Source organism: Cibotium barometz, chromosome 34, assembly GCF_041138505.1.
Source record: "Cibotium barometz isolate CiBa-2024 chromosome 34, ASM4113850v1, whole genome shotgun sequence".
NCBI lineage: Eukaryota > Viridiplantae > Streptophyta > Polypodiopsida > Cyatheales > Cibotiaceae > Cibotium > Cibotium barometz.
This window is the reverse complement of record NC_141079.1, coordinates 20384916-20457004: the sequence shown is the minus strand read 5'-3', so window position 1 is coordinate 20457004 and position 72089 is coordinate 20384916. Positions and strand designations below refer to the sequence as shown.

The following is a 72089-nucleotide window of genomic DNA, read 5'->3' as shown; positions in this document are numbered from 1 at the left end:
TGTCTTCTTACAACTGCAATAGCTTCTGCCATTATCTTCTTATGTTTGAATTCAGCTGCAAACAACAACCTTCCATAAGTTATGTCTGCCTTCTTATTCTTGATATTGACAAGAGGCTATAAGGAGATTCCCCTTCTCCTAGCTAGAAGTCATCCATCCCAATTTTCCTCCTCGTGCTTTGACTCTCCCCTACTTAACTAGATTCAAGCTTCTCCATGGGTGCTTTCCCTTTCTCCCTCTTCTTTTTTGCTCTAGTCTCCTTAGCAGCTCCCTCTGACTTTGATCTTTGTAACCTAGTTCTCTTGTTTGCTAACATATCTGCCTCATCTTCCTCCTCCTCTTCTTCAATGATCTCTAGCATATGCACATTTCCTAAAGGGCCTTGTGGTGATACCTGCCCTTATACTGGCCTTGGAATTCCATTATTCACCTCTCTATTACCTACTCTTTTGTTCCTAAAGGGCTTTGTGGTGATACCTGCCCTTATACTGGCCTTGGAATTCCATTATTCACCTCTCTATTACCTACTCTTTTGTTCCCTTTAGGCCTCTAAATTAATGGGTATACACCCCCTGGCTCCATCCTTGGCTGGGTACACTATGGTGTGATATTCCCCCTTTCCCCAAAGTTAAAACACTGAAAAGTTTCCATTCTGTTTCTCAATGGTTTGTCAGCCTCCTGTGGTCTTCTAACTTGATTTTGAATGCCCTGCACCACAGGGTTCAAGTTCCCTATCTGCTCTGTCAGCCTCTAAATTTCTTGATGCTGTCCCTCCTGACTTCTGTCTTCAACCTCTGCTACTCTAGGAACCTCAGCACGAAGACCTATCTCAACATGAACTTCAAAAGGAAATGGCTCAACTAGAGGCCCTCTAGTACCATGTTCAAACCTAGTTGACAGAGCTGACTCTCTTTCTTTATGTGCTAGCTCCTCCTTGAAACACATCCAAAAAGAGATTACTGGGTGAACCACAATTGTCGTGAGGATCTTTCCAATGGCCGAGCTCATAACCCTTGAGGTCTCCAAGCTCTACAACTCCTTGAGAAGAAATTCCACTGCACCTCCGCGAGCGTTATCACACCACCGCGTTGCACTACGGGTACTCGTCCTTCCTCTCACCTCACTTCACTCACACACACTGACCAGCATGTATTAGGGAGAGAGATTAGCAAGAGGATTAGCAAGAGCAAGACTCAATTGCACAATGGGAGAGTATGTTGTATTATGAGAGATATTCACTTATATACATGGCCATAAGTGTTCACACTCATTTAAACTGTGGCCGACTGGGCACTTTAGGCTCATAAGAGGCCTAATGCTATTACAATGACTACTTTCATAATATATCCATGAAGTACATCACTTAGGACTTTATCCTAACTTGCTACCACACACTCTTAAAGCGAGAATTGCCATAATACTCCGTCACACCATTACGAGTGCCCATCCAAGTTGTAGCTTTGGATACTATTGCTTCATATCTTGAATGTATGACCCTTTGGTGTATCTACCATGACTCCTTGATGTAAGATAATGGCGATAGATATTGTTAACCCTAGAATTAGGTTAACATCTCCTCCTTTCTTGATGGAAATCGTATCCTCGTCGCGTGATTGCATTGAAGACCTTTGTGTGGGAAGAATAAATAAGTTTTGTCGATGGCTTTGATGTGGAGTGACGTTCAATGGTCTTTGTTCCTTCGGAAGGCATGAGAAAAGCTAGTTAATGAATGAAGAGATTAGTGGTGAATTGGAAATTCCTATAACAGGGTGGGGTTTTTGTGAATGATTACATTTTTATATTTGTATGAGCATGTTGTTTGTAAATCTTGTTCGATTTCCTTTGAAGCTTATATTGGATGCGATTGGATCATTTATATAGTCTGTGAAGTCCTTCAAGCACAAAAAGTTAATTCTATGTATCTCAAAAGACGTCACTATACACTACATGATCCTGATTTTGAAGAGGATAACATCTCCTATCCTCCCAACTCACATTGCTCATACCCCAAGCCAATATTTATATATTGTAGTCATTGCAAAATTATGGGTCGTGACACAATCTCCATTCACATGCAAAAGTGTACAATTATCACCTCAAATCCAAGGGATAACATGCAAAACAAACTGAGGAATAGAAATTGCTAAAGAAGCAGTTAGAGTGTTGTTCGACCTTGCATTAGAGTCGTAATTGCAACTTCTCGATGTGCATCATGACAATATGAGTTATAACACAATCTCCATTCACATGCAAAAGTGTACAATTGTCACCTCAAATCCACGGGACCCCATGTAAAACAAACTGAGGAATAGAAATTGCTAAAGAAGCAACTAGACAAACTCTTCAGGTCAACAAGAGCTTATCTTAGCCTTGCCGAATCATGTGTCGTTGGGCCTTGCCTTAGACTCGCAATTGTAACTTCTCGATGTGGGTGCATTAGCTCATCCCCATCATGTCCTCCAAAATGTTTACCAATGGGATGAAAAGCTCGTTATGTCTCAAAAGGAGGCAAAAAAGAATTAGCCTTTGCAATGGTTCTCGCTCACAAAAGGCAAGGAAAGAAGAAGAAGCTTATGGAAATAATCAAACCTATTCAAGCAAGCATCCATATAGCATGCAAGAATCCAATAGCATACAAGCAAGAAAGATACACTGTGAAGTTGATTCTTGGGTGTGGATGTTCCATGATACTCTGTGAAGTTGGCATATGAGGTTAAGTGGTATGGTTTGGCATTGATCCATTGCCTGATGTAGAGCATATTGGTGATAAGTTTTAGGGTAGTAGGTAGCGTGTCAAGGTTGCATGAATGGTATAGCCAATATAGAAGTTCTTCATGCGAGGCCTTCTCCTATTCTGAAAATGGATGTGGAAATGGCAAGGACCCTTCAAAATTAGGTAGTTGGTGAAAGCGGTCCACACTTTGTTATTAGTGGAATGAGTGCTTGAACCACCATGGAATGATTGGCATGGGTAGATAGTGGTGCAAATCTTCTTGGCTTGACATATTATTATTTCCCAATCTCACAGCGTGACGCTTAGAGATTCGGCTTCTTCATGATGGTCAATACGTTGGCCATGGCAAGGTTGGATGTTTAGGAATGAAGTCAAAGCAACGGATGCATGAAAGCTCTTTAGGAGGCACCTACAAAGTTGGGGGTTTCCACATGATGGGTCGCACCGTTTGGAGGATTGGCATTGATGAGTTTAGTTGTTATTATAGGTGCATGTGTTTATGTGTGCCATGAAATGTGAGATATGAAAAATGTGATGCCCATAGTGAAATATGCAAGCGACGTGCATGGGCGAAAAGTGTGTGTGTGTTTACTTTTCCAACCAAAGATATCTTCAACTTAACTTCTTTCTTGGACTTTCTTTGCTGCTTCCTTTGACATTTACTTCACATCCCTTTAGGTGGCTTATATTATTGATATACATGGTAGCGGGCTTTGCACATAACTGTGGGCAGCAGTTTTAAGAGAGTACTTCAAACACCTAGTCTATGATTAGAGCCTTTTCATCTAACATTGACCCCTTGTGGATAGATCAAGCTCCTCCCCTTGTCCACGCAATCCAGCCAGTGGAACAGCACCACTCCCCTTATTCTGATGCTGAACATCCGAAAACCACAAACACGTACTACACAACGAGGTGGCAGCACAGTCTTTGCCACAAATTGAAAGCACTATGGTGTCTGACCATACCATCAAACCAACATGCACCCACTCGCTTTAATGGCATTGGTCATGTCAGCTTGGCATAGCAGAGCTGTGGGGACCGCAATTTTCAAGTTTTGGGAGGAGAGTCCGCCATGCATCAGCAGTATCATTGGCCAATTGTGCTTGTGTGCGAGCAAACTCGTAGAAAACTGCACTTAGATCACGCGTTCTTTGATCCTGAAAACGGATCATTTCTTGCTGCATTGCCTTCACAATCCTCTCAAAGCGCTTGCGAGCTTCCTCACTCTGAATCCTTGTCTGCATACAGGCAAAGGTCTTCGCCCCCCCCCCCCTCTACACAACGTAGGCCAGCAGGTATTCGTGATAAAGCGCTCTTTCAGTACAACGTAGGCCAGCAGGTCTTCGCCCAGGCGCACATTTGTGCTCTTCGCCCTACTCTCTACACAACGCACAGTAGAGAACGTTGCACTAGGCGACTTTACCCAACGAAATTTGCTTCGCAGATAGTGGGGCTGGTGTCCGCCCCCCCACACACAAGCTTCAACGAATTGTTTCGCAGACAATTTCAATGTAGAGAAAAAAAACAAAACGAAAATTGCTTACCTGCGTTTTTGCTTGCTGTGTGTGACGGGGAGAAAGAGAGAGAGAGAGAGAGAGAGAGAGTTCTTCCCTTCAAAAATCTCTTGGCCGCCTCCCTCCACACACTCCATTGTGGAGATAAGGGTGAGAAGATGAATGGTTGAAAACCATCGACGAGTGGGCTCCGGTCCCCCGGTCACGCGCGGACTCTGACGACCCCATCGAACCACGCTCTGATACCAGTGTTAGATATCCGTAACGCCGCTACAGGCGTTACCACAAGAGGGGACGGCCTCTGGCTCACCACCCAGCCATAGAGGAAGAATGAGGATTGCCTATCGTCCACACTAGCCTGGCCGCCCATGACTCCGCATGGGCGTTCTCTCACACTGAACCCCAGACATGGCCATCCGGTCTGCCGTCAGTCAGGCGTTACAGCCTACGTGACACATCGGAATCCATGGCTAAAAATGTAGATGCTAAAAATTTGAAATGCTTGAAGAAAAGGCTCCAAATCAACCTTGAATAGCAGGGGAAACCTTTGAAGAAATCGTATATGAGGTGCAAAACCAAGGTTTGAAAAATCTTTGAAATTTATCTCTTTGCGCTCTTCTTCCTTCTTCTCTTCTCCCACGGCTTCTTAGAAGCTGCCACGCAGCGAATTATCCCACATACCACCTTCCAAGTTGACCAAAAAGAGGTATAAAGGGCAAAGTGGCCATGTGTTTGCTCTTGTCTTAGGAGACACGGGTGCTACCGACGATGGTGTTGCTTCACTGTCATCCGTAAACTAATGGGGAGGCCGGTGTTATCCCCAACGGGCGGGGGTGCCAGCGCGACGTTGTTATGCTGGTCAACTCGGTTTCTTTAAAGCCGAGTTAGTTGGTTTGCACAGTCAAATGGCCGACATGTTCGTGTGTGTACGTCTGACTGATGTCCAATTTCTCAGGCGTGTGTCTCTCTCTTGTTGGGACATCGCCTGCATGGGTGTTGTTGGCCACGTTTCATGCCTGCGCTGCAGTACTGTGCACCTATCCTGGGCTATCTGAGTGCCTAAACACAAAACTTTTTTTTTTAAGATAACGGTGGCGAGAGTATGGTGGCTCTGATACTAATACTGGAAGCTCACGGTAGACCCTTCATAAAAATAAACATGAGAAGAACTCACAAAGCTTTAAATAGATGAAAGCTCTTGCATGTGACACAACAATGGGCTAAATCTCCCCTACCATGAGAGTGGTTTACGTCCTCTTTATGGTGTATTTAAATATATTTCCCTTGTATAAAAAGCAAGAGCCAAAAATACATGATGCTAAAAATATGTATCTCCACTTTGGGCTTGCATAAATCTAAATACAAAAGTGTGAACACTCTAAGTTTCATCCATGGAATCGAACTAATGTATATAAAATGTTGCACACTAATGTGCACATAAAATATCACTGTCATTGCCAATCATAAATAATTGCCATGTACCACGCGTCAATAAATATCAGCCGCCGTCGATGCAAGCCCAATGGATCCATGCACACCCCACACACTAGCCTTGCCACTGATCTGCACTAACATTCACAATATAAGCTCAAAATATGTGACAAGTTAGAGGTGATCAATCTCGCCTGCACATAAAATAAATATCCATCACATCAATCCATAAATGTCAAATAATTCCACAAATTCAAATAATTCCAACAGTCGTCGCCACCGACTCCCTCTTTATCTCTTCGCTCTACGTGCAGCCAACTGACTCCCTATGGGCTCTTTTAACTAGCTCCCCTAAGCTTTACTACTATAAGCTTAGGCTACTAAAGGTTTAAAACTTTAATATTAAAATCTTTCAAAAGTTTTTTTTTAAAGCTTAAAGTTAAAATCTTTGTAAAGCTCCCTCACAGTAAAATTCTACAAATTTGATAATTTTTTGATATTTTTCAAAAAAAAAAGTTCTTTCACTCATTCTTTTACCTAAAAATCCCATTTTCGAGCTTGATTTTTTTAAAATTTTCAAAGAAATTACAAAAAAATACCCAATTAATATTTAGAAATTTCTCGAGGTTTTGACAACAAATTGCCTACATTCTCCACAGATTACACATACCGATTGAGTCAAGGTAATACTATTTCATATTTCTTTTACGACTAATAAATTTTTAACTATCTTTTTGCCAGAATAATTAGTACCATTTGCGATGACTAATCCAAATCCTCAAAATCCACAACCACCACCTGATCTCCTAATAATAGCCAAATGCTAGCACCTCGCACATATTTCTACACGCAACTCACATTCTAGGCATTACTCCATATCTTCAACGATGAACAAGAGGATGAATGGACAAAGACTTGGACGAACGACCATGAATCATGTTTTATTAACTCATGGAAGAATATGAAACTATTCGTGGCTATAGAATCGAAGACGATACCACCATATGTCATGAACACTTTCTCACTCACTTGCGTTTTCTTCAGTCCCTCCTACCTCCTCAAAAGATCTTTGTCACTATGGAAACACATGTCTTTAGAATATTGTAGAATCATACCCTTATTTGTCACTCGTAACCCATAAGACATGATAAATTTTTACTCCAACTTTCTATTCGCATTCACTCTACCAAAAAACTAATTTATAATACTTTGTCAATTCTTTCTTGAATATATTCTTGTATTATTAACTTTTTCTTTTCATCACTTATTTAGACAACAAGAAAACGAAAATGTTCATCAAATGGTCTGGTCAAGTATAAAGGACACCCCATTAAACATTCTCAATGACTTCCTGATCATACCCTTGATGCCTATCCATCTTTGATTACATCTTACAAGGATACTAGCCCCACGATGATTATTTATAATTTTGTGACAACTAAGGATAGTTGCTTATCATCCCCACAGCATGTTATGAGGAGTAAATTCATGGAATATATATTCCCATGTTTTCTATTATTCTAGATTGGAGTTAATCCATGGAATATATACTCCCACCTTTTTCACTTTTATGAATTCTCCTAGACAGGTTTAGATTGGGAACCCTTTCTAAATCCGAGTGATCATAGCTTACTTTACGCATACACAGGTGAATCCGTATAGTTAATCGTCTTTATGATATGAAATTTCATATAGTTGTTTATTTTTAATCAATTAATATATTAATTAATTGACATAGTTGATGCAAGTACATATTATTAGACTAGATAATGGAGACGAGATGGTGTTGGTCTCATGACATCTTGAGATGATCAATTTTGAATTTCGACAAATAATATCCGATTTTGTGACACAACAAGCACCATTAATTTAAATTAGCTACGCCATTTATATTCATTAATAAGGTATATATTATTTGGGTCATGTGAAAGCTCCCTTGTGCATATTTGATTTTTCAAGATATGTACACGTTTATATGATTCAAGGCTCACATCTATTTTTATAGAAGTTTAGCTTACACGCTCAAGAAAACTATTTTAAAAGCAAACTACTTTTGAAGCAAAGTTACTCTTGAAGAAGTCGACATATTTGTAAAGCACACTATTTTGAGCCCCAAAAGATATCCTAAGAAATATATTTAAGTACACCAAGAGGAAACATGGACTCACTCTTATATGGAGACAAATTGGACCCAATATTATAGCTTGAGTATTTCTTTGTTCTATTTCTTCTCGATATTTTTATATTATTACAATCACTAATTTCGATTCATGTCAACCTCCCACAATAGTGTGTGTGTGTGTGTGTGTGTGTGTGTGTGTGTGTGTGTGCGCGCGCGCGCACGTGCGTGTAAACATATAAGGACACTAGAATAAATGAGCACATGGAGGGAGGTTGCATGTTGAGGACCCATGCAAGAGGTTACTAGCCAAAGGAGCATCACAGAACAAAAGGTGAAAGGTCCAACATGTATAATTTAATTACCTGAGTTTCTTAACTCTTATATTGGGTCTACTTGGTGGTTTCAAGGTTATGTTAAGGTATCTAACATGCATGTGGATCTATTTTAATAACTTATTCATGATCTTGGACTTGCACCTTGCTCTTATCCCCAACCAATTATAGCAATTCTTATAAGAAATAAAATTATAACTTTTCCTATTTTAAAAAAAATTTACATGACATTAGACTTGGAAGACTATTGTTTCCACCTAGATCAAAGTTCTATAATATTCACTAATACAAAGACTATAAACCTTTGGGTTGTCCCTTGCTTGATATGCTATTTTAATTGTGAATTTGTTTTTCTCTTGGGACCTTGGCCCTTTCTCAAATTTAAAAGTTTGTAATGACTTGGATTCCATGGTCAACATTTAAAATGGTTATTTTCCTCTTACCATAGTCATGATTATATATGAGAAAACCATGAGCTTCCAAAATTACATCAAAGAAATTCAAACTTTGTTATACCACTATTGCAATTATGAAGTGAAGTCTACAATATTCACTAGTACAAAGAGTAAAATCCTAGGATTTTTCCTTCTTGATAGCCATTTTGATGGCATCATTCTTTTTCTTTACCTCATGTTTTATTAAGAGTGTTTGTAATGACTTTCAAACCACAATTTAGGATGGCTAAAAGTTTTGGATAATGTTTGTACTACAATAATATTGATGCATAGGAAGAACCATGTCACCAATCCATTAGGGGCTTTTTTGGACTCATAAAGGGGCCCTCAAAATGCCTTCTCTATCTTCCTTAAATCATGGAGAAGTATATAATAATTTATAAAAATGAACACAATTAAAAATAATTCAAATGAATTAATTCATTCATTTATTTTAATCGTGTCCATCTCTCTCCTATGTTTGCAATCTAGAATGCAAATGTTTTAATGCATTGAGACATTATTTGCAACTTTGACCTTAACTCTAAGGTGCCATGAGTGCTTGGTTGCATTGGATTCCAAGATTGTAGACCTCAAGAATTCAACTTCCTAGCCACATCCTTTTTATTGAACAACTCCATGCTCGAGATACTACTTCTCTAAGGCATCTATAAACAAAATAAGCTTTACATGATTATTTACCAAGATCTAAATTTTAAGTTTTTTTTGTAAATCAACATTCAACAAAAAATCAAACATATAACAAAAGAAGAATCAACATCCCAACATCTATAACTATTTTTAATCGATACAAAAAAGAAACTTCTAATAACTATAATTACAAGAAAACAACATATCAATATTTTTACAACTAGAACAAAATTGATTTAACATAAGAGCAATATGTAAACTTCAAATGATTAACACTGGTCTTGTAAAGTTTTTTTTGCGTGGCTTTTAGAGACTTTTGTAAATAAACCATTTCTCTTTAGTATATTATTTTACATAAGTTTATACTAGAAAAATACTCTCAAAATCAGATATAAAAACATAGTTGTTCAGATGCATTATTGAATTGGGGAACCATGGCAAGTGCAAGCTGGACCCATGGTACGACCTACTATCGCCTAGATCCTTGTCAAATCAGCACGAACCTCTTGTGGCCTTACTCTTTGTAAAATGTCAAAGAAGGTATATTTGATACTTTCTACGTCAATAACTTCACCATGAGCGATTTTGTCTGTATTTTTAATCAAGATATGGAAATTTCTTCTCTACAAAATTGGCTTGGTGTCTAAAATTAGACTCAACCTCAGTACTACTCCAGGTGTCAAGAAAATCTTGTTCGATTTCCTTTGAAGCTTGTATTGGATGCGATTGGGTCATTTATATAGTCTGTGAAGTCCTTCAAGCACAAAAAGTTAATTCTATGTATCTCAAAAGACGTCACTATACACTACATGATCCTGATTTTGAAGAGGATAACATCTCCTATCTCCCCAACTTACGTTGCTCATACCCCAAGCCAATATTTATATATTGTAGTCATTGCAAAATTATGGGTCGTGACACAATCTCCATTCACATGCAAAAGTGTACAATTATCACCTCAAATCCAAGGAACCCCATGCAAAATAAACTGAGGAATAGAAATTGCTAAAGAAGCAGTTAGACAAATTGTTCAAGTCAAGAACTTACCTTAGCCTTGCCGAATCATGTGTCGTTTGACCTTGCATTAGAGTCGTAATTGCAACTTCTCGATGTGCATCATGACAATATGGGTTATAACACAATCTCCATTCACATGCAAAAGTGTACAATTGTCACCTCAAATCCACGGGACCCCATGTAAAACAAACTGAGGAATAGAAATTGCTAAAGAAGCAGCTAGACAAACTCTTCAGGTCAAGAGCTTATCTTAGCCTTGCCGAATCATGTGTCGTTGGGCCTTGCCTTAGACTCGCATTTGCAACTTCTCGATGTGGGTGCATTAGCTCATCCCCATCATGTCCTCCAAAATGTTTACCAATGGGATGAAAAGCTCCTTATGTCTCAAAAGGAGGCAAAAAAGAATTAGCCTTTGCAATGGTTCTCGCTCACAAAAGGCAAGGAAAGAAGAAGAAGCTTATGGAAATAATCAAACCTATTTAAGCAAGCATCCATATAGCATGCAAGAATCCAATAGCATACAAGCAAGAAAGATACACTGTGAAGTTGATTCTTGGGTGTGGATGTTCCATGATACACTGTGAAGTTGGCATATGAGGTTAAGTGGTATGGTTTGGCATTGATCCATTGCCTAATGTAGAGCATATTGGTGATAAGTTTTAGGGTAGTAGGTAGCGTGTCAAGGTTGCATGAATGGTATAGCCAATATAGAAGTTCTTCATGCGAGGCCTTCTCCTATTCTGAAAATGGATGTGGAAATGGCAAGGACCCTTCAAAATTAGGTAGTTGGTGAAAGCGGTCCACACTTTGTTATTAGTGGAATGAGTGCTTAAACCACCATGGAATGATTGGCATGGGTAGATAGTGGTGCAAATCTTCTTGGCTTGACATATTATTATTTCCCAATCTCACAGCGTGACGCTTAGAGATTCGGCTTCTTCATGATGGTCAATACGTTGGCCATGGCAAGGTTGGATGTTTAGGAAAGCAACGGATGCATGAAAGCTCTTTAGGAGGCACCTACAAAGTTGGGAGTTTCCACATGATGGGTCGCACCATTTGGAGAATTGGCATTGATGAGTTTAGTTGTTATTATAGGTGCATGTGTTTATGTGTGCCATGAAATGTGAGATATGAAAAATGTGATGCCCATAGTGAAATATGCAAGCGACGTGCATGGGCGAAAAGTGTGTGTGTGTTTACTTTTCCAACCAAAGATATCTTCAACTTAACTTCTTTCTTGGACTTTCTTTGCTGCTTTCTTTGACATTTACTTCACATCCCTTTACGTGGATTATATTATTGATACATGGTAGTGGGCTTTGCACATAACTGTACTTCAAACACCTAGTCTATGATTAGAGCCTTTTCATCTGACATTGACCCCTTGTGGATAGATCAAGCTCCTCCCCTTGTCCACGCAATTCAGCCAGTGGAACAGCACCACTCCCCTTATTCTGATGCTGAACATCCGAAAACCACAAACACGCACTACACAACGAGGTGATCTCAGAGCAGCACAGCCTTTGCCACAAATTGAAAGCATGGTGTCTGACCATACCATCAAACCAACATGCACCCACTCGCTTTAATGGCATTGGTCATGTCAGCTTGGCATAGCAGAGCTGTGGGGACCGCACTTTTCAAGTTTTGGGAGGAGAGTCCGCCATGCATCAGCAGTATCATTGGCCAACTGTGCTTGTGTGCGAGCAAACTCGTAGAAAACTGCACTTAGATCACGCGTTCTTTGATCCTGAAAACGGATCATTTCTTGCTGCATTGCCTTCACAATCCTCTCAAAGCGCTTGCGAGCTTCCTCACTCTGAATCCTTGTCTGCATATAAGAGTAAACTCTCTCACTCACAAGTTGTAGGCCACGCGTGACACATCAAGTAAAAGACTAGAAAGAAACATCAAGACTTAACCAACCTCCTTGTAGTCAACCTCAGCTTCAGGTACCTTATCAGGTCGAACAAACCTTAGCTTTTCCCTGCATCATATTTTTATATTGTAATTATAGAACAAAGAATAGAAAACAAGCCTGCGGCCGGATTGAGTGGAGTGTATTAGATGCATACAAGTTGATTTCCTTCAATTTGGATGCTTCTGTCAGCTCCCTTTGCTGCCTAAAGGCTAGTGCACGATCTGTCATCACAGTCTAAAAGAAGATTTATGAGTTAGCAACATACTGCCCAGAATTCAGAAAAGTAAAAAGGTAACAAAGGAACATGATCTACTGAAAATCTTCATATGATATCTGATAAAAGGACAAATTTGCCAGGATTCCAGTCATCAATATCAGACAGTTGCAAAGCCAGAACGTCACAGCAGAGACAATAGGCTTGAAAATCTTTCCCCCAAAGTAAGCAAACAGTTTATAAAAATAAAGGCCTCCCATATTTAGGTGTCATCCCTAGCATTGCATTTGTGCCACTTCAACTACACCCTTGGCCCAGAAGGAATTCCATTGACCATACTCCAAGCCATTTCACAAATCAATTTTATATTGTGTTTTGCTAGTCCACTCTTCTGCAGGGTGTGGCCATGAATTCATCTGAAATAGATTCACCTCCCCCATTTGTTTCGCAGTTTCAAAAATTATAAGCCATTCATTAAACTTCCAAAAGCCCAAACATTATCCACAAGCATATATATATATATATATATACCTAGATGAATCCAGGAACATGCCCAAATTCACCTAATAAGAAAGTGCAATTTATAACCTCATGGTAGTCATCCACAAGACAATAAACCATCAACTCCATCATGCATAGTATGGACTAGATACTCTGACATCCCCACTAACGTCATGTCTTCTTGGTGTAGTTGTCAAACAGCCCATGAGTTGGGAAGAACCATAGTTGTCAGGTACGATACCATACGGTTCATACAATATGATACCGTACGGGAAAATACGGTATGATATTTAAAAAAATTGTACGGTATCGTGCAGTCTTTTAAAAAAATACTTACAAACTTCAATATCTTCAATTTCAAAGAGGACAAGTTGTCACATGACACAAACTGAAATTCCATTAAAACCAAGTTGAAAACATACATAGATAATAGGCTAAAGCCTAAGTCATGACTCATACAATGCGAGACGCTCTAGGCGCAGTAGAAGTAAGTACAAGAAGTGTTGCATAAAAAAGAGAGACTAGAGGGTTGGGGCTAGAGCCTAGAATCTAGATGGAGGAGGCTAGATGGAGAAGTGATCACTATCAAAATAAGAGTTCTCGCTAGGATCATCTCCATCAGAAGAGTGCCCATCAGAGCGCTCGCAGAAGTCACCCTCGCTAAGGATGCTGCCCTCGTCATCAAACTCGGGCTCTCTATGTCTTGTGACAGGCAATCAGAGTTTCCTCATTTGCAAGAGCGGAGAAAGAACTACCGGAACCTTGTCGTGTGTAGGTTTGCACTATGCCACTCGAGCCGGGACGAAAGGTGCATCCGCTGTGAGTGCCTACTCGCACTCCTCTGCCACTAGGTCAAGTTGTTGCACGCCCACGACAAGTACGAGGAACTCATCGATCTATCTCCTCGAGCTCTGCATAGAGCTCCGCATACAATCTCTCCTCCTCATCTACCTCCTTGTGGACACTCTTGAGAGAGCCGCTTGTGAGCTTGAACTTGTCCACATTGACCTACAAGCGATAATGCGCATTGACACAGTTATTATAAAATAAAACTCAAAAAGCAAAAAGTTAGAAGTTTACAACTTCAATTTTAACTTTTAAGTGGTCATTAGTTGTAACTTATAAGTTATACCTGTCTAGCCGAGTCCATCTTGTGCATGGCACGCAGCATGTGCAAGTTAGTGCAGCAATACACTAGCCGCTCTAATTGTCGTGTGCTCAAGCAATTGCGGAGCTTCATGTGTATGAGAGGAGGAGGTGCTCCAATTCCTCTCACATTCACCCGAAGCGCAATCTTGAGCCAAGAGTCTCAAAGCCACCTTTTGGAGGCGGATGAGCGTGAAGCCAAATATCTCCCACCAAAAAAGGGATTTCAAAAGATACTCCCTTTTCCAAGTATGTGGTGATGCAAGTGCAGTTCCCCCCCTCTGGTCGTTGTAGCTAACGAGCTCCTCCAGAAACTTCCCATGGAACTCCTCTGGCAATGCCTTAGGCAAGAGGGCATCGCGGTCCTCTAGCAACTCAATGTCGGTGAGGAGGGCGGGTGATTTGCAGGCAGGATGTAGCAAGGCGGTAAGACCATGGATAGGTCGCCGCCAAGAGTCTCAAAGCCACCTTTTGGAGGCGGATGAGCGTGAAGCCAAATATCTCCCACCAAAAAAGGGATTTCAAAAGATACTCCCTTTTCCAAGTATGTGGTGATGCAAGTGCAGTTCCCCCCCTCTGGTCGTTGTAGCTAACGAGCTCCTCCAGAAACTTCCCATGGAACTCCTCTGGCAATGCCTTAGGCAAGAGGTCATCGCGGTCCTCTAGCAACTCAATGTCGGTGAGGAGGGCGGGTGATTTGCAGGCCGGATGTAGCAAGGCGGTAAGACCATGGATAGGTCGCCGCATCCACCTCCATCTCCTATCCACAATGTGCAAAAGATCTTCACGCTTGTCCTCATCAAGGGAAGAACAAGCGCACAACTCGGCGCATGAAGTGGACCAAGAGACCCAAGGTAGCTCCCTCCATGTCGGTCATGCGCAAAACCCTATACAAGGGGATTATGGCAATGACAATGCTTCGCACCTCAATCCAAAAATCCTCATGCAAGCACAACTTTTGCATGTCTTTTGCCTCACTCATCTTTCTCTCATCCTATTCCATCCACTCTGGGCCGACCACTATTTGGTGAAGGGGTGTCTTCACATCATATGCCACATGTATGCGAAGCATGTGGTGGAAGGCTTCTTTAGCTCAAGGGTGCTATGTGCAAAGAACATGGCAAGCACCTTCACCTTTGATGTGAAAAAGGTGATGATGGAGGTGGCTTGCCGCATGATGGTCTTCATCCACTCCAACTTGCCCATGTTCTCCATGAGCAAGTCTACATAATGAGGCCCACATGGAGTCCACACTATGGAGGGATAATCCCTCTCCAACAAGAGACCCATTTGTCAGCGATTCGACGCATTGTCAGTGATGACTTGCACCACATTTTCTAGGCCAACCTACATCATACACGCCAAAACATTTAAACAAGTAACGTAATCATACTTTCAAGAGAAAAAAAGCAAGGCACACCTTATGATTCTCACCTCAATAATGGCTTGCTTAATATGGCGATATATGAAGTGGCCCGTTGTCTTCCTCCCCTTCTTCCCGAAATCCACCGCTCCTACAAAGTATGTGCCTAGAGGGGAAGACACAAGTATGTTGATGATTCCCCTCTTCTTTCTATTACTCCACCCATCTGAGAGGATGCTACACCCATACTTGGCCCATCTTGCTCGCACAGGTGCTAGAAAATTATCAATTCTCTCCCTCTCTTCGTTAAGTTGTTTTGTGCGCAATGAAGCAGCTGCGCTCCCCCCTCCTGCTCGTCGTTGCTACTTGCACCTCCCTCTCTTCCCCCCTTCGCTGCCCTGCTCGCGCCTTCACCTTTGCCTCGCGTCTGCCAGTCCCCTCTATCTTGACCGCCTGTGCCTCCCCTGCTCCCGCCTTCGCCCCCTCCTGCTCCCGCTTGCGTTCCTACCCGCCTACGCCTCTGCGCCCCTTCTCTCCCCTGCCCCCGCCTCTCCCCCCCTACACCTCCTCCCGCCTTCTTGCGCCCCTTTCTTTTTCTTCTCTTCTTTGCTCTTATCATCCCCCCTCCCCCCGGCTCATGCCTCTTGTCTTGTCGCCTCCCCTTCTGCACCCTCAACTTGTGGGTTGTTTCTCTATTTTCGACAAGTTTCGGCCTCTTCTGGTCTTCATCCCCAAGAGGACTCCATGGTAGCCGCTCCGTCTCCCCTGACCTAGGCCGCCATTACCTGTCGTTCGTTTTCTGAAGTAGACCTTCTTGCTACGACTGTCGCATCCCTAGAGGCCTCCACCCTGGTATGCAAGATTGTAGGAAGCCGCCCCGCGCGTGGCCAACTCGGAGATCTCCTTTGGGCTAGCCTCCGAAGTGCACCTGCAAAGATCATAGATATTCATCCATTGGGTCATGGCTACTACCAGGTTGAGTTCGATTCACTAGTGACGTCTGATCTTATCATGCAGTTAAGCCGCATTGCATTGTGTACAGCCCAAGCCTTCCTTGCACGGTGGCAGCACGGCTTTGACCCGGCATTTGACCCTCTAGCTGGAGTTTCGGGCTTTCTCGTGACAGTCTGCTTTCCAGACCTCAATAAGGAATACCTTCCTCTTCTCCCGATGATTGGTGGTGCCATCAGGAGAGTGATGGAATCCCCCCCACCGCTGCCTCGGTCCTCGCACGAGCAGCCGGGGTTCCCTCTCTCCGCATTTGCGTTGCCACACCGGATTCTGTGCCTCACATGATATCTATTCCCAACCTTCGGGGCAACCCCATTATGCAAAGACTGGAGTATTCTGGCCCTCCAGGCCCAAGCTTCATTTGCAAACAAATGGGGTCATCTGGCCAGAGCTTACCCTCGGCGTCAATCTAGGAGACCGCCCCCAGTGGTTCCCCCCCTTTTCTCCCCGCTTAGATCCGCACCAAGGGCCAAGGGAGGAGTAGGTTCCCAAGCAGCCGAGCACCAAGTACCGACCATGGATGACCCACCAACCAGAGAGTGGCGTACGGTTGGCCCCCGCTCGGGTCGCCAGCCGAGCACCAGAGCTAAGCGTTGCCGCCATGCACGCTAGGCTGGCAGCATGCAGTAGGATTCGGTTATGTCAGAGAACCATTACGAGTACTTATCTCAGCACCGGCCCGGCAGATGACGAGCCCCCTCCAGTCATAGAGCCCCCCCCTCCCCCCCCCCTCCCCTCTGGCTGCCGATTCCTCATCGCGACTCCTCTTGCGGCCCTCACTGCCCAGTGGGGCTAGTTGACCCCACCCTCTCACCATCGAGCCTTCCCCAGCAGCCTTCCTCTTCGATGGATGCCTCTCAACAACGTCCCTCTCCGCCTACCCGCTCCCCTCGCCACCCCCCCCCCCCGCCTCCAGCTCTTCCCGCAGTCGCTCCATCTGTCCCTTCCTCTTCTTCCGGGCCCACCACCCCCCCCCCAACCCTCGCCTCCGGCTCTTCCCACAATCGCTCCATCTGTCCCTTCCTTCCTGCATCTTCAGAGGGGGGTGGTGAGCTTCTTCCTCCACCTCCTCCTCCTCCTCCCTCTACTTCTGTTACACCTCCAGCTATGGATTCTCAGTCAGATGATTATGATGACTTTGCTCCTCCTCCAGCGAGTTCGAGCAGATCGGTGCCTCAATGGTATTCTCAGACAATTCGTGATTCTGGATTACGAGAGCTTCCTTCAACTCCTCCGCTTGGTTCTCTCAGGCGATCTTCCAGAGTTTCAGGGAAACAAATTCATGTGGACAACATGTTTGTTAGCGGGCTTGGTACCAGCAGATTGATGAGTTCTTTCAGAAGCTTAGTCTGTGCTGTTCTCATGCAGATTCGAACCTTTATATCCTCCTTGAGAGGGGGTTAGTTGTTATCATTGTGGTCTCTATTGATAACCTCATCTTTACAAGTTTTATTCTGTGAGGATCCGTTCGGTCATGGATGCTTCAGAGATAGAGTTTGAGATGACGGATCTTGGCCTTTTGCATTATTTTCTTGGCTTTGAGATTTAGCAGACCCCTAAGGGTATTTTCTTCTCTCAACAAAAGTACACACAGGAGATTCTTGACAAGTTTCAGATGACTGGATGTAGACCAGTATCTTCTCCTATGGATACTAGTGAGAAGCTTTCTCTTCTTGATGCTTCCCGAGGGATTGATCAGGGACAGTATAGGGTTCTCGTCAATTGTTTGGTATGGTTGACCTACTCCCGATTGGACATTTGTTTCGCAATCAGCTTATTGAGTTCTTTCACATCCAAACCTCGTCAGCAACATTGGCGATGTGCTCTCGGGGTTACTTGCGTGGTACTTTGGACTTTGGCATCTTCTATGGCCAAGGGTGCACTCTTCTTGGATGGTCTAATTCATATTGGGCTGGAGATCTAGATACTCGATTATCGACCACTGCTTGTGTTTTTTCACTTGGGCCAAGAGCCATTTCATGGAGCAGTAAAAAGCAGCCTACTGTGGCGCTTTCCTCTACAGAGGCAAAGTAACGTGCAGTTTGTTATGCTGCATGTGAGGCGATTTGGCTGCAGAGATTATTGGGAGAACTTGGCTTTCCTCCTACCGGATCTACTCTTCTTTGGTGTGACGATCAAAGTTGCATCGCCATCGCCAAGAACCCTGTGTTTCATGCTCGTACGAAACACATTGAGATTCAGTATCACTATGTTCGTGAACGGGTTCTTGCTGGAGATTTGCATTTGGAGTATTGTCCTTCAACAGAGAATGCTGCAGATTTGTTCACCAAGCCAGTTTCTCAGGCTTTCTTGGCTCCTCATCTTCGGCTTCTCAGAGTTTGTTCAGCATCTTGTACTGAGAGAGAGTGTTAGCATATTCATCCCCATATTCTGCCCATGTATTATGTCCACATGTGATCTCTTTTATGGCCCTTGGTTGTGGTCTGGCCACCCCTATTTTTCCCTCTTTTCCTGGTATTTTTCTAAAGTCGGGTGACTCATCTCCAGTCGGCCAGCTCTTGTTTGTCCAATCGGCCAACCCTCATGACCTATATATAGGTGGGCTAGCCTCTTCACTTTTCAGTAGTCTTGATCATCTTTTGTATCCCTCACTTATGCGACCTTTTATGTCTCTTGCTCGGGATTGATTTCATTGCAGTATATTCAACTTTGTTGCTTCATATCTCTCTCTTGCACATCTCAGATCAGCACACTCTAGTGCTTATCTTGCTTCCGCTCTGTGCACTCTTTCAGCTACATCATGGGAGATCTGCAGATCATCCAGGGATACAAGGTGAGCACTTCTCTTATGCCTCTACCACCATAGCTCCTTTCCTTGCACATCTCTTCAACAAGGCACTTGTAGAGGGCTTTCCACACACATGGAGCATGAATATCATTACCCCCATTCACAAATCAAGTGACCCGATGGACCCCGGGAACTACAGGACTCTTATGGTTGGCCATATTATGGCCAAGATATATGGATCAGTACTTGAGACAGAGCTCAGCTCTCTAGCTGAGAGGGAGGGTCTTTGTGCTCCAGGACAAGCTGGGTTCCGCAGTAACTTCTGCACACTCGATCATATCTGTTAGAAGTCATCTCCTGTCTTTATCAGACACCAGGGCCTCTATTGTGGGTGTGCCCGCCCTTTGCAGGTGTTTTCTCATTTTTCCCCACTCTCCATATTTTTTCCCATTTTTCCATGGCTTGGGTGGCTACCCTATGATGGCAGCATGTCCCAGTAGCTGGCCGACTGATCATTCAGGTCCACGACCTCTCACAGCTGCTGGCCGACTTGATACAGCTGGCCAACTGGTGCATTTTGCTGGTCGTGGAGAATTCAGTCCCTGTCGGCTGCCCCTTCTACTGGCCGACTGCTCTCTTGGGGCCATATAAAATGGCCCCATAGCCCCTTGCCATTGTATCTTGTTTACACTTCGGGATCTTGTGTATATAGAGCAGAGTTACACGCATATCTCTCTTCTTCTCTTGTGCTCTCTATTTTCTGCAATCTACTTGCTCTTGTGGTCTCACATTTGGTTATCATCTCCACTGCGTATTTTGACATGGTATCAGAGCCCTAGGCTCTTGAAAGATCTTGGGAGTTTTCTAAGCAAGAGGGGGACTGTTGCGTTGCTGATTGGTGGATTGTTAGGGACTGTTCGGGAAGAGAAGAAGCAAAAGGAAGGCGGGCTGAGTTGCTGGACAGCCACTTGCAGGTGTAAGTTTTTTTTCCCCACCCACCCACCCTTTTCAGGTACATCCCCGCGATGGCAAATTTGTTAGAGATGGCTGAGAAGCATGTGAAGATCCCAACACTCCCCACGTTCTTAGTGGACCGTCAGTTGGACGGAAACAATTACCGCACATGGAAGGTTATGATGGCTGTGCTGGAGTCATATGACCTTGCTGATTTCATCGTTGTCGAGGTTCCACGGCTGGAAGCAGAGGAAGGGGAGTTACAGTCAACCAGAAAGGACCGCAAGGCATAGGCACAGATGTGGGATCGTGTCAACACCAGGGTCCGTTCATTTATCTTCCTCAACTGCACACCGCAAGTAATCAATCACGTTAAAGCATATGACGCTGGCCAGAGGCATACGGCAGCACTTGGCTTCTCTTTATAACAGAGTATCGCCCATGAAGAGGATTTCCTTGGAAGTATAGATGCGGGTTATGAAGCCTGCAAAGTCGTCGACGTTGCAGGAGCACATTATTAAGCTGCAAGCCCTTCAACAGGAAGTCGTCCAGGCTGGGAAGGAGATATCATCAGAAGATATGGCCATTACTTTGCTGTCCCACTTGCCTTCTCAGTATTCTGCTTTCTACTCCTCTTTGATTACTCACCTTGAGGAGCCTGATTGAGCAGGCCAAGTCACGGGAGTAGAGACTCTATTGTTGCTTTGTAGATTTCCGCAAAGCATTCGACACAGTGCCATGGGACCGGCTCCTACAGAGATTGCAAGCTCTTGAGGTGCCTTCAGATATGATATGGGGGATCATTGCTTTATATGAGAGGGTGAGGGGACGAGCCAGATGCCCAGGTGGTCGGTTAGAGGAGATACATAGTACTATGGGGGTGAAGCAGGGCTGCCTACTCTCCCCGACATGTCTCACGCTATGAGGGTGACATGTCTCATGCTATGAGGGTGACTATTGGTCAGATCATAGTTTCCTCTCACACTCTAGAGATTGAGGCAGGGAGAGCAGCATGGACTCCTAGAGAGGACAGTACGCAGATTATGCCACAGAGAGGTAGAGTCAGAGGAGCATTACATATGCAGATGCCCTATATATTATGAGATCAGAGGGAGATAACAATGCTTGTTCAAAGAGAGTTTTGGCCCACTTAGCCTGGTGATGGAGTATCTTGATCAGAGATGCCTAGGCCTTTTCCTCCTTGAGCTACACCAAAATAGAGAGAGGCTTCTACAGGTGCAGAGCCAGAGATCCCAGCCACAAATCACTAGCTTCTTCAGGCCTATCAGCAAGCCACATCCCCCTCCCCATGTATCATCTACCTCCCAACAAGGGCTCACACTATAGAGAGCCTCGAAGATCAAAGCTGCCAGGAGACCGCGACTACCCAACCCAAACCACCACTACTCCATCAAGCCCATTCTGCCCAGATCCACGCACGATACCGTAAAGCGGTGGAGGAGAGAGTCCAGAGGCTACACCAGGGCACAGCAGATGTGAGAGTCCTCACCCCATGCCCCATGTATGAAGTACTACACCCCAGAGTCCTCGCCACATGCCCCATGTATGAAGTACTACACTCCAGAGTCCTCGCCCCATGCCCCATGTATGATCCAGGCATGATACTGCAAAGCTATGGAGGAGAGAGTCCAGAGGCTACACCAGGGCACAACAAATGTGAGAGTCCTCGCCCCATGCCCCATGTATGAAGTACTACACCCCACCATCTCCACTGGGTGGAATTAGTAGTATACCACTTATCATGATTGTACATCTATAGCATGCTAGACACTGACTGCATAGTGAGCTACATATGACTAGGATTAGCTTTTCATTTCAGTTTTTCTTTCCATGATACTCAAGACATAGACTTGTTTTATATATAGATTCGTCTCATAAGGCAATTTGGCCTTCTATAGACGTTAATATATCTTCTCTCTCTCTCTCTCTCTCTCTCTCTCTCTCTCTTCTTTCTTTCTCTCTCTCTCTCTCTGCGCCAGCCCCCTCTCGTGCCCCCTCCCGCCAGCCCCTCACCCCCCTCTGCGCCCCCTCCCGCCAGCAACCCCCTCTGCCCCAGCCCTCCCTCCCGCCAGCCCCCCTGCCCTCTCTCTCTCTCTCTCTCTCTCTCTCTCTCTGCGCGCCTCCCTCTCTCTGTGCACCTCCCCTCCTCCTGCCCGCCAGCCCCTCGCTCTCTCTGCTGCACATACCCCTCTGCCCGCTACACCCCCCCCCCTCTTTGCTGCGCCTCCTTCCCTCTCTGCCTGCCAGCCCCTGCGCCCCCCCTCCTCCTGCCCGCCAACCCCTCGCCTCCTCTCCTCTCTCTCTCCCGGCCACCTGTCCTCTCAGCCCCCGCCTCCCCCCCTCTTCTCTACCGTCCGCGTGTCCTGTGAGCCCCCGCCTCCCCCCCTCTGCTCGCTACCCCTCTGCCTGTTTTACCCCCCCCCTCTTTTTTTGCTGCACCTCCTGCCCCCGCCTGCACACGCAGCCCCGCCATTGCCCTACTGCTAAATCTTTTCTCTACATGGCTTGACCCCCCTCCTGCTGCTGTTTCACGCTGCGCGCAAGTGTCATGGATTAAATTCCAGTCCATTGGCTGTGGGAAGTACTGCAAAAAGTCATGGCCAAGACCGGAGTGAAAGAGGAGCTCATGAAGGTGGAGGACAAGCTCAGCACAATTATCAAAGAAAACAAGAAGATGGTCAACTCTTCCGTTACCGCAATCATAAACCACCTCTCCAAACTCGGGAAGGGATTTGACAAAATCCAAGAGCTCGAAGAGAGAACATCCAGGCAAGAGGCTGAGATTTCAGCCCTAAATGAGGAACTAGTGGAGACCAAATTGCATTCTAAAAGTCAAGAGGCTGAAATCTCAGCACTCAAAAAGGAGTTGGAAGCCACTTCACAAGGCAAGCTTGAGGATGGAAAATTTCAGCCCTCCTTGATTGAACAGTTGAATACCATCAAGGAACAAATGAGGATCATTCGGGAGGAGGAGGAGCAACATAAAGAGAAGACATCTTCATGGGTGGGTGATCACAGAGACACAAAAGAAGATGGATGAGGCGGAGAAATGGATCGAGGTCGTCAAGAAAGGGAAAGGTAAAGAATCGCCACCCATCCCCACTCCCACCATCATCAACATGACCCTTGAAGAGGAACAAAGGAGGAACACCCGGGCCTTACATGTACGAGTGTCTGGCCTAAAAGACCGTGATGATGCGGAAGGGGAAACCAAGGAGCTCTTCTCTATGATGGGCATTGAAGCCACGCACACAAAGGCATGGAGAGTGGGAAAGAAGAGAGAAGGTAGTGGCGAATCTTCTAAGGAGACAGCACTTATCATTCGTTTCCCCTCCATGGAAGCGAAGGACTTCTTGAAGAGACGTCCTACACTCAAGAAGACGGGAATATTTCTTGGAGATGACCTCACACTCTCGCAGCTTGCCCACATGAAAGAAGTTATGCCCAAGATAAGGGCAGCCCGAGAGAAAGGGAAAGTGGCCTTCTATAGAGATGGTAGAGTGGTGACTATGGAGAGGCGCTCTTCATGACGGCGCGAGACCTATGGGACTACCCTCAAAGTTGCTACTTGGAATTGTAATGGATCTCTACGCCTTGATGTAGGGGCTTTTGAGGATAGTTTCACTGGGAGGGACATCATCTTCTACTCTGAGACGCATCACGCTCCTGGACAGTCCATGCCACATGTTAGTGGATACCGATGGGAGATAGCTTGTAGACAGGAGACTCGTTCAGAGCATAGAGGACGAGGCTCAGGAGGAGTGGCAGTATTGTTTAGAGAGGAGCTGCAACCATTGATACATATAGTCCGCAAAGATGAGCAGGCGAGGTACATGTGGGTTAGGCTGAGGGCAGAGACGGGCAAATATCTCTACATTGCTATATGCTATTTTGCTCCTAGTACATCAATGTATGCATCACCTAGCGGGCAGTCTCTCTCTTCTATTTTGGATGATGACATTTGGGAGTTCTCCAGGGATGGTGACATCATTCTCCTAGGGGACTTCAATGCCAGGACCGCCCATAACCAGACAGTATTTTATGATACCTCAGAGGAGATGTTGAGGGAGCTTGATGTTAGGGATATGGGCCTATCTAGACTCTCACAGGATGAGGAACACACTGAGTATGGGTGGTATTTGATAGACATGGGGACTGCACATGGATTGGCCATCCTGAATGGCCTACAGAGATTCCCGGCAGCGGGCGGTTTCACTTGCTTTCCACATCGGCATGGTGCTAGTACAGTGGACTATGTTATGGCTCAGCCCAATCTCATTCCCTCTTTTCAGGATTTTATGGTAGGCACTAGGCCGGTTGGAGTAGCAGTGGATCATGCTATCTTGTCCTTCACTCGCACATTTCAGTTCAGCACAGCTCCATTGGGACAGGTCTCCACACACACTCGTTATACCTTTACGAGGGAGACTGACACCGTGTACACGGATGAGATATACAGACGCTTATATGCCGAGGAGCCGGGACGGCCATTAGATGAGCTCACTCAGATATTGATAGAGACGCTTCATGCTTCAGCATCAGAGGCATATCCCCATAGTCAGCCTACACGGAGACGATCTGAGAACATGCCCCAGAACAGCTGGTATGATGTGGAGTGCAGAGAGATGAGGATCAGATTACAGAGAGAGGTGCTCATGGGTGTTACCACTCACAGACAGTCATGGATTACCTTCCAGCGCCTAGTGCGACGGAAGAAGAGGGCTTATCTTGCTCAGTTAGAGAGGGATTTATATCAGTTATTTATGAGTCAGGACTCAAGCGAGGCATGGAGACTATTCCATGAGCATTCACCATCACCAGCCATTACCTCCACAGAGATTTGGGGTGAGTATGCAGCATCCCTGTACACAGCACCAGGACAACCACCCCTGCCAGACCCATCGGAGCCATGCCGAGAGACATGTGCTTTCTTTACTGCTCAGATGGTAAGGAAAGCTATTGACAGGATGAGGACTGGGAGAGCATATGATCATGATGGTTTGGTAGCAGAGCACTTTATTCATGCCAGAGATATGCTTACAGAGCTTATTGCTATGATGTTTAACCGAGCCATGTGTGAGGGTTTTCCTGAGACTTGGAATATGTCCACGATTGTGCCTATCTTCAAGTCACGGGATCCCATGCTTCCTGGGAATTATCGTACCATCATGATTGGTCACACATTGCCTAGATTATATGCATCTATTCTTGAGCAGGAGTTGAGTAGATGGGCAGAGAGAGAGGGCATACGTGCATCAGGGCAGGCAGGGTTCAAGAGAGGTTTCTCCACTCTTGACCATATCTTGACACTCAGAGCTATTATTGAGGAGGGCAGATCATATGGTAGGAGGATTTATTGTTGCTTTGTCGTTTTCACTGCCTGTTCAGAGAGGGTTTCGGACCACTTTCCAGAGTCATGAGATACCACGATCAGAGATGCCTCGGATTATACTTGCTGGAGCTGCGTAGACATAGAGAGGGTCTCTTGAGAGGGAGGGGATCAGAGAGGGAGAGACACCTACAAAGGCAGATTACAGACTTCTTTCGACCAGAGATTGAGCAGTCAAGCCAGCAGACATTGCAGCTAGCCCCAGAGTATAGCCGCACCAGAGGTACACTGATTGATCGGGCTATAGAGCTGGGGCGGTCCAGGCGCCCCAAGATGAGAGACCCATCTCGACACCGGCGGAGACTACAACAGAGGATCAGGACCATACTAGCACGGCATGGGAGACGTCCAGTCAAAGTACTCACCATGGAGGACATTGAGGATATCCGCCATCGACCGATGAGAGACATCTTTGGATAGTGATGTATATGATGCTTACCTTTGTTGCTGGAGTTTTCCTTCCCAGATGTTATCCATTAGGAGCTCCTAGTACCTTACTTTTCCCCATAGTTGTTGTTTCAGTTTCAATTAGTTGTTTAGTTGTTTTAGCTTTTCTTACACAGACATTGTATCAGATCCACCAATTGTTGTAACCTTTTTGGTCTCATAGGTCATTTTGGCCTTTTGAAGACGTTAATATATCATTTCATTTCATTTCTCTCTCTTAGCTGGGTGATGGAGTATCATGATCAGAGATGCCTAGGCCTTTTCCTCCTTAAGCTACACTCACATAGAGAGAGGCTTCTACAGGTGCAGAGCCAAAGATCCCAGCCACAGATCACCAGCTTCTCCAGGCCTATCAGCGAGCCACATCCCCCTCCCCCTTATCATCTACCTCCTGACAAGGGCTCACACTACAAAGAGCCTCAAAGATCAGAGCTACCAGGTGACCGCGACTACCCCGACACAGAGTCTAGAGGCTACACCAGGGCACAGCAGATGTGAGAGTCCTCCTCGCCCCATGCCCCATGTATGATGTACTACACCTCACCATCTCTACTGGGTGGAATTAGTAGTATACCACTTATCATGATTGTACATTTATAGCATGCTAGACAATGACTGCATAGTGAGCTGCATATGACTTGGATTAGCTTTTCATTTCAGTTTTTCTTTCCATGATACTCTGGACATGGACTTGTTGTATACAGATTTGTCTCATAGGCCAATCTGGCCTTCTGTAGACGTTACTATATCTTATCTTTTCTCTCTCTCTCTCTCTCTCTCTCTCTCTCTCTCTCTCTCTCTCTCTCTCGTGTGGTCAGAACATGTAGAAGATCAAAACCTGCCAGTGGTCATCACAAGTCATACAAGAATTTTGACTAGAAAAGGAAAAAGACAAAGAGAGAAGTCAGCCTTGCAAAGGGCTAGAAAATATTGAAACCTTGATAGACTGCACAGTCCGTACATACTCCTTCAATGGTTCTTCAAAATTCATCATCAAATCTTGACCCTACAATCAAATGATCTTTAATTAGCTGAACTGGGTACCATTAAGTTCCAAAATGATGCGGACAAACTCCCCTTATACAATACAGCTTTAATTCCCATTTCACAAGCAATGTTCCACATGCCATGAAAAACTTTAGTCTCACAACCGCTTTTGCTTTGAAAGAGCATTCACACCCATTTATGTAAGTCTTCGTATGCCACGTGTATGCTAGTGAGTGTCTAAAATCTCATACACCTATTATTATATGTTCTTTCTTACTCAACACAGGCAAATCTAGGTTGATATTGCTGTTAGACTGAGAGTGACTAGACATCCAACCCCACACCAGATGACCTCCTACAAACAAACAGAGAAGGTGGCTTTTATCATACAAAGGCATCACATTTGCATACCTGAGTACACCTCATGTGCATAAGTGCATCCTCGCTTGGACAAAATTGTATTCATATATCCTACATAGGTGTACAATTATGTGCTCACTTGCAGACCTGAATACACCTAAAGTGCCTGCTTGCTTAGACAATATCATATGCATTACCGTAAGTATACCTGCTTTTGTAGCTTATATGAAAGTAGCTCTGATTGAGAACCAAGCTCCAAAAATGCCCTTCCGAGATTTGCACCCTCACAACTTCCTAGATCTTTAATTGCTTTCCCGAAATCCTGGAGGGCCTGGCCTTGCTCTAAAATGCCCCATAACCAATTATTTTTTCAAAAAATACACACACACAAATACACGTAAAATTCCTCCATTTGAAAAGAGAGAGAGAGAGAGAGAATATATATATATTTAAAAGCCAAAAATGTATAATAAGTGAGCAACAGTGTCCCATGACCAACCTTTGTGGCGCTTGGCTAATCGGAAAGATTGCTTTTGTGCTTCTGCTAGATGGTCCTCTAATTCAAAAATGTAGTGCTTTAACTTCTCGTAATCAGGATCTAACTCTTCAATAGGTTTATCTTTCCCGAGCACAATATCTGTAACCTTGGATTGAACATCCTGTAGACACGCATAGAGATTGATCACTTAAGTAAAAATCACAACAGAGAACACCATGATGTAGCAGCACAATAAGATTAAGATGCATACATCAGCAAACAAGTCAAAATTAACCATAAACATTGTTCACAAAAATGTGCACAAAATGTGTGTGTGCACGTGCAAATGTGCACAAAATGTGTGTGTGCATGCATGCACACACTCACTTTGAACATTTGCATAAAATCTCCGGGTCGCTTCTGAAACACACTCCCTTCTTGTGATCTGGCTCTTTCTGCAGCCTGCAATACAACATAATCATTGGGGTGAAAATGTGCAGGTTTTATTGAAAAGCCAACAAATGTAACCTATAGTTGAGAAGTTTACCCAAACTTCCTCATCTGCTTGTAGAAAGTTCCGCAAATCCTCACTAACACGTAGATGTGGATGACTTGCAATGCGATTCAAAAACACATCTAGCGCCCTCCGGCGCAATTCAATGAACTCAGCACTGAACCGGAATTTCTCTGCATTAAGAAAGGTTCAGAAAAGTCAATAAAAGTGAAGGTGGAGCATACCTATCATGTAGAAGATAGTGGAATAGAGGCAAAAGCTTATAATGAAGCAAACATACCAACAGTGCTTTTTTCTGGAAGTGGTGGTATGAAAATGCCTTTATATCTCTCTGCAAGACGTTCTTGAAGCCATACGAAATCATTATATCGCCGTATGACTATCTTTTCTGGCCCGTGATACTCGGGCATATTCGTCTGGCAGTTTAACAAAGCATATCATGAAATGTGAGACAAAGGCAGTGCAGACTCGTGCCCTAACTTAGGCTCCTAATTCACAACAGAAAACTACCACTAGTCAAAGTTTGCCAATTACAGTGCCAATAATTTGGGAGTCCAAGGTTTCAATTCAAGTAACTAAATGAATTGAAGATGTAGCATGATCGCTAATTGAACACGTCTCTCTGTGTGGAAACCCCTCCCAGCCCCACCCCCACCAACACTCGTGATAAGTCAGGCCTAAGGAAGCCACATTTAGATGCTGCTAGAAGGATACTCAAGTACATAAAGTCCACAATATTTTTATTTTATTTTATTTTTAAGAAAAAAAAGAAAAAAACAAATGCAGTTTGTCATGGCTCTCCTCAAACTTGGACCACCTACTACCATTCCTAGGCCATTTTGAGCCAAGCAATTAAGAACAATCATAATCTCCCTACTACAACCCATAGGTGCACATCAACCTGTGAGCGCAGTCTCGTCATGTCTAAGGACTGCAACATCCATCAATGTGTCCCACTCCAGACGTAGAGAGCCAAAGCTCAGGATGCTTTAGACAAAGATACTCCACACTCGTATCTTTTACTTTTGAAGACGTTATGGTTGATCGAGATCTACCCTTGCAGAGACATGGCCACTCACGCTCGTATCTTTCACTTGCCAGCATCTCCTATCACCAATTGGTCCACCCGTGCTTTCGTATCATGTATGTACATTGGACTGGTGTCCATGGCACTTGTATATGCCGGGGATTGATGCCACTCATGTGATACTGTGGACTTGGCTTTCCGTTGGGACTTGTGCCTCTGTGTACATGCCCGGAAATGCTTGGTCGATTGGTGTTCCACCTCCTGTACTTGCCTGGAGCATGTCTATTTTGCTATAGTCTCATGAAGGGGATTGTCTATACCAATGTTGCATTGCATAGCATCTTTATGTGCTTGCTTGCAATTGAAATTGCATGCTGTTTTTATGCTTGCTTGACCAATGTGTAGCTCCGGGTAAGGGGACACTCGCCGGCGAACCGTGCGTGTGAAACTGTCTCCTGACATGGTTATGTGGCATGTGACAGGTGGTAAGTATTGGTCATAAACCTAGCCTTAGGAGTTAGCACTAATTTATAAGTGAGTGTGTACACACTTCATTAAGTTTTGGGCAACCAAAACTCACTTATAAATTATGACCAACCCGGTTTTGTTCACACACACTGATGTCCCGAGGTGGACATAACCCAATGTCCACCGCCCAGACCTTATCCCCTTTGTACAAAGGGAGTAACCAGCCATGTGTCCACTCTAGCTTGCTCCACAAAGCACCTGCCTGCCACCTACACTGGACAACTCACCACCTCACTCCTCCTCCTCTCTCTAGAGATGGACGCCTCCTTCATGAGGGCTGTTGGGCTGCATTTTTCTGCACTTTCTCCTTCCCAACTCCATTTCCAAGCTTGCTAAGGTGTTTCTCAAGCTTCCAAGAGTGTTTCCGGATGCTAATCACTCTCCTACACACTCCCAATGACTGAAATTCAGCAAAACAGCTCTCTTTATTGCTGTAATTTTTGGTCTTTTTACTGAAAACCCTAATTTCAGCCCTCCTTTCTCAAGTTGAACCATAGGGAAAGCTTTCCCAAGGTTCCCTTCATCCTCTTGAAGAATTTTGTCGTGAAGAAATGCGACAAATCGAAGATCTCTTCACTCCAAAGACTTCCATCGCAAAGACTTCCGCTATCATCGACTCTACTTGCAATTGGTAAGCTTTAATGCTTAAATATGGAAGCAAGTAGCAGGAGGGAGGAACCGGATTACAAGATCACATACCTTGTGTAGTGTTCTCTTGTCCTACGTGCTCTCTTGCAGATTGTTGCTACCATGTGTTGGTGGAACAATAGAGAGCAGATGGTGTAGGCATATGCTCACTTATGGTAGTGCTATGTGTGAACAAAGCTTAACCAAGGGCACTTTTTCCCATGTGGTTTTTCCCCTTGGACATCAAGTGTGAAAGGACACTCTAACATATAATATTTTGTACTTCTATATTATATGGATGTGGCACACATGCAAGGGTTGACTTGCATTTTTGTGGATACCACACTTTTGGCTCTCTCTCTCTCTCTCTCTCTCTCTCTCATTTCTGTGTGTGAGCTTCTCTACCCTGCACATAACCCTAACGTGCAAGTTTGTGTGTGTGAGTGTGTGAGTCCAACACCCAACATTTGGTATCAGAGCTGGGAGCTAGGAGCTGGCCTTGGAAAATTGCTGCTAGAAAAATTTCTGCGAAATTCCGTCCACAGGCTGCCAAATTCCGTCGCCTGCGTTTTTCCGTCCGTCAGATTCCGTCGCCGCTGTGTTTCCGTCCGTCGGAGCTCAGCCGTCCGGCCGCCAGAGACGGGCGGCACTAGTGGGGAGCCCACCACCTCCGCCCATCTCACGGGCGGTTCTGCCAACTCCAGCCGGCGCCCGCTCCTGTCGCCGCCCAGGCCCCCCTCCGCTCCGTCACAGCACCCGCCGGCCAGCGTCGTCTCGACCTGCCGTTCTGTTCCGGCCGACCACTTCCGTCCACGCCTCCCGTTCCAGTCCCCGTCTGCTCCCGTCCGGCGTCTCCGTTCCGGTCGGCGCCTTCCGCTCCGTCATCACAGCAGCCGCCGGCCGACATCTCCGTTCAGGCCGTCTCCACCCGCCGGCTCGCTCGCTTACCGGCCCTGCTCCGTCTCGACCGGCACCAGTCGACTGCAGGCACCAACGCTGGTCCAAGGCCCACCGGCCATCTCTGCTCTGTCTCGACCTCCACCGTCGACTCCACGCACCCGCGCTGGTCCAAGCCCGCCGGCCACCCTACCCGACTCCAGGCGCCCTCTGTTCGCTCCTTGCGCTACCCACGACTGCCTCGTGGTCTTTGTTCGCCGCATCCGCCTACCTTATCGCAAGTCGACTCCAGCTGCTTCCGCCTGCTGCTCGCTAGGACCCGACAGCTGCACAACGTCCGCCTCGGCTGCCCACAGCCATCCGCCTTCTCCACCTGCAACGACTCCCTCCAACGACTGGCCACCTGCAACGACTTCCTCCATTGCCCAAGTTCTTTTTCAATTTGTCTGCTCCAAGCCTGCTGCCCTTGCCTGAAGGTATTTCTCTGTACACATTTTTTATCAAACCCAAATACAAAAATCTGCAGCCATTGCAGTGCAGGTCATATGCCGATTTTGCAGACAATGAATGCTGTGCAAGTCAAATTGAAAGGAAAATTGCAGGTGCAATTTGGGAAATTTACCAATTTCATGACAAATTGAAAATTGGGCATGTTGCTTTGCCTGCAATTTTGGGGGTTTTTGAAATTGAGGTCAAAATCAGCAAATTGAACCTCTCTCATTTGCAAAATTTTGGGGGTTTTCAAAATTGAGGTCAAAATCAGCAAATTGAACCTCTTACATTAGCAAAAATTTGGGGCTTTTCTGAAAATTGGCCAATTAGATGCACATTGAAGCGATTGGAGTGCATAAAAATTGGGGATTTTCTGATTGGAGCATGTAATTGGGCATTACAGCTGCGATTTGTCGCGTATGTATACACATTGGGTGTAATTGGACAATTTGGTGCAGGTTTACACTTGCTTTGGTTTGCAGGCATACATTTGCACAGGACATTTGGTTGCCTGGCAGTGCACATTGGTGCTTGGTTTGCTTGCAGTTATACTTTGTTGACATGGCACAGAATGCTACAGATGTATTTGGTGTGCTCACCCAGGAGGACAAGCTGGATGGATCTAACTACTCCCCCTAGAGTTTTATGATCCGTAATTTGCTGGTAGCCAAAGGGCTTTGGGGCATCGTGTGTGGTGATGACACACGCCCACATACCATTCAGCCAGCCACGCCTCAAAGGGGAGGTGCTCAAAGAGCTCCTGATGTAGATCCTGCTCCCACACAAGAGCAGAAGAGATGGGACTCTAGAGATGCACAGGCCATGTCATTGATAGCCCTTTCAGTGAAAAGGACTATTATTCCGCACATTCGTTCATGCAAGACATCGAAGCTTGCATGGGACACATTGGAAGCAATGTATCAGGTACGCAACGAGGCAAGAGTTGCCTACTTGAAGAGGCAATTGGATCTTCTTTCTATGGATGAGGGTGACTCTATGGCAGATCATCTCACCAAAGTGAAAGATTTACAGGAACAATTGCTCAACATTGATGAGGTTATCCCAGACAGACAGATGGTCACCAACACTCTTCATTCTTTACCGCCTTCCTACTTGGGCTTTCACACCTCTCTCAACCTCTCGATGAGAGGAGGTGGTGATCCCGTCACTTTTGAAGAGCTCGTGGGTTTACTCTTGCAGGAAGAGCAAACAAGAGCAAACATATCGAGCAACCGTGGTGGAGAAAAGGCATTTACAGCCAAGGATAAGGGTAAAGCAAAGAGCTTTAGGCATGGGGGACAACAGTCTAGCAAGGCTGGTCATGGACAGCCCTCTTCTAGTGGTGAAAAGTCTGACAAAGGGGATGCAAACAAGCCCAAAAAGAAGGGCAAATGTCACTACTGCCATAAGCCTGGACACTACATCAGTGAATGTAGGAAAAGGATTGCAAAAGAGAAAAAGAAAGAAGCAGGCAATGCAGTAGCAGACTCTTCGGATGACAAAGCACAGCAATCAGCTAATGTAATCCAGGAAGAGTACACTTTTTTGGTCACATGCACTAGTGACACACCAAGTGCTTCAGACACTGATATGTCTTGCATTGCATTTGACAGACAGAATGCATCATGGTATTTTGATAGTGGTGCTTCGAGCCATATCTTTTCATGCAAAGATGTATTTCAGCACTTGGTTTATGCTTCAAATGGCCGCACTGTATCATGTGCAGATCATACCACATATTCAGTAAAGGGAATTGGTAATGTCATACTTATTGCAGCCAATTGTGCCAATATATGTATGAAAAATGTATTGTATGTTCCAGGAATAAAGAAAAATCTGCTCTCCGTCTCAGCCATAAACGACCAAGGTTTCAAGGTTGAATTTGAAGACGGGAAGTGTTTGGTAAAAGACCCATCAAAGGGTTATGAAATAGTCACTTCTGGAACACGATACAAAGGCTTGTATAAGCTGGACAGCTATAACAAGCGCACTTATGATGCAAATACAGTGGCTGCCCACACTCCTGCTATGCATGATGCAGAGCTATGGCATGCTCGTTTTGGGCATATAAATTTTCAGAGTTTGATGCTTTTGAAGAAGCATCATATGGTTGATAATATGCCGCCTCTTGAGTCTCCGCCAAGACATGTATGTGAGGGGTGTATTTTGGGAAAGATGCAACGGAAACCATTCCCCAAAGATGGAGCTGTTAGAGCTGAAAGTAAATTACAGCTCATACATAGTGATGTATGTGGTCCAATGCGGACACCATCCATAGGGGGGCATCTTTACTTTGTCACATTCATTGATGACTACTCCAGGTTTGCTTGGGCTTACCCTTTGAAAGCAAAAGAAGATGTGTTTACATGCTTTCGACACTTTGTAGCAATGGCTGAAAATATGTGTGCATGTAAAGTCCAAACACTCCGCTCAGATAGAGGTGGAGAATACATGTCAAATGCATTCAAGGATTATATGCTTCAAAAGGGCATCAAACACCAATGTACTGTGCCTTATACACCGCAGCAGAATGGTGTAGCTGAGAGGAAAAATAGATCTCTCATGGAGATGGCAAGATGCATGGTGAAAGCACAAAAGTTGCCTCACATATTTTGGATCGAAGCTATAATGTGTGCAACTCATGTGTTGAACAGGTGTGAACAGGTGTCCAACAAAAGCTTTGAAAACCATAACACCATTTGAGGCTTGGTATAGCCGAAAGCCAACAGTGGATTATATGCGTACATTTGGGTGTTTGGCATATGCACATGTGCCAGAACAACTCCGAACAAAGCTTGATGACAAAGCAATTAAATGCATTTTTGTGGGCTACAGCAATGAAAGCAAAGGATACCGTCTTTATAATCCAACTACACGAAGGATTTTTGTGAGTAGAGATGTGGTATTTGCTGAAAATTCAGAACAGCCCATGGTCAGCTTGTATAAAAGCAATGATACAGGCTTACAGGACATGTTTTATGGACTTTTACCCATTGCAATAAGGGGGGATTCAGATCAGCCAGCCCCTACACAAGAAAATCCACATGTAGAACATGTGGAACAGCCAGCCATTCAGCCCCCTTCTGTGAAAGAAGTGGAAGATCTTGTCAAGGAAGAGCAAACAGCCATAGACACAGCCAAGTCAGTGCCAAGATGGTTGCTGAAAACTTTGCAAGAAAGCAAACTTGCAGCTCCACTCACAGGTAGAACAAGGGCTAGTTCCAGCCATGCTTTGAATGTACATCGTGGGGAGTCTGCATTCGCAATGGGTGCTCTCTTTGATTCGGAAGAGCCTTCTTCTTATGAAGAAGCACATGAGAATGAGCATTGGTTGCAAGCTATGCAAGTTGAAATTTCTTCGATCATGAAGAATAATACATGGGATCTTGTGGAATTGCCTAAAGGCAAGCATGTAATTGGCACAAAGTGGGTGTACAAAGTCAAAAGAAAGTCTGATGGTACTATTGACAGGTACAAAGCAAGACTTGTGGCTAAAGGCTGCTCCCAGAAAAAGGGAATAGATTATGAAGAGACTTTTGCTCCTACTTCGAAAATGACCACAATAAGATCTGTGATTGCATTGGCTGCTCATAAAGGATGGAAAGTGCATCAATTGGATATCAAAACTGCATTCTTAAATGGGGATTTACAGGAGGAAGTATATGTAAATCAGCCCATTGGTTTTGTAGTTCCTGGTGAGGAACATAAAGTATGCAGGTTGCACAAAGCATTGTATGGGTTAAAGCAAGCTCCAAGAGCTTGGTATGATAAGATACATGCTCATCTAACCAGCCAAGGTTATGAGAATAGTCCAGCTGAAAGCACATTGTATGTGAAGAAAACCGATGCCGATATTCTCATAGTCATCTTGTATGTAGATGACATGCTCATTACAGGTACAAGCAAAGCACAAATTTCAGATTTCAAAGCTGATTTGAAAGCTGAATTTGATATGTCAGATTTGGGGCCTTTACACTACTATCTCGGCATACAGTTTATGCATACAGATGATGGCATTGTTATGCAGCAAACTAAGTACATAAAAAGTTTGCTAAAAAGGTTTCACATGGATGAATGTAAGCCCATTTCTACTCCGATAGAACCAGGTATACGGCTTACTATGCATGATATTGGAGAGCCTTTTGAGGCCGGCCTTTATAGCCAGGCAGTGGGATGCCTCATTTACTTGTGTAACACGAGGCCAGACATATCTTTTGGAGTGTCTTTGTTGAGCAAATTCATGCACAGCCCAGGCACAAAGCATTGGCAAGCAGTCAAACGCATTTTTCGATATCTTAAGGGTACCTTGGATCTTGGTTTGTTCTATCCCGGGGGGGGCAGCTTGCAGCTTTATGCATACAGTGATTCAGATTGGGCTGGTGATTATGATACCAGGCAATCCACCAGTGGGAATTGTTTTTTTCTTGGCAGCTCATGCATATCTTGGTTGAGTAAAAAGCAACCCACTGTTGCTACATCTACTTGTGAGGCTGAGTACAGGGCAGTCTTTACAGCTACAGTAGATTGTGTATGGTTGAGGAGACTATTGGCTGATCTTCGTGAGTGTCAGCAGACACCCACCACCATTCTCACTGATAGCCAGAGTGCTATGGCCGTGGCACAAAATCCAGTATTTCATGCACGCACCAAGCACATAGAGATTCATTATCACTATGTCAGAGAGAGGCTACATGCAGGGGAGATCAGTTTATCTTATTGCCCTACACAGGATAATGTTGCAGATCTATTCACAAAGGCTTTACCTCGAGAAAAGTTTGAAGCTTTCCGCAAAGCTTTGGGCTTACTCTCATACAGAGAGTGATCTGCTACCTTGTACAGGTTCACACTTCCACTACAGGGGGGATTTGTAGGCATATGCTCACTTATGGTAGTGCTATGTGTGAACAGGGCTTAACCAAGGGCACTTTTTCCCATGTGGTTTTTCCCCTTGGACATCAAGTGTGAAAGGACACTCTAACATATAATATTTTGTACTTCTATATTATATGGATGTGGCACACATGCAAGGGTTGACTTGCATTTTTGTGGATACCACACTTTTGGCTCTCTCTCTCTCTCTCTCATTTCTGTGTGTGAGCTTCTCTACCCTGCACATAACCCTAATGTGCAGGTTTGTGTGTGTGAGTGTGTGAGTCCAACACCCAACGGATGGTAGGGAACATGGACACTTGAGGGGGTAGTGTGGATTGCAAGTCTACATCGACAACCACTTGTTTGCAATACTGTATTCATATGCATTGGTATGGAAATCTGGTCTGAAATGCCCATGACACTATGTACTTGATTCTCCCAAGATCAATGTACTTTATTTGAGGGAGGAGTCGGCCGTTCCGGCTCATTGTGTGTCTCTTGTCAATTCAGCAATTTACTTCTTGTATTTCAGCAAGTGTCCATCAAATCTTAGTATATTTAAGTGTCTTGACTAGCATTGTGTTCAACCAAGTTACATTGGTATCAGAGCATACGGTTCTCTTTCACTTCTATCGTAGAGACGATCACCGTGAACACTAGCTATCTCTACAATTAGAACATTATGGACAGCCATACAATGAATGTTGGAGATGCTAATACAAGAGGTAGGGACAATGAAATGCATGTCTCCAATGCTTTACAGGATGAGCAAACTCATGTGGTGCACAATAGTGGGACAATCGTCCCGTGGCAAAGAGAAGATGCATGAAGAAGAGTCCATAGTCTTGAGGGCTGAACTTACTGATATGCAAGCTCTTCTCCATGCACAACAAGAAGAATTGAATCTCTACCGCCGCGAGGATCCATTGGTACATGACCGTTTGAAGGCCAAGAAAGCTGAATCTTATATGGAGCATGCAATGGCAATGATTGCTCAAGAGTTGCACATGCAACCAAGGGATGCAGCACGTGCATACTTGTAAAAACCCCACGGATCCCCTCGTGATCGATCTTGGTTCGAACTCAAATCCTGCAACAAACGAACAAACAAACAAGCAAGGGGGTGCAGACCTGACTCACCTCCCAACCATGACAGCCGTGGGCAAGCCCACAGTCTTGGCTGTCCCCACCGAGCCACGAGCTGAGCTAACTAGGTTGAGGTACCGACCAATCTCCTCCTCGCGACGTCCCATACCGCCACGAAGCTGCCCTCGCGAGCCTCGAGATTGCTGCCGGCCTCGGCTACATAAAGCAGGTGCACGTCTGCACTAGATCCAGGCTCCAAGACCATAGAGCTCTCACAAACTCGCGAGACTCTCTATATCCAATAACTAACCTTGGCCACCCTTTTATAGACTCTTGGCCGGTCATCGGGCGTCCACACTTGGCCGCCTGCCCGTCTATACTTGGGTGCCCGCCCGTTAGTATTTCCCTAACTCAGCTCGTCAATCAGCCTGCCTAGTTCCAAGCTTCCCCAAGTCTCGAAACTAGCCTTGCATGCGTATAGCACACGGTTGATACCCACTGTGCACATGACATACTCCCCTTCCTCTAAGAGCTCACTCCTGAGCTCACTAAAAAGCCAGGGTAATCTCTCTGAAGAGAAGTCAATGTCTCCCATGTAGCGTCCTCCTCAACACGATCCTTCCACTTGATCTTGTATTCCGTGTGATAAGCGTATGACGCAATCTTCGTTCACGAAAGCCAAGAATCTTTTCAGGTTCGTGCGGAACAAATGTCATGTCTTGAACATCTACAATTGCTTGAGGAGTAACTAACTGATCTGCTCCACCCAGTACTTCCTTAAGTCTACTGACATGAAATACAGGATGAACTTTCACATGAGAAGGCAAATCCAATTCATATGCAACTGAACCAATCCGTCGTGTAACACGAAATGGTCCACAGTATCTAGAGGATAATTTCGGAGATCTACCTGTCCGTAAAGTCTCGGAATCTTTCGGAACTCGCAAATACACCATCGTTCCTTCAGAGAACTCTCTGGGTGAACGATGTCTATTAGAATAAAACCTGTCTCGGTCTTGAGCACTTCTAATAGATTCCTTTGCAACTTGTAACATTTCCTGCATATCTTGCAAAAAATTACGTGCTGCATCATGCTGAAGTCCTGAGAATCCTACTGTAACAGGTGATCTAGGTTGAAAACCATACATAAGCATGAAAGGACTAAACCCTGTACTCGTATGCTTAGTACTGTTATATGCAAATTTCACTCTTTCAGTCTGGCCATCAGATTGAGGATGATCTGAGGAACTCAAATTCAAAGTTGTTTCCAACTTCTCGAAAACAAGTTTCCAAAAGTCACTCGTAAACTTAGAGTCCCTATCACTGACTATGTCCTGCGGTAACCCGTACAGTCTAAACAATTGCTCGATAAACTGCCGAGCTAATTGCGTAGCTGTAAGTCTTCCGGGTCGGTAGAAATCTAGCCATTTTTGTCAAGCGATCTACCACAACCCAAATAGAATCGTGGCCTTGATGTGTTCTTGGCAATCCGGTAATAAAATCCATGGAAATACTTTCCCATTTATTACCTGGGATTTGCAAAGGATGCAACAACCCAGCCTGTCTAAAGCGTTCAGCTTTATTTGCCTAACAAATCTGACACTTGAGAACATAATCTTCTACATACCCTTTCATCTTCGGTCAATAAAAAGTGTGTTTCACTAATGATAGTGTCCTGTGTACCCCAGGGTGTCCAGCAGAAGGGGCGTCGTGACACTCCCTCAGAATCTTGGACCTAATGTCCGGGATCTGTGGTACACAAATTTTGTCATTACGGAATAGTAAACCATTCCGAATCATCCACTTGACCTCCTGCAGCCTGAATAGTAGACTGCTCAGTCACCGAGTCTTGGTCAATCAATGAGCTCCCGTCCTGGATCTTCTGCCAAAATGGACCAAAATAACTATCAGTCCTGCAAAGCCCTCTCAATGACTGAAATAAGTCCGTAGAAATCTCGGTGAACGACAAAGTATTCACCTCTCTAATCCGACTAAGCGCATCTGCAATATTATTCATGGACCCTTTCCGATAACGAATCTCAAAATCAAAATCTTGCATTAACTCTGCCCAACGAGCTTTCCTACCTCTCAAATCATCCGCATCACACACATACTTGATTGACTGATGATCAGTCAATACCACAAACTTGGAGCCATATAAATAATGTCTCCAAACCTTGAGAGCATGAATCACAGCATAAAGCTCCTTCTCAAGGGTTGGCCAACGAGATTGAGTGTTGTCTAGCTTTTTACTTTCAAAAGCAACCGGTCTACCATCTTGAAATAAAGCAGCCTCGATAGCATAATCACTGGCATCAGTTTCAAGAACATAAGGCCGACTAGGATCAGGCAATGCTAAGATAGGTGCTTCCTTGACTTTATCTTTCAAAAGTCTGAAGGCCATATCCAAATCGTTATTCCAAGTGATAGGCTGATTGGACTTACGTCCACGACCTTTCAATAAGTCGGTCATCGGTAGTGTGAGCTGAGAGTACTCCCGTACAGATTTCCGAAGAAACACTACAAAACCGAGAAAAGAACGAAGTTGTTTCACTGTTCGCGGTATAGGCCAGTCCAAAACCTTCTGAACTCGGTCATAGTCAATGCTCAATCCATCTCTGGTGATCTTGTGTCCCAAGTAAATGATGTCGGTCATAAAGAACTCACATTTACTGAATTTAGCATATAGTCGATTCTGTCTTAAAATAGATAAGACAATCATGAGGTGTCTGACATGATCCTCAAGAGTACGGCTATAAATCAAAATATCATCCAAGAACACCACCACAAATTTTTCCAAATGTTCACGAAAAAGATCGTTCATCATTTGCTGGAAAGTGGCTGGAGCATTGGTTAACCCAAAAGGTAATACGAGAAACTCGTAATGGCCATACCTAGTCCGAAAGGCGGTTCTTTCGACATGCCTTTCATGAATACGTATCTGGTGATAGCCAGTACGTAAATCTATCTTCGTGAAATATTTCGCTCTTGCTAACCGGTCAATCAGGTCATCGGATCTAGGGAGAGGATAACGGATCTTAATTGTCAGCTTGTTCAATCTTTTGTAATCTATACACATTCTCCAAGTATTGTCCTTCTTTCTCCTAAGCAACACAGGTGCACCCCAAGGTGATTTACTTGGACGGATCTGGCCCATCCTCAAATAATCTGCGAGTTGTTTAGTCACTCATCTTCCTCAGCTTGGCTCATCCTATAAGGTGGAATACTCACAGGATGAGCACCAGGGATCAAGTCAATACGATGATCTACTGCCCGTTCAGGTGGTAAACCCGATAGCAATTCCTTAGGAAATACATCTTGAAACAAATTAAGTATCTTCTGTAATTCTTTGCTTTCAAACACACTTAATTCATTCACATCCATGGAAGGGATGAGAAAAGAAGAAAGTGGAATCAATACACAATGGAAAGCGGTGTACAAAGAAGAATCCATTATATTTCCAAAATCAATTGTATTTACAAGAGGTCCCTGAGAGGGATGAATACAATCACCTAAAATACTATACTTGGTGTCCCTATGCTGAAAAGAAAAAATATGACTAGACCAATCTATCTGGACATCAAGAGTCTTAAACCACTCAATCCCTAATAACAAGTCTACATTTTCCAGATGCATAACGTAGCATTCCAGAGTGTCTTTGTAGTCCTGAATCTGGATTGGAAGCATCTCCACCTTGCGATCCCAAACTTGTCTGCCCGCAGGTAGACGTACCTCATAGGTATGGTCGCTGAGTGTCGTATCAAGACTCAATTTCTGCACAAGTTTGTAGTTAACAAAGTTATGCGAACTGCCAGGGTCTAACAGAAGGTGAATTTTATGGCCATTCACTTCTCCATAAACTCGGAGAAGATCATGCAAGCCAAATACCTTAGAATTGAACAGACAATCAAACAAGTACTAGGGCGAGAAAGTACAGTAATTGACTTACCTGTCAAAGACAACTGGTTAGCTGCCTTTGGCTTGGGTCCTGCGTTTGACTTGGTACCCTTTTGCTTTGGGCACTCATTACGCATGTGTCCTTTTTCTTCGCAGATAAAACAACGTCCTTCCTTCTTGAGCTTCAAAGCCCGAAGGAGTCGTTTCTTCTTCGCTGGTGTCGAACTTGAACTCTTCGAAGGTTGGTCCGAAGACTTGCCTTCAGTCGTGTTAGCCATAGGTGCGGAGAACTTTCTTTTATGCTTGTTCCCCTGCTCGGTAACGGGTTTTGACTTGGAAGAGACCATCGTATCATCATAGATACAAGCTGAATGAATGGCCTCGTCCAATGTTTTACATTTGTTATTTTTAACCTGTAATCGGTACGAGTCTGGTAAACCAGCTACGAAAAACCCCAAAAGAGTAGTGGGATCCATCTTTGTAGCTTTCATCTGCAAGTCACGAAACTTCTAGAGGTAGACCTCATAAGTGAGGTGCTGCGAGGTCATGGTCAAAGCTGAAAACCGGGCAACAACATCGTAGTCATCCTCTTTCTTGAGGAATTCTTTCTTGAAAATATCTTCAAATTGTGCCCAAGTCGTTGGCTTAGGATTCAGTTCCTTCCACCAAAGCAAAGCTTTGCCGGACAGGAAACCTGCTGCTAACTGTATCTTCTTTCCATCATCATATGGATGAAACTGAAAGTGAACTTGCCACTTATGTAGCCACGTGTCCACGATCTCCTTGGTTCTCTGCTTTTGCTCGCCCCCGAACGGTTCCGGAGTAATGTTGGGGCCTAAAGCTGAAGCCAAGGTATCCATACCCGAGAAAGTAGAGAGGGTAGTGGTCAATAGAGCGATGGAGTTCTGCAAAGCCTGCATCTGGGCTGCGATTTGTGCCTGACGTTCCGTCGAAGAAGCTTCGAGAGCTACTTTGAACTCTTGGAAATCTGATTTTGACACAAACTCGTCAAAAAGATCGGCATCGGTTCCTTCCGTAGCCGGCAAGCCTTCGCGTTCCACAAGGGGCTCCAACTCTGATTCTTGGGTCGACATCGTGAAGAGGGTACGTGGAGAGAAAATTCGATATTTGCACAATGAAAGTGCGAGCGAACTCGAGAGCTTGAGAGCTTGAAAACTTGAGAACTTGAGAACTCGAGAGATGTGTGGCAAGAAGCCCACTTGAGGGGGTTTATAAAGGTTTCCCAAAAGCCAAAAAAAAAAAAAAAAAACTCGAAAAGCTAGGCTTAGCTTTTGTGTTTATATATATATATATATATATATATATATATATATATATATATATATATATATATATATATACATATATATGGATATATATAGTCTTTTGTCTAAAAATAAATAAACATCTTGAAACCTTTGAAACCCTTGAAACCTTGGAGGAATTTTTTAAAACTTTGAAAGTTTTAAATTCTAAAAAAAAAACAAAAGCTAAAAAAAACGTGCTTGCCTTGTGTTTTTTTTTCCTCCAGGATTAATATGCCGGCGTGCTGCTTGCAGGCGTCACCTTCGCCGTCAGCTTGCTGCCGTCGTCGCCTGTGGTTGCGTGTGCGCCAGGCATTACTACGCTGGGCCGCCTACATGGCGTGGCTGGGGCGCCTGCCTAGGCGCTGGCCTGCCTGGCGTGAGCACTGGCCGGCCTGGCCTGGGCCGCCTGCGCTAGGCTGCGTAGGCCTGGCTGAGGCGCCTGCATAGGCCTGGCTGGCTGCGCTAGTCTGGCCGCCTGGCTTGGCAGGCCTGGCCACACAAGCCTAGGCGCCAGCCAGCCGACTGGTCCTGGCCGCCCAAACCGTTGCGCCCTCTACACCCCGCAGCATCGAACGGCCAACGCACATAATCAGCCGGACAGCATACGCTTCGCACGCTCTCTCTCTCACTCTCTCTCTCTCGTTCGTTCAACGAAAAGCAACGGAAACAACGTGCTTTTTTTTTTCTGTTTTCTCTCATGCGACTGCACAACACGACTCCCCTTCTTTGCAAAGCAATCAACCCTTACTAATCCTACCATCTCCCATCAACATGGGTTTCTTTGATGAAGAAAAACCACATACAAAATCTGAAAACTGCAGTATGCACAGAAAAAACAGCAAGTTTTTTTTTTTATTTTTAAAACACATACCGTTCTTCGACCTCTTCTTCTCTACCTACCGACTTGCTCGTTCACGAGGTATGCTCTGATACCACTGTCAAAACCCCACGGATCCCCTCGTGAGATCGATCTTGGTTCGAACTTAAATCCTGCAACAAACGAACAAACAAACAAGCAAGGGGGTGCAGGCCTGACTCACCTCCCAACCATGACAGCCGTGGGCAAGCCCACAGTCTTGGCTGTCCCCACCGAGCCACGAGCTGAGCTAACTAGGTTGAGGTACCGACCAATCTCCTCCTCGCGACGTCCCATACCGCCACGAAGCTGCCCTCGCGAGCCTCGAGATTGCTACCGGCCTCGGCTGCATAAAGCAGGTGCACGTCTGCACTAGATCCAGGCTCCAAGACCATAGAGCTCTCACAAACTCGCGAGACTCTCTATATCCAATAACTAACCTTGGCCACCCTTTTATAGGCTCTTGGCCGGTCATCGGGCGTCCACACTTGGCCGCCCGCCCGTCTATACTTGGGTGCCCACCTGTTAGTATTTCCCTAACTCAGCTCATCAATCAGCCTGCCTAGTTCCAAGCTTCCCCAAGCCTCGAAACTAGCCTTGCATGCGTATAGCACACGGTAGATACCCACTGTGCACATGACAATACTTGGCTCGTACCGAGGATGCCTATGCAGAAAAGGCAACCATCCCACATGTCTTGGAATCCCCACAAGTGCCCGAACAAGAACTTATGTCTAAGAGGATGAATCTCCATGCTATGGGAGAGGAACAATCAGTGACTTCACGCCATGCAGTAATACCTTATGTAGCCTGTGAAGGATACAATGTTTATGGCAGTGGTCAAAATGTATGTCAAATGCCATTGCCGGCTGAAAATGTGCATGCACAACACATGCAACATGGATTGCAATTTTCTGTTGGTGCAAGTATTCCGCGTATCTCTCATGCCACTCATGCCTTCGAGTGTACTCGTGAGGGAGAAGCTATGGCTGAAAATGTATCAATGCATGTTGAGGGGCCAGCCATGCCTCATGCTTACAGGGCACATGTATCTATGCCTTATGCATCACCTTTTGGTCCTAAAATGATGCCAGTCACACAGGGGCTGTCCAATGGACAAACACGGGGGAAAACATGTTGAGATGCAGACACATGCATCAAAGTCTCGTGACTTCAAAGCCGGAGACAAATCTGTGAAGTTTGACATATATCATGGGAAATATGATGCATCAAAGGCACTTGCTTTTATTGCCCAGTTTGATATTGCTTTCAGTGATGAGGATTTCACTCAGAAATCCATGATCCGACATGTAAGCATGTTCATGAAAGGCACTGCTGCCCATTGGTGGCCCACGGAGAAGCTCTCACCGAATCCTGTTAGATCATGGAAAGTATTCAAGGAGAGGGTCTATGCTCAATTCTAGCCTCCCAATGCATTGAATGAGATAACAATGAAGTGGGATTGGGTGAAGTAAAATGAGGGGGAATCGGTAAATGCATATGTACAAAAGTTTTGGGAAGTGCTTTTGGAGGTGTCTCCATTTATGCATGTCACCGAGGCGGAAAGGAAGAGAAGGTTTCAATCGGGATTGCAACCTGTGTACAAAGCGAGACTACAAATGTATCCTAGTCATACCTTACACCAACTAATCGCAGCCGCCACCGCCACCAAGCAATTGGAACTCAAATTGAGTCGATCCAATAAGGCTAAACCCTCATTTCAAGGCAAAGAGAGGGCTGTCCAAAACCTGCAAAATGATAGACAGCCACCTAAAAAGGACCAAAACCAAGATAAAAATGGTTCAAAGGCTGAAAATAACACTACCAAGGAGCGTCCCTTCAAACTAAGAGACTATGGTCTCACTCCGGAGCAGAAAAAGCAATATATGAGCGAGGGGAAATGCTTTACTTGTGGTAGCACCGAGCATATTGCAAAGGCATGCCCAAACAAGAAGAAGCGTGATAATGCAAATGCATCAAAGCCTAATGTGCATATGGTTCCGGATGTGCAGGGCAACACTTCACATGATAGCAAAGACAGGGTTGTATGTAAAGCTTGGGGACAGCTCAAGGATCAACCCGCTTTGTTTATGTTTGAGGATTGTGCATCTGAAAATTTCATATCCACACAGATGGCAGCCGCTTTGGGTATTAAAGTGGAGGACATGGATCCTCAAATTGAAGCAGGGGCTGCCTTTGTTGGTAGAGAAGTGCAGGTCATGCCTATTTTTGGCAAGTTGCGCATACACATTCAAGGCTATGTGGATCATGAGGATTTTCTTGTGGCGCCTTTGAATGGCTATGATGTATTGCTTGGAAAGCCTTGGCATACACATATTAATCCGTGCAAGGCTTACAAGACCAACAGGATCACCTTCATGCATACAGGCCGAAAGCATGTAACTGATGCTGGTGAAGAGAGTGATACCATTCCCCTTGTATCTCATGTACAAATTAAGAAAGTAATGAAAAAGTGTTTTTGCGTACTTGATATTTGTACGAGATCATGTTGAGGAAAATAATGTACATGTAAACACTCTTAGTAATGATAGGCTGAAATTTTTGCAAGAGCACAATGATTGTTTTTCTGATGAGTTGCCACCCGTATGACCAGAAGATCATCGCATTGATCTCGTGCCAGGTAGCTCACCACCTAATAGGCTAGTCTATCGTGTAAGTGCATCCCAAAAAGAGAAGATCATGAAGCAGGTGAATGAGCTTCTTGAGAAGGGTTTGGTTTAGCCAAACTCTTCCCCATATTGTTCACTCGTCCTCTTGGTTCAAAAGAAGAATGGATCCTTTCGTATGTGTGGATTATAGGGCTTTGAATAAGCTTACCATCAAGAATCGGTTTCCGATTCCACGCATAGATGACATCCTTGACAAGTTGGATGAATCAGCATGCTTTAGCCGAATTGATCTCAAGAGTGGATATCATCAAGTGAGTGTAGTGCCTGAGGATGTACACAAAACTACCTTCAGGACAGTATTTGGGCTTTATGAGTATCTTGTTATGCCTTTTGGTCTTACAAATGCTCCGGCAACATTCAATAGAATGATGGATCGTATATTCCATGGCTACAGAAAATTTACAGGTGTCTTCTTTGATGCCATCCTAGTATTCTCGAAGACCGAAGAAGAGCATAGAGCTCATTTGGCCATTGTTTTTCAAGAACTCCGTAAGCATAAACTCTTCATAAATGCAAAGAAGAGTGAGTTCTTCTTGTCAGAGATACATTATCTTGGACATATTGTGTCCAAAGATGGAGTGCGGATGGATCCTGCAAAAATTGATGCAATTCGGAATTGGCCCGAATTGAGTTCGGTGCATGAGATCCGTAGTTTTCTTGGATTATGCTCTTACTACCGTAGGTTTATTCGGCACTTTGCATGGATTGCTTCTCCTTTGCATGATTTGACAGAGAAGAAGACCGTGTTCAAATGGACTACTGTAGAGAGGGATGCATTCCTCAAATTGAAAGATGCAGCTACTCATGGTCCAGTGTTGATCATTCCGGATTTGCAAAAGCCTTTTAGTGTGGAATGTGATGCATCTGGAAATTGCATACGAGCTGTCCTTAATCAAGAGGGACATGCCGTGGCTTATGAGAGCCATAGATTGCATGATGAAGAGCTATCTCTTGGCATTTATGAGAAAGAGCTCTTGGCTGTAATTCATGCACTTACTATATGGAAAACATTACCTTCTTGGGGTTGATTTCACTGTGAAGACAGATCACCAGAGTTTGAGGTATTTTCTTACCCAAACTAAGTTGTCAGAGAAGCATATGAGGATGGCCAATTTCCTCTCTATGTTTCATTTTCAGATCTTGCACACCCCGGGAAAGAAGAATATAGTGGCCGATGCATTATCACGAAAGCCGTATGTAGCAGCTATCTCGGTTGCCTCTCATGGGGACTTGTCTACCATGCATTATTTGTATCATACGGATGCTGATTTTGCCACTATTTGGACTGATTTAATGGCTGGTCATGCACATGCCTCATATGTGATCAAAGAGGGTTATCTCATGAAAGATAATTGCCTATGCGTGGTGTCTAACATGAGGTAAAAGGTTTTGGATGAGTGCCATGCTCCTCCATATGCTGGTCATAGAGGCATAATGCCTACTACGCACATGATTGAGTGGTACTTCTTTTGGCCAGGTATGCAGAGGGACATAGAGGCACATGTACGTGCATGTATCACCTGTCAAAAGGTGAAATTTGATAGGCAAAAGGCACCAGGTTTGCTTCAGCCATTGCCTATTCCCACACAGCCATGGAAAAATATTACAATGGATTTCATTATGGACTTGCCCCGCACCCGACAGGATAATGATGCAATTTGGAAAATTGTGGACAGGTTTAGCAAGCAAGCTCATTTCTTGCCGGTCAAAAAGACCATCAAAGCTGAGCATATGGTTAAAATATATCTTGCACAAGTGTTCAAACATCATGGAATGCCGAAGTCCATTGTGGGGGATAGAGATCCCAGGACTACAAGTCTCTTTTGGCGGGCCTTATTTGATAATATGGACACCAAATTGGACTTCTCATCAGCTTATCACCCTCAAACAAATGGGCAAAGTGAGGCTGCAAATTCAGCCGTGTTGGATCTCTTGAAATGTTATGTGGCAGATCAGAAGTCTTCTTGGGAGAAGTACTTACCGCTTGTGGAATTTGCATACAACAACACGGTGCATGCATCTACGGGAAAGAACCCGTTTGAGATTGTTTATGGTAAGGTGGTTTTGCCACCCATCCTTCGCACAAAGGATGAGATATTTGCAACTGATGAGTATGTAAGAGACTTGGATATTGCTTTTGCTCAGGTGCAGACAGCCATTGCAAGGTCACAAGACAAGCATAAAAAGGCTGCCGACAAGCATAGAAGGCAATTGGATGTTAAAGAGAATGATTGGGTATTGCTGAAATTTGAGAAAGCAAGACGTGCAAAGAGGCCTAGCAAAGAGGGTGCATATCCTAAGCTTGCAACCAAGTACTATGGGCCTTTTCGAGTGATCGAGAAGATCAATGAAGTGGCTTTCAGATTGGCATTACCTAGTCATTGGCACATACACAATGCTTTTCATATGAGTCTCCTTCGCAAGTACGTAGGGCCACGGCTGTCAAGGTTGGGTGGTGAGTCAAGCCTGCACCCCCTTCACATTATTTGGCTTTGTTTTGCAAGTTTCGAGTCTTGTATCAGGAGCATTCTACGAGGAGATCCATGGGGATTTGACAAGTGGGGTGGGGTGGGGGTGGCATGCAGAGGCATCCAGCATTAGCCCACCTTACCCCCTTGTCTTGACTTCAGGAGAAGAATGAGGATTGGCTTATGGTCACAAAACTAGGTTCAGTTTTGAACTTGGACTTTGGTTTTATTGAATTCTAAAGCCATGGAATTGTTTACATAGCATCTATCAAGACGAGCTTTCCTAATGTGCTCATCATCTGCTCTTCCATTTGACCAATTAAATTCGGCACCCTCCTATAATCGCCCCCTACTAGTGAGGCAATGAAGCTAATTTGTTTTCTACAACTTTCAAGCTAGCCCTATTCTCCTCTTTTCCAAATTTCCTCCTAATGGTGATGATGTTGCCTTGCATCTACTCCTCTCCAAGGTTATCACGATATGGGAGTGATTTCCCTCACATTGCACCTCACATGACTTTTTCCCAACTCCCAAAGTTCTAATGCTACTCTCTCTCACTGTGCCCTCCAATACTCAAGGTGTGCTCTCAAACTCACAAGCTCCACCCCCTTTCTATATCTTTGCTTCTGCATTCCAATATTGTTGTATGCTAAGATCTATAAGATATATAAGCCAATGTCACATTATCGGGCATATCCTAGTGTTGTCATGAGCTTCTATGACCATTAATGCTTTTTGCAGAGGATTCTTCACCACTAGTTGACATCAAGAAGTACAAGAAGTTGGTGGGCAGATTAGCGTCATTTAACAAACCAAGATGAAATGGCTTTGCATCATGCAATCCAATTCTCCGACACCTATGTGAGAGTTCTATCATGTCCAAGATTTACTATGAGAAGGCTAGGGTTAGCAAGGCTTCCCTGGCTCGAGCAACAGTGTTCTCATGCTCATGCAAGGCTGTGCTTCCTTCACACTATCGGGTCTCTGCTGCCCTTATGTGCATCCATATCAATTTAAAACAGCAGCCGCACAGAGCCTTGCTTGGTGATGAAACCCTAATGTTTCCTTTCGATGATGAAGCCCTAAATACATACCTTTGGTGATGAAACCCTAATGTTTGGCCTCTGTTCAGAAAAAAACAACGCTGGGGGGTGGCGCTGGGGGCGCGGGCTGAAAGGCTACCTTGGTGCTGAGACGGTAGGAGATGTAGGCCTGCACGCCTTTGCCGAGCTTCACAGGGTCTGAGACAGAGACGATCAGAGAAGGGGGCTCTGCGCTACGGGTTGGCCCTGCAAGAGAGCTCCTTTGCTGCAGGAAAGACCTCCCCAACAAACAATTAATGATTCAATTAGAAGCACACATACGACTAATCCAAACCACTAGATGCGAAATTGGTCTAGATAGATGATCAGATTTACACTAATCACAACAGTAATTACAAGGTTAAAGCTTGAGATCTCACCCTTGTTATCATCTTGCCCCCGCGACGATCACAGTGGGAGAAAACAGTTCTGCCGAGCACACTCAGCTCTTCTCATAGCTTTTCCATTCATGTAACTCGCGTTAGTACGTAGAAACGTGCTCACACTCACGCAATTCAAATTTTGGGGTGTATTAAATCAACAAAATATCTAATCATATATATATATATACTAGTATTGGACCCACGCGTTGCTGCAGTAAGTAGAGTTACATAAAAAATAGGCTCAGTTTCTCCAAGATTTAGGTCATGTTTTAAGTAAACACAATACATTATTTCAAGTGACATCATATATACATTATTTCAAGTGACTTCATATATACATATCTCAAAATAACATCTATGTCTCGTAGATTTATAGCGAAAACAAAAATATCATAGTAGTGTAGCATATGAAGATGCAAAAAAGGACCAATATTACATATTCTCAAAATTTATATTTACATTTACAAAATTTATATTTATGTATATTTACATTTACATAAACAAATCATTCTACACTCTCCCTTCATCTTCTATTAAAAAACCCAAATTATTCTACACACACTCTCTCTCTCTCTCTCTCTCTCTCTCTCTCTCTCTATATATATATATATATATATAACAAAACAAATCATTTTTTATTTAAAAAATCCAAAATCATTTTACAAAATACACTTTTAGAACTTTTAGGAAACTAATTTAAAAAGATGGATGAAAATAAGTCTGAGGAATATGTAAAATATCATGTGTGTATATATATATTCTATATAAATAAATCTTTTATTTAAAACAAAACAATCCAAATCTTTTTTATTTAAATCTTATCGAAGGGGCTGGCCTCATGATCAACAGGGTCCTTGCGCACTCAGGGTGCGCAAAAAGCTGAGAACTGGGGGTCCTTTTGTCAACATGGCTTCAGAGGGTCCTTGTCAACTGGGGGCGGTGTCTTGCTTGCCCTTATCGAAGGGGCTGGCCTCATGATCAACAGGGTCCTTGCCAACATGGCTTCAGAGGTGAAACCTCTTGATACCTCCCTTGATACCTGTGGAGGTCAAACCGGCAGCACGAAGGTGATAAGTTGATACCTGTGGAGGTAGAGCTCGAGGCGCGATCCTGATGTGATGAGAGGACTGGAACAGCAAGCGACCTGGAGGTGATGAAACGACTGGAACAGTAGCAGGATGACTGGAACAGCAAGCAACTGATTGGACCCGGGAAGAGCGTCACGTCGTGGGAGGAGTGGGTATTTTCAAATGCAAGCGTGAACTTCACGCTTGCGGGAGGAGTGGGTATTTTGAAATAGCCCCACCTTCTTTGCCCACGAGGTGGGGTTGTCGTTAATCTTGTATAGAAGATATATATATATATATATATATATACCTCCAAGGATTAACATATTAGGGCTTGGACAACCTAGGGTTTGAACAGGCTAGGATTTTGTATAGATTTGCATGTCCTCGCCATTCCTTATCTGACCCAAGGCCACATAAATCCGCTGCTCCTTTTTTTTTGGGTATGAGTACATCAAAATTTCAAATTGAGAAGAGCAATTAATTAATGCAAAGAAATACTTTTATACTTGTATTCAAAAATATATATATTTTGTGGCTAATTTAATTGATGCGATTTTTGAAGAGAGCCAAAAAGGAAGAAAAGACTCTCTCTGTGTGTCCCAACAATCGAGTGTAGCATGCACTCGTGGGCGTGGTGGGTATCCATCGCGGGGAGGTGAAATGCAGTTGGACGGACACCGTCGAGAAGCTTTGGTGTACAATACCCATGATTGCCACCGTCGGACCCCTTGACACCAGGACGGACACCGCCGAGGTGGTGGGTATCCATCGCAGGGGCAATCAGCTCTGAAGCCGGCCTTGGTGCGCAACACTTCATTTATCAGTGGAACCATTGCCGTCGGACGGACACCGCCGAGGAGCTTTGGTGCGCAACACTTCATTTATCAGTGGAACCGTTTCCGTCGGACGAAGCAAAATAAAAGACCTTGAGCAATGAAGCACTTGGAGGAAGCAAAGGCGGTCGAGGAGCTCGAGGAGGCGAAGGCACGACCACGTGGAGCTCAAAGCTGGCAGACTGAGGTGCCTGGCATACATAGAATAACCAAAATTTTTAAAAATCTGAAGGCTAGCCAAAATGTAACCACTTTTTCTCAATCATTTTTTTATTAAAAAACCCAAACTATTCTACACACTTTCTCTCTCTCTCTCTCTCTCTCTCTCTCTCTCTCTCTCTCTCTCTCTCTCTCTCTCTCTCTATATATATATATATATATATATATATATATAACAAAAAAAAATATTTAAAAAATCCAAAATCATTTCACAAAATACACTTTTAGAACTTTTAGGAAACTAATTTAAAAAGATGGATGAAAATAAGTCTGAGGAATATGTAAAATATCATGTGTGTATATATATATTCTATATAAATAAATCTTTTATTTAAAACAAAACAATCCAAATCTTTTTTATTTAAATCTTATTGAAGGGGCTGGCCTCATGATGATCAACGGGGTCCTTGCACAATCAGGGTGAGCAAAAAGCTGAGAACTGGGGGTCCTTGTCAACATGGCTTCAGAGGATCCTTGTCAACTGGGGGCGGTGTCTTGCTTGCCCTTATCAAAGGGGCTGGCCTCATGATCAACAGGGTCCTTGGCCAACATGGCTTGAGAGGTGAAACCTCTTGATACCTCCCTTGATACCTGTGGAGGTCAAATCGGCAGCACAAAGGTGATAAGTCGATACCTGTGGAGGTAGAGCTCGAGGCGCGACCCTGACGTGATGAGACGACTGGAACAGCACGCGACCTGGAGGTGATGAAACGACTGGAATAGTAGCAGGATGACTGGAACAGCAAGCAACTGATTGGACCCGGGAAGAGTGTCACGTCGTGGGAGGAGTGGGTATTTTCAAATGCAAGCGTGAACTTCACGCTTGCGGGAGGAGTGGGTATTTTGAAATAGCCCCACCTCCTTTGCCCATGTGGAGGGAGGTGGGGTTGTCGTTAATCTTGCATGTCCTCGCCATTCCTTACCCAACCCAAGGCCACATCAATCCATTGCTCCTTTTTTTTTGGTATGAGTACATCAAAATTTCAAATTGAGAAGAGCAATTAATTAATGCAAAGAAATACTTTTATACTTGTATTTAGAAATATATATATTTTGTGGCTTATTTAATTGATGCGATTTTTGAAGAGAGACAAAAAGAAAGAAAAGACTCTCTGCGTGTGTCTCTGCGTATGTCCCAACAATCGAGTGCAGCATGCGCTCGTGGGTGTGGTGGGTATCCATCGCGGGGAGGTGAAATGCAGTTGGACGGACAGGTGCGTAATCCACAATCGAGTGCAGCATGCGCTCGTGGGTGTGGTGGGTATCGCGGGGAGGTGAAATAGCCCCACCTCCTTTGCCCACGTGGAGGGAGGTGGGGTTGTCGTGAATCTTGCATGTCCTCGCCATTCCTTACCCGACCCAAGGCCACATCAATCCACTGCTCCTTTTTTTTTGGTATAAGTACATCAAAATTTCAAATTGAGAAGAGCAATTAATTAATGCAAAGAAATACTTTTATACTTGTATTTAGAAATATATATATTTTGTGACTTATTTAATTGATGCGATTTTTGAAGAGAGCCAAAAAGGAAGAAAAGACTCTCTGCGTGTGTCCCAACAATCGAGTGCAGCATGCGCTCGTGGGTGTGGTGGGTATCCATCGCGGGGAGGTGAAATGTAGTTGGACGGACAGGTGCGCAATCCACAATCGAGTGCAGCATGCGCTCGTGGGTGTGGTGGGTATCGCGGGGAGGTGAAATGCAGTTGGATGGACACCGTCGAGGAGCTTTGGTGCACAACAGCCACGATTGCCATCGGACCCCTTGACACCAAGACGGACACTGCCGAGGTGGTGGGTATCCATCGCGGGGGCAATCAGCTCTGAAGCCTGCTTTGGTGCACAACACTTCATTTATCAGTGGAACCATTGCTACCGTCGGACGGACATTGCCGAGGAGCTTTGGTGCGCAACACTTCATTTATCAGTGGAACCATTGCCCGTCGGACGGAGCAAAATAAAAGACCTTGAGCAATGAAGCACTTGGAGGAGGCAAAGGCGGTCGAGGAGCTCCATGAGGCGAAGGCACGACCACGTGGAGCTCAAAGCTGGCAGACTGAGGTGCCTGGCATACATAGAATAACCAAAATTTTTAAAAACCTGAAGGCTAGCCAAAATGCAACCACTTTTTCTCAATCATTTTTTTATTAAAAAACCCAAATTATTCTACACTCTCTCTCTCTCTCTCTCTCTCTCTCTCTCTCTCTCTCTCTCTCTCTCTCTCTCTCTCTCTCTCTCTCTCTCTCTCTCTCTCTCTATATATATATATATATATATATATATATATATATATATATATATATATATATATATATATATATATATATATATATATATAAAACAAAACAAATGATTTTTTATTTAAAAAATCCAAAATTATTTTATTAAATACACTTTTAGAACTTTTAGGAAACTAATTTAAAAAGATGGATGAAAATAAGTCTAAGGAATATGTAAAATATCATGTGTGTATATATATATTCTATATAAATAAACAAAACAATCCAAATCTTTTTTATTTAAATCTTATCGAAGGGGCTGGCCTCATGATCAACAGGGTCCTTGCGCAGTCAGGGTGAGCAAAAAGCTGAGAACTGGGGGTCCTTGTCAACATGGCTTCAAAGGGTCCTTGTCAACTGGGGGCGGTGTCCTGCTTGCCCTTATCGAAGGGGCTGGCCTCATGATCAACAGGGTCCTTGTTGCCAACATGGCTTCAGAGATGAAACCTCTTGATACCTCCCTTGATACCTGTGGAGGTCAAACCGGCAGCACGAAGGTGATAGATAAGTTGATCCCTGTGGAGGTAGAGCTCGAGGCGCGACCCTGACGTGATGAGACGTATGGATTAGCAGGTGACTTGGAGGTGATGAAACGACTGGAACAGTAGCAGGATTACTGGAACAACAAGCAACTGATTGGACCCGGGAAGAGCGTCACGTCGTGGGAGGAGTGGGTATTTTCAAATGCAAGCGTGAACTTCACTTGCGGGGCGGGAGGAGTGGGTATTTTGAAATAGCCCCACCTCCTTTGCCCACGTGGAGGGAGGTGGGGTTGTCGTTAATCTTGTATAGAAGATATATATATATATATATATATATATACCTCCAAGGATCAACGGATTAGGGCTTGGATAACCTAGGGTTTGAACAGGCTAGGATTTTGTATAGATTTGCATGTCCTCGCCATTCCTTATCCGACCCAAGGCCACATCAATCCGTTGCTCCTTTTTTTTGGGTTACATCAAAATTTCAAATTGAGAAGAGCAATTAATTAATGCAAAGAAATACTTTTATACTTGTATTTAGAAATATATTTTTTTTTCTTATTTAATTGATGCGATTTCTGAAGAGAGCCAAAAAGGAAGAAAAGACTCTCTGCGTGTGTCCCAAAACAACAATCGAGTGCAGCATGCGCTCGTGGGTGTGGTGGGTATCCATCGCAGGGAGGTGAAATGCAGTTGGACGGACACCGCCGAGGAGCTTTGGTGCATAACACCCACGATTGCCCCGTCGGACCCCTTGACACCAGGACGGACACCGCCGAGGTGGTGGGTATCCATCGCGGGGGCAATCAGCTCTGAAGCCTGCTTTGGTGCGCAACACTTCATTTATCAGTGGAACCATTGCCATCGGACGGACACCGCCGAGGAGCTTTGGTGCACAACACTTCATTTATCAGTGGAACCATTGCCGTCGGACGGACACCGCCGAGGAGCTTTGGTGCGCAACACCCACGATTGCCGTCGGACCCCTTGACACCAGGATGGACACCGCCGAAGTGGCGGGTATCCATCACGGGGAGGTGAAATGCAGTTGGACGGACACCGCCGAGGAGCTTTGGTGCACAACACCCACGATTGTCGTCGTTGGACCCCTTGACACCAGGACGAACACCACCGAGGAGCGCGAGATCTTTTTCTCTCCTCTCGTCTGTTTCACTTTTTTCTTCTCCACCCCTCTCTCTCTCTCTCTCTCTCTCTCTCTCTCTCTCTCTCTCTCTCTCTCTCTCTCTCTCTCTCTCTCTCACTCTCTCTATCTCTATCTTCTTGTTTGCTTCGGAAAGCCATGGCTTCTTCTACTCCATCAGCTTCTCCGTTGTCGCCTCACCTTTCCCCCACTTCTTCATCTCTCGCACGCCTCGTCGAAGCTCCCTCTCTGGCCTCATTTCCGATGGTTAACCTGCTTACCCAAGCCGAAATCCTGTGTTTCCTGCCCGAGTGCTGTTGTCAAAACGGATCAAACTCAAATGCACGACGGGATGCCTCGACAAAAGTAAGACGCCTGCAGAGCAAGTGAAGCGCAGGGGACCAGCTCGCAAAAAGCAGGTCCAGAGTTTTTGCCGAGAGAGGAACGGGAAAACCCTAGAAACTCTGCGATTACACGGAAACGGAGAGAACGCTGGGAGCATGCTGCAGGTTTTGAGCGTCTGGGACGGGGAGTTCCTAGCGATTCTGTCCGAAGTGCAGGCGCCATAGAAGGGGAGAAATCACGCTGCAGGTGGTGGGGTTCGGCAGTGCTTGGAACGTCGAAACCCTAGCGTTTCTTCATCTCTCGCACGCCTCGTCGAAGCTCCCTCTCCGGCCTCATTTCCGATGGTTAACCTGCTTGCCCGAGTGCTGTTGTCGAAACGGATCAAACTCAAATGCACGACGGGATGCCTCCACAAAAGCAAGACGCCTGCAGAGCAAGTGAAGCGCAGGGGACCAGCTCGCAAAAAGCAGGTCCAGAGTTTTTGCCGAGAAAGGAACGGGAAAACCCTAGAAACTCTGCAATTACACGGAAACGGAGAGAACGCTGGGAGCATGCTACAGGTTTTGAGAGTCTGGGGCGGGGAGTTCCTAGCGATTCTGTCCGAAGTGCAGGCGCCACAGAAGGGAGAAATCACGCTGCAGGTGGTGGGGTTCGGCGGTGCTTGGAACGTCGAAACCCTAGCGTTTCTCATTCGGGCATTATCGAAAAAAGCCATGGCGATGCAGATGGGGTAAATATCTGTAGAAATGCAATCGCTTCTTTCACCAGAGGAAGAGAAATGCAATCGCTTCTTTCACCAGAGGAAGAGAAACCGGTGTAGTTGATGGGGGTGGCGATGCTGGACGGCAAACTCTGAATCGTGGTGACCAAGAGAGGAGTGAAGTCACGTCGCTAGAGGAGAGTTTTTGAAATTCAAGCGTGAAATTCACGTTTGCTGGAGGAGAAGCGTGAAATTCACGTTTGCTGGGTGGAGGAGGGAGTATTTTGAAATAGGCTCCCCTCCTTTGCCCACGTGGAGGGAGGGCCACTCTCCCTTAATCCTGTATAGATATATGTATATATATGTAATATCTAATCATATATATATTAAATCAACAAAATATCTAATCATATATATATATGTATATATATGTAAGTGTATGTACATAGGGACCTGGACTAAAAGCACAATAAACGATTTAGGCGGATAAATAAAGCAACATGTAATGCCACTGTACATGGACTTTACAACACGTGCGGAGAAGCATACTATAGCATATATTCAAAGTAGAGGAACTATGTATACATTCGTATAAGTGATTACCCTTGTAAAGATCAACATCCAAATTAGATTAAGAATAGTTAAAACCATACTAGATATTATGCATGCACTTAGATAGCAGAAAAGCTTCTTTTCTTATTGCCATAGGAGATTCAAGCCTTGTGATAGAATTTGAACGAGAAGCTAGAAAAATATTGATGCAAGGCAAGAGAGAAGATTGATGTAAGGAAGGAGAGAAGGAAGGACATGGAGCTTAGGAGGAAGCATGCCTACATAGTAATTGATAAACATGAGATATGGGCACCTAAGCCAAGAAGGGTTACACAACCTCCACAAAAACTAACAACTATGCATTTACTATGAACTTTAAAAAAGAATTGGCGATTATGAAAGGAAGGAAGAGAGAAGGAGACTTGTTAACGCGGAGTCTAGAGACACATAGACCTCGTTACCATGAAAGAAGGAAGAGAGAAGGAGATTCATTAACGTGGAGTCTAGAGACACGTAGACCTTGTTTACATGGATGTCTATGACATGGGAGAGTTTTCCACGAAGCTTGCCAAGCAAGACTTGATTAATAATAACTGAAGTGATTATAAGTTACGAAAGGTATATAAGCTATCCTATAAGTGACATATAGTCACTTAGTCTTAGGACCAATCACACATGGGCTACCCATAAATCCAAGTCTTATGTCCCAAGTTATGTGCCTAGGCCCTCATCCCACATATACCATCGCCTCCTACAATGATTTCGTCCTTGAAATCAGAAGGGTGGTCGTGCACACATCATATACAAGAGGTATAAAATCCAAAAATCGATCTATGAGTTGCACGGTCACATAGATCCACCTAGCCTACATGAGTTGTGTCCAGAGTCAAATGGAAAGGACAAAGGTGCACCATCGAAGATGAAGATAAGCATACAACCGCCTAGGTCAAATGGAAATCCAAGCTATGTACACTCCAAGATAATGGCTCAAGAATCCCTTGGATCAAAGGACTAATGTTGAAACATCGTCAATGGTGGTGAGGCTAATCATGTATCCACCTAGGTCAAATGGATGTCCCAAGAGCCATCAATCCATATACATATGTGCATAGCCACATGTACTGAAGAAAGTCATGTGCAATGATCCAACAAGGTAACAGTCCAAATGACCACTTGGATTAAAAGGAACTCTATACAAATCTCCATCTAATAAAAGATCACCATGGTCTTCCAAAGTGATATCCTCACTAGCATATGCATCGTCCCCAAAGGTACCACTAACATATGGATCATACCCATAGTCATCATCAATGTATATATCATCAACATAAGGGTCATAAGAAGATGGACCCTCAATAGCATCCACATCTTGATCTTGATAGTCTTTGGTATTTGTATCTTCGATCTCACATCAATCTCACTAAGCTCATGTATCTTAACTTTCATCACTACCAAGATCTTCATGGTGGCTGCCCTATTCATTGAAATAGTCTTCTTCATATCCCTCACTATCAATGCCCCTCTCCTCAATAAGAGAACCATGCTTCTTGTATCTCATCATTACACACATACTCAAATCTGTCCACAAATGCATTTGCTCTTCTTGTATCTCATCATTACACACATACTCAAATCTGTCCACAAATGCATTTGCTTTTCTTGTATCTCATCATTACACACATACTGAAATCTATCCACAAATGCATTTATAGCCCCCATTGTGTATAAAGAGACCTCCTTGTAATCCACATCATCTCTTCCATCCCTCTTGAAGTCTCCCCACAAGAAGAATTATCTCTTATAAAAGGCCCAGACTGAAATAAACTCCTAATGGCACATCCACCGTTATGTGATGGAATTTCCATATCAAATGAGATTTTCTCATCTCATAAACAAGGTCCTCCTCATGTTGTGCAACCTCCATCCTAATGGGCTCATATAGTGCATTGTCATGGATCATCCACTTCTCATCAAGTAAGGCTCATACAAGGCATTGTCATAGAGTATCGCTTCATCAACATGGTCTTTAACACATGTGACATCATCATCCACATTAATGCATGAATACCTACTTACAATACTATCATCAAAATCCAAATATCCTCCATAAAATCAGCACAAGAATGATCCATTAGTGTAGAGGTGTAATAAAAAAAATGAAATCCAAATCTTTGCATTGATGCGTGTGTGACTTCTCCTCGTCTTGTCTAGAAATTTTAGTCCATCTAAGATCAACTCCAAGTATCAAGCATGTGTATTTTACAAACAAAGTTGGCATCGTCTCCTTTATTTTTAGTGCAAAATATCAATAAACCAAAGCATCAATTCAATTATAACATCATTGTTCCCAATCTCAAGATCCAATGTATACACCAAACGCATCCTAAAAGTTGCCAATTCTTGTTATTGGTGTGATTACTTGGGCCCCATTGCTTGGATGATGTAATCCATAATGCTTGATGCCGATTCGATAAAGCATGCCAATGCTTGCCGATCTCCCAACCAAGCACTTCTCGCCTCCTTAACAAGGTTTAGAATCCGATGTTAAGGACTAGGGCCATGTCTTCACTTCCAATGTACCTAATCCCTCTCTGTACCTATCATGTAGCCTGTAATGGCATACGTGAGTCGCACGTAGACGGCGGAGGTCAACCAGACACAAAGTCCACATGCTGGAGTGCATGTGGCGAGTGTGTCCGGGGTTCAAGGGGTGAGGTGCCCAGGTCAGAGGACCATGGGCGATCGAGCTAGTGTGGGCAGACATGCCACTATATAAGCTGACAATGTGGATACTTAGGCCCTTTACACACCAAACGACGCCTGGTGGCACGTGGTGTGATGGGCCAATGAGCTACACCGTCGTGCATGCAGGCTTTACACACCGCCCGGAGCTCTCCCTCGGTCTCACGGGCCATGCTAGCCTCCACGCATCGCCCCTCTTTCGCCTGTGCATGGGCAGCAGGACATGGCTGCCCAAACTTGGGCACAACGCACTCCACCCAATCCGGCTTCTTAGCGTGTCATTGGTGGACCATGCTGCTCGGCTTCCCGCCACAAAGCATGATAAAATTGCTGCAGATCGATTTCCCCAGCATGCACAATCGAGCAAAGCGATCTCCAGGTAACTTATGTTTTTTTTCTTACTCTTTGTATTTTACAGCATCTGTCTGTATTTTCACAATATCTCTGCAACATGCTCTCTGTATTTTTTCTTCAACATGCTGTTTCATCTGTCTGTATTTTGACAATAACTCTGTAACATGCTCTCTGTATTTTTTGCGTATTTTCTTCAACATGCTATTTTTTCAGCATTTTGTTGTTTTCTTGCTCTCTATATTTTCGAGCGCCATCTCTGTATTTTCTGCAACATCTCTAGAAAATACAGATGTTATAGAAAACATGATGTTGTTTTTGCATGGTATGTATTTGTCTATCTCCATAGGTTCTGTGTTTTCTACAAGATGCTGTATTTTCAGCATGTTGTTATTTTCTTGCTCTTGTATTTTCTACAACATCTCTATATTTTCTGCAACATCTCTAGAAAATACAGATGTTAGAGAAAACATGATGTTGGTTTTGCATGTTCTTAAACTCATTGGCCCAGCACACCACGTGCCACCGTCCGCCATTTTCTCTGGTTGGGGGCGCTGAGGAGAGGCAATCTTGCTAGAGTTATGCATAAAGAGAGACAGAGGACAAATGTGAGAATTGTATTTGGTAATCATGACTCGGCTGATGAGAGTGACAGTAGTGAGTAGGAGATGAAATAGTGCTTGGATGTTATGACTTTAGACACAATGTTGGTATTTTGTTATCTCTAAGACATCATATTTTGTAGGCTTTATAAAATATCTCCCAAACATCTTTTGGATTATTTAATTAGGATGTTTATTTGGTTTTTAAATCTCATATGCCTACTGATTCTCATTCTTTTTTGTAGATGGGAGGAGGGGAGGGGGTCTATCTCCATATGTTCTGTGTTTTCTACAAGATGCTATATTTTCAGCATGTTGTTTTCTTGCTCTCTATATTTTCTACAACATCTCTGTATTTTCAGCATGTTTCATTCTTTTTTGTAGATGGGAGGAGGGGAGGGGGTAAGATAAATCTAGTTCATCCCCTCCCCTCCTCTCGAAGAGAGCATGGTGTAGCCACAATCACTGTGGTGATGGGGTTCAAGTCCCCAACTCTCTATTTGTATGGATGAAAATTACTTTTGCAGGGTATTGATGAAGTTTGAGAGATGCACATTGTGTAAAGGGCGGTGTGTAAAGGGGGCGCCCATGCATGGGCAACCACTTTTTAAAACAACCGCAGGCATGGGCAGTTGGTGTGTAATGGGATACGCCCATTCAAGAGTGCACAATGCACTTTTTGGCTGCCTACATGTTGGGCGGTAATGTGACACCCTTGGGCGGTTTGTATCTACCCTTATCCACATTCCTCTTTGGTTGGGTGGTGACTAGAGCTCTTTTCCCTCTTTGGCTATGGGTGGCTACCACGATGTAACATTGGTATCAGAGCCTGCGTAGTCCTCTCTCCCGATTCTCCGCACATGATCAGGCTTCGAAAGAGAGAAGACTTATCTAATCTTGTTTTTTTTTTTCGATGGTTCAAGTTGTCTTGTTTTTCGAAGTTCTGCATCACTATGAAAGATGTAAAGCTTTTGAAGAGGGAACAATTGAGGTCTCTCTCTGGTTAGCTGTATAGAGTGGAAAAGGCAAGCATAAGGTCCACTGGAGAGTGGCCCTTACATCTTGAAGGATTTCGGTTGAGAATTTCAAAAACCTGCAAAAAAATAGAGAGAAGTGTGCATCAGAGTGTGGGGCACGAGCAAGTGCAAGGGCCGTCAAGCAAGGTGTATAAGGCAGCGTGGAGGCAAGGCGCTGTAGAGTGAAGGCTGGCTGTGAACAAAGGGCTAGCCATGGACAACCTACAAAGAGATGGGTGTAGCACAAGGCCAGCAAAAGAAGTAGGCGCAGCGCTCATTAAGCACTGGCCACGCACTTCAGGCGGGCGCGCTGCAGAGCAAGGTGTAGCACTGAGCCTTAGACAAATCAAGTGCCAAGCGGGCGTATCAAGTGTAGCACTGAGCCTTATAGGCGAAAGCAAATGAAGTGCCAAGCAGGCGCTGCAGCAAGGTGTATCAAGCTAAGCCACGACCTTAGGTGAATCGAACGCTCAAGCCATGACCTTAGGTGAATCGAACGCTCAAGCGCCAAGAAAGGCATCAATCAACGCCACAGGAAAAAGATAAGGTTTTAGAACCTTAATAATTTTTTTATTTTTTCATTAAAAAAATTGTTTGGGGAAGTTTCCCACTGTAAAAACCTCACACACGCTTTATATGCGTGTGTGTGTGGGGGGGGATATGTGTGACACACACACATAGCCATGTGTAGGCTTTTGTGCCATCATCGTAGCATAGATTTGCAAGTGTACGCACTTTATTTGTCATTAATTGTTCACGTGTGCATAGTCACACACAACAGCATCATGGAATTTGAGTGCTTTAACCTCTTGTGCATGCCTATGGGCATCCAAGAGGATACAAGTAAGCGAGGTCTTAATCTGGCACAGTTTGGAAATAGTTTGCAGGCACCGCGCAGCTATCGTAAAACTAATGACTGTTCCATAGTGATCAAGTGTTTGGACAAGATTGAGTTTGAGACTCACTTATAGCCTTTTGTTGGGAAGAAATCCAATGACAGAGTTTAGAGAAGCTTTGTGTAGTATAGCCATGATTAAATCTAGTGCTATAGAACCATTAGTGAGCAGGGAGACTAGTATTGTTGCTTCTGATATGTGGGGGATGCCCTACAACATTCAAGAAGTGTAGACTCGCCCATATCCAATGCTTGTGTTCATTCTTGAACGTGTGTTTGGCTGCTACAGTACAAATCATGGAAGTATGAAATGGCTTTCATGATTTATTTTAAAAAAAAAGTAAATTCTTAGTTTACTTGGGCTATTTAGTTTTGCGGAGTTCTTGTCCTTGTAGAACCTTAGCGTGGTAAGGCATCGGGAAATGAGTAAGGTTTTACGAGTATAAAAGGGGCGGTACTACTTGTGAAAGTACCTCACTCCAGACAAGCGTAGTTATTACATCATTGGATAGATTGTGTTAGTTAGGAATTCTAATCCGAAGACCTTAGCGGAGTAGTCTAACATGTTTGGCGAGTTTAGGACTGAACATGGTGGTTCAGAAGTAAACTCAAGGCTTGAAGCTAATCTAGAGAGATTAAAGGCAAACTACATTAGATTTGGCGTTAATCTAGAGTGATTACACAAATCTTGATCTTGATACTAGTATGTAATGTCTAGCATTTATCTTGATTGTTTTTTATACTTTGGCATGGTATTGTTATATGCGCACACACTTTTCAACAATCATTGGCTTCCTCGTTAGAAAGGTGTGCTAATCTAGAGTGATTAGTCGAGGTTTATGAGAAGAAGAGTGAGCGTTGATCCGGAGCGATCATATGAATCTCTTAGGTTATGTGCTGAGACGGAGTGCTCGGGGGTGGACCCTTCATGCCCACTTGACCTTGTACCAAATGGGGGCGATAAAATTTATCAGGGAGAAAAGTGATAGTACATTTTAAGCAATATTGGGTGTTGACTTTCAATGAGCTCAAATTTTATGGAAAGTCACAAACCTTATGTGCTTGTTATTCTAGATAAAGCCCTAACCTTGTCAATTTGATGCTAAACCAAATTGCCAAGAGTGTTGAGTGTGTATTTTGGGTAGGCGTGGAAGTGTTTTCACACTATGCTCAAGCATGGCAGTTGGCCATGAGTGGATCCACACAATATTTGGGGCAAGTTCTTAAAAAACTTTGCTATTTGTATTCACACTAAAGCTGAGTCTAAGGCCTCTATCACTGCCTAGTGGGACTCATAGTTAGATACTAAACCGTAGAGTTCAGATATTGGCATATTTGTTGATTAGATGTTGGATCAAGAATAATTTGGTGCTAGAATGCCCCATACTTTATGCCGTAGTGCCAAAGGTTTTGAGTCAATCTAGATGAGCACTTTTTGCAGTAAGTGGCTCAAGCGTTTTGTTAAAGATAGCTCTGTAAATATCTCAACTTCATAAGGGTATATTCATAGGTATAGAGGTACTGTTAGAGGAGTATGGAGTTACTCAACCAAATCGAGGGAAAGATTTGGTGTTTTGATAGATAGGGTAAAGTGGATGTTGTTTCTCTTTACTTTGCTAGGAAAAAAGAATAATCATACACATTTGTGTTTTGTAATATGTTTATGAAGTGCGTACAAGGACCCACTAATTTTCTTTATCATTGGTTACAGTTGGGTAGTATATTGCCACCTATACGGGTAGGTGTACAGAGATTGATTTTGTTTATCTATCAGTGTAAGGTGTGTTAGAGGCATACCTAATCCACATATCATAGCATATGTATATACAGACTCTGTAAGCGATAAACAATTTCTTTATAGTAAATCATTTCCCATAATTGAAATGGTTTACAATATTGTTTCACGTAGTGGGGGTGTCTAGTGAGACCACACTTGTAGAGGTGTGACTGGATGGTGCTATTAGCTTTTAGGATGTGACCATGAATAGCCCATAAACATGTTCGTAGAGACATGGTTGGCCGTAGAGATATAGATATGTATTACCAAGCAATCAAAGTGGTTGCAAGAGTAAACATGTGGATAGGCATGTATCTACTCGTGGGTTGGGAGTGGAACTCTCATTGGTGCACGTTACTCTTGATTTTCTAGTAGTGCATAGACACTATACACACATCACATAGATACTATCTACGTGGAAATCATCTCACTTGTAAGATGTGTAAGCTTTTCTTGGAAGAACGCAATAACTTTTTGAGAGAGGAAAGTATAGTTTTCCTTAAACTGTGGTCAATTGAACTTTACCACATTATAAAATAATTTGCTAAAGACTTGTAGCAGTTGTGCAAATTTGTTGAATTAAAGTCTATGTGGTTTCTAACCACAAGAGAAAAACATCTTTGATGTCATAAGACATGCAAAGGAATTCCTTGAATGTTATAGCACATTCATTATGAAGTTCTTGAGGATTTGAGAACTTCTGGCATATTCATTGAGTTCCCCATCCACAATCAAATCAAAACCAACACCACTAGCATCCCATGGCTCAATGACATACCCAACAGCATCATTCAATATCCACCATCATGGATATATAGATGGCAAGAATGCACATGAAATGTCTCAAATGTAGCTAAAGCTCACCCATAGCTACTACTAATGATGCATTAAAGTGATGTAATCATACATCAATGTCATTATTGACATGATTAGAGAATCATTAATTCATGGAATTAGTATTTTATGATAAAACCTCCGATTCTTAAGCATTCAAGTCCATGGCTCTCCCAAGAAATGGAACAATCTTGTAAGAATTTGAAGCATCCACTTGCCAATGTCAATGTGGAACCACCAATGCTTATTGTCAATGAAGATTGACCCTCGTATGATGAAAATTATGGAGAACAATTTTCAGCTTTGTCCTTGCTTCATTGATCATTAAATCCCTTCATCAAAGATTCCAAATACCAAGAAAGGACTCCATTGAACATTTCAAAACTTGTCAAGGTCTAAACCTTTGTCTTAACCACCTCCATATCCACAAAATTGTGCAGAGAAACGATGTAGATTTTAGCCTTCATCGCTTGCTTAGTTGGCCTCATCCACTTCACAAAATGCCATTAATCTTCAAGCAAGAGTTAAACCAACTATTGCTAAGTTATTCAAGCAAGAGTTTAACCAACTCTAGTCTTAGACACCAAATAGCATGGTAAAATTATGCCACATAGCAACAAACTCATGACATCAAAACAATATCGAAAATCATCATGAAGGAGCTCTAAATGTTGCTAAAGTTCAGCCTTATCGTTGGCCTAAACAATGGTGAGCATTGTAGGAGTTTTAGGGTGAGATTTGGCCATGGAAAACATCCAAAACGTGAGAAACATAATTGTTTTCAAAAACCTTGCCCCAATTTTGACCATGTTACCCCAAAATCATTCAAACTTTGCCCCAAAGATGGTCTAGAACACATTTGCTACCCCTAAACCTTAGATTTTTGGCCAAAGATGCAAAAATTGACTCAATCCAAGGTCTCCCTATCACTCTTGTGCAGACACTCTTGTGCAGACACTCTTGTGCAGAGGAAAATTTATAGCCATGGATTTGTGAGAAAAATCATGAAAATTACACAAGAAAATGGATCAAAATCCAAATCCAAATCAAGATCAATTACCAATATCTTCATGTCCACTAACCTCTATGATTAGCTTGAAGTATTTCATGCAGGATTCAAGATTTCCAAGAAAATCAAGAAACCTTGCATTTCATAGAATTGGGGCTCAAATTTGCTACAGTCAAAGTCAAGGGCTCTAATACCAACCAAATGAAGGAAGACTCGTTGACGTGGAGTCTAGAGACACCTAGACCTTGTTTACATGGATGTCTATTACACGGGAGAGTTCTCCATGAAAGCTTTCCAATGAAGACTTAATTAGTAATATCAAAAGTGTTTATAAGTTATGAAAGGTATACAAGCTATCCCATAAGTAACTTATATAGTCACTTACTCCTAGGATCATTCACACATGGGCTACCCATAAACCTAAGTCTTATATCCCAAGTTATGTTCCTAGGCCCTCATCCCACATATACTTGTGCAATACAACCAAGCACATAATTTCTTTCATTATAGGAGGCTAATAGTTTCCAATGCCAACAAGCAAATATTGAGCAAGAATGGACACATAAACACAATAAATAATCACCACTTAGATGGGGGTCAAATGTCTAACAAAAATCTTTCATTTGCTCAAAGAGTATATGGAAATAAACTAGTACGATTCCCTCTATGAGCGTACTTCATGCTCGTATTCCATGAGAATATCAATTATAATTCTATAAGGCCACTTGTGAGCCAACATTAGACGTTGGTCACGTCTCTCCACACTTTAAGTGTGTAATTCATGCTCGTATTCCATGAGAATATCAATCGTAATTCTATAAGGCCAATTATGAGCCAACATTAGACATTGGCCACCTCTCTCGGCCACACTTTATGTGTGTACTTCATGCTTGCATTCCATGAGAATATTAATCATAATTCTATAAGGCCACTTATGAGCCAATGATTAAGACAGAGGAGAGAGAAGAAGAGAGATTGGTGTTAGGGGTTTTCTTTATTTATATATGGTACAAAATTCTTGTACATGGGTGGCTTGGTCAACCCCAAGGGGTTGACCTTCAAGCCTCTTTTCTATGTGCTTCTATTGAGGCTAATGATGATGTAACATGTGAAAGAATCGGTAACTTCAATGCTCAAAATTTAGCAATCACACAACATAGAAGATGTGCAGAAACTATAGAGAGAGAGAGAGAGAGAGAGAGAGAGAGAGAGAGAGAGAGAGAGAGAGGGACACAATATTGCGTCCCAAATACCCTCTCTAGGGGCCCCACCATGAATGGTGTATTTTCTTTATTAGAATGATGTAAATATGAAATAACAACTGGCTCTTCCAATTTGGTGCTCGATTTTGCGATTGCTCGTATCATCTGCTGGAACATATCATTCACACTCATGTCTATTGTCCTTGACGGACCGACTGGTGTGCTTTGTTCCGAAGTTCATCATTCTCTCTCTTTGTCAAAGCTCACCATAGAGGAAAAATGCACTTCCTTTTTAGAGCGCAATCTGATCATCCACTATGTGTGTGGGAGACTTCCGGAGGCTTCTACAGGCTAAAATCCAACCGTCCTTCTAGGGACATGACGCTTGGCCCATGGACTAGCCGGTTGCATGGCTAAGCCCTCTTGGGTTGGCTAACAACCTGCTAAGCCCTTTTAGGGTTGGTGGGCAAGGCCTGGGGCTTGCCTGGCCCCCCTTGGGTAGCCTAAGCATACCCAATACCCAATGCAAGAGTGTAAGACTCTCTTCTTGGTTATCCCTATGGGTTGGACCCAATTCTACATGCCTCATACAGATGCATGGTATCTGGTTGCAAACCAAACACGCAGGTCATCTGACATCATTCCATAGGGAGACTCATAGTACAGATTGGCACTACTTCATGTGCAGGATAATGCACACCTAATCTCGAACATGTAGAGTGGAACCCATGGCCGACTTATCCTAGACTCCGGGGTGTACGTGACAAACTAAATAAATGACTGAAAACTGAATGAGTGAATGAATTATGATTGATTTGCTTATATATGCTCTTGGGGCAGTCGGCCAGCTGCAAAAGGTTGTCGGCTTGTTATATGGGCCAAAACCCTAAATAATCATTGATTAATGTTGCGCTTAACTGGTCCTACCCCACAACTGTTGCCCACCTTTTGGACTCTAGTTGGCTACTGTATAATGACCTATAGCCAGCCAACAAGTTGCTACAGTCAGTCGACATGTCATGTGCAAGACATGCACTGGCTAATCCTGAAGAGGCAACAAGAATAAGACACAGATTAGAACCAGAATTTAGAGCTTGTGCTACTTTTTATGTATATTTAAGTGCTCTTATGAAGTAGATTTACATGAAGTACAAAAATTGAGTCATATAGACTCTTATTGAACTGCTCTATGTTGAATTAGTGACTTGTTGGTGAGGATTGAAAGAATTACGTTGACTTGTGAGGCTAATATAGATATCTTTACATGAAGGATTGAAGATCATTAATTTGTGAAGATGGTAGCATCGTTTGGAGAGGTTTGTAATTTGAAGGAAAATTCCAGGCGATGAGTTATACCATTGACTAGTCTTTTGCACACCATGGCCCACCCATCCAGAGAGGTACCTGGAAGTTGTCGATGGTGAGGCTTTGGTGCAAATGTTCTCGAGTGCATGAGTATGGATATGTACTCATGGAGTAGCTGCTACATTAATTTAGCCAAAAGAATCGTAAGCAAGAAGCTTAACAAATATATAATGGCTATTGAAGATCGTTGGGAAAGTGTTAATGCATGGGATGGCTTAATCCGTGTGATGAGGCTTAAATCATGAAAGTGCAGGTTCTTAAGCCGTGAGACTATAATTCATGAGAAACCTAAACTCGTGAGATTGTAGGTTTTTTGGCCACGAAGGGATATTGCGTGAGATGGCCTAATCCCATGAAAGTGCAGGCCGTGAAATGGAATTCCGTGAATTTGCATGCCGTGAACTGGAATTTTTGTGAGATTGTAGGTTTTGGCCTCGTGAAGTTGCAAGTTTTGACCTCAATAGTTTTTTGATTTTATTTGATTTCATGGGTTAGCTAGGTCATGACTTGTGAGCAACAGCTTCTTGTGCACTTAATTTTCACATCTAGAGGGGCGAGAAGAGCATTGTTATTTTATCCTTGATGCGCTCATAAGTCTCCATTGCAGACGTGGGTATTGATTCTTGAATTTGTTGATCAAATGTTGTCGAGGCAGTAGGCAAGACTGCTCTGATTGTTTGTTTGAACACACAAGCTCTTGTGTTGTTGCTGAATGCACGAGAGTGGTTGAGTGATTTGCTTGTTGTTGCTTGGGCCTCCATTCTTGTCGAACTTTAGGTGAAGCTGTTGGGGTTGAAGTCGGTGTTGAGGTTTTCTTCACATCGTTCGATTTTGGCAACCATATGATGGAATTACCATCATAGTATCATTGTTGTTGAAGCACATGCACAGGCACCCATCTTTGATGAACATTGTAAACTGGTGGTTGATGTGCTTGGTGCTGAGGCTTCCTTCTTTGTGCAAGCTTAGGGGACTTTGTTATGCGCTTGGGTACCCAAGCTTTGTTATTTCTTTGATAGTATTCTTGTGCTTGCAGTAGTGTTGTTGGTACCCACACTTGATGACTTGGTGGAGTTTTTTGAGGAACTCGCCTAGGGTTTTATGGACTGTGTTGTGGAGTACTTTTCTTTTTCCTTGGCCTCCGAGTGCTGCATTGAGGAAGAGGCTTTGACTGTCGAGGCACCCAAATTTGATTGGCACATTCATAGTAGCCTTGGGCTACAAGTAGCTGCTTCTCCACCTACATCTTGATACTATTAAGATACCGTGATTGTGGTTGTCCTGGTGGAGTTTTCTTTTGGGTTGATGTGGAATGTTTGGGGCCCTCCTTGACTTTGGTTAGCATTGAGGCTGCAGGTTGGAGACTCATGGTCATTGTTGACGATGATGAGGCTAGAGTATCTTGTGGAGTGGCTGTCGAGATGACGAGGCCTTTGAGCATGTGGTTGTCTCCTTTGGTGAGGTTTGTTGATGAAGATGCATAGGCTCCGGGGCCTTTCCTTTGAATTCCTTTTGTTACATATATATGGTTGAGTTGTGGGAACTTCTTTAGGAATGGATGTTGATTGCGAGGTTTTGGCATCGAACTTCGTAGGTGAGGATGGGGTTGAAGGAATAGATGCTTTATCGAAGTCAATCGTTGACGCAGATGGTAGGTCATTGTGTAGAGGGGCTTTTGTGGAAGAGGCTTGTATCCTTTTTCGTTTAGCATTATAGATCTCCATTAAAGTTGGATCCTCTTCCTTGCAGTATGCTATTGTTAACTTTTTGACGTTGACCATCATGATGACTCTATTGCTACAAAGCACAGTGGTGCTTGGGTAGCAATAGTCCATTTATGCCCCAAGATCAGATCTGCTTCCAACACATACTCAACCACAAAAAACTTGTAAGTGAGGGGGTTAGTTTCAATATACATTGTATGTTCAAAGTATCCCAAACATGGCATGTTCAAGTCTTGTGTAAAGGTAATCCTTTCAGGATGTGCCGTGAGTGTTGGTTGACCTACCAAATCCCATAGCTCGAGGGTCATGAGATTGTGTTCTCGTGTTGATGAATAAAGCTGTGCTTGAGTTGTGGTGATTTTATTTGAAATTTCCAATCCAACCAAAATCCTAGGGATCTTTTTAGTAAGATATGTTGGAAGTTCCAAGGTCTGTTCCTCCC

The 72089-nt window shown here is 43.9% G+C and overlaps 1 protein-coding gene across 2 annotated transcripts; it reads right to left on the bottom strand.

The window, feature by feature from the left end:
* Nucleotides 1-11460: 11460 nt before the first annotated feature.
* LOC147618770 (sorting nexin 1-like) lies at nucleotides 11461-50644 on the bottom strand. 2 transcript variants are annotated; one of them, XM_086773808.1, is made up of 11 exons: nucleotides 50506-50644; nucleotides 50226-50351; nucleotides 28577-28712; nucleotides 28330-28469; nucleotides 28170-28244; nucleotides 27804-27963; nucleotides 27513-27646; nucleotides 26895-26963; nucleotides 12317-12396; nucleotides 12168-12228; nucleotides 11461-12072 (listed from the first exon to the last, which is right to left on the bottom strand). In XM_086773808.1, exons 1-11 carry the CDS (start codon nucleotides 50515-50517, stop codon nucleotides 11845-11847), a joined length of 1221 nt encoding a protein of 406 aa, XP_086629934.1. In that variant the 5' UTR covers nucleotides 50518-50644; the 3' UTR covers nucleotides 11461-11844. The 2 variants fall into 2 exon arrangements, with proteins under 2 accessions (XP_086629934.1, XP_086629935.1); XM_086773809.1 differs by lacking the exon at nucleotides 50226-50351.
* Between the last annotated feature and the right edge of the window lie 21445 nt (nucleotides 50645-72089).

What these genes read in the sequence shown, in the direction of transcription:
- LOC147618770 (XM_086773808.1), bottom strand. An exon ending in TCCAGAAAAAAGCACTGTTG is followed by an intron (nt 28,470 to 28,576) that starts GTATGTTTGCTT and finishes TTCTTAATGCAG; the next exon opens with AGAAATTCCGGTTCAGTGCT. An exon ending in ATTTTATGCAAATGTTCAAA is followed by an intron (nt 27,964 to 28,169) that starts GTGAGTGTGTGC and finishes GCGTGTCTACAG; the next exon opens with GATGTTCAATCCAAGGTTAC.